The sequence below is a fragment of the Lactuca serriola genome, chromosome 4 (genome assembly GCF_051521515.1).
Source record: "Lactuca serriola cultivar US96UC23 chromosome 4, Lser_US96UC23_V15, whole genome shotgun sequence".
NCBI classification, from domain to species: Eukaryota; Viridiplantae; Streptophyta; class Magnoliopsida; order Asterales; family Asteraceae; genus Lactuca; species Lactuca serriola.
In genome coordinates, this window is record NC_136411.1 from 393,366,727 (window position 1) to 393,438,815 (window position 72,089).

Below are 72,089 nucleotides of genomic sequence, written 5' to 3' on the forward strand. Positions count from 1 at the left end.
TATGGTATGTTTCGACATTTGATGCATGTGCATTTGATTTTATCTTCGTCCATGAACCTATGTTGACTGGTAGCAAAATTTATAAATTTTTTCACTCCTTGTACAAAAACATGCGATACACAACTACAATTATCTTTTCTTTCATACATCCACTTTCTATTTGGATTGTTCATGGTGTTAAATCTGTAAAACATAAATTTAAATAACACAATATTATATGTTCATTAATGTTGCTTTGAATTAATAGATGACATTTGAAGTAAATATATATGTACAATATAAATATTGCAAAGGTACCTTAATAACAACTCGTTTCACAAAGCTAATGACCGAATGTTAAAGCGATCAGGGAACCTTCGACAAACCCTTGATTTCGATGTGTTGGATGGATACTAGGTTAAATTATGGGTCAATATTACTCAATACTAGGTTAAAACCCATGTAGTATATGAGTAATTATAAAATTAAATAACATTCATAATAAATATAGATATAGAGCTAATTAAATTATATATTCTATATAGATTATTTTCCTTAATAACAACTTGATTACAAACTTATTTTTAGTTTCATTAACTATACTTCATCACCAAAAAATATTTAAACTTAATCAAACAACATAGCAAACAAAAATGACTAAAATGCCCTTTCAACAGAATGATATAAACATAAAACCCAAATAAAATTATATACAACTTCATATACAATACAAAATAAACACTAATATTTATTGAAAATCCAATCTATTATCAACCATTTATATTTTTAAGAAACATACAAAACCTACCGTGCTCTACATACCAACGAGAAACCATGCATAATCTTTGCCGATCCTCATCCTCTTCATGGCCTATCACAAATGCCCGTTTAACAGAATGATGTGGGTCTTCACATTGGAATGTGATGTTAGTCGTTGTAAGTCTATGAACAGTATTAATAGCCTGCAACAACTCCTTGGCACTATCAACAACACCCATGTACTCCCCATCATCCGGAACTGCCCAACCAAAATAGGCATCAACTAATTGTAAACCTACACATTAAAATAACCATCAATTAATCCAATGTACCGTTTCAACACAATAGTAAATATTATACAACAGAACACAACTAAATACTAACCCTAAACTACAAACATGCATTAATTAACTATATATAAAATTTAATTCACATATATACCATACCTACCTTCATCACATTAAGGAGGCCCTCTTGAAATGTAGATCATTCCAAGGAAATAAATTGCCTTGAGATGATCTTCATCTGCTGCTTGTCTCAATAAAGTCAATCCTAAATCAAAATTGCCATAATAAAAGCACTCATCTTGTTGATAGAATAACAATATCAATAACATCAATGACGCTAAATATTAATAAATGGTATAAATTACATATAATTACTGAATTACACATACCATTCCTTTTCTGAACATGGCTTCAATGTTATTATGCAACGCACAAGTGCGTATAAATAAATCAGCTTTCAGATCTTTGGGACCCATTCCTTCAATCATGTCAAGGCATGCTGTTCTAAACACCTGAGGATCACCCCCTACTTCATACATCTTCTTTGAACTTTAAAAATTTAAATACACAATAGATAACTAATAAATAAAGTTGTATTTCATCAAATATACATTCATTAGTTGATGTTTATTGAGAATTACCAAAGTCTTACAGAGACGATGTCTTTCACAGATTCTAAACCTAATACTACAATAATCTAACTCAAAATCTCTAATGGGAGATTGTCAGACCCTCAAACCGGAACAACGGAAACGTTCGGGGGCGGATGACGTCATGTATAGTATCACAACAATTTAATAATAGTAATCCAAGCAACAACAACCATTGTATTAATAGTATAATGTTTACATTGTTTTCGAATCATAAACAAACGACTCCAAAAGTAAATATCAAGTAAAGACTCGAAACTACTAAGATCCATCTTCTTGAACCCGGAGCGTGTACTTGTCTACTAGTACCCTGAGAATACAAGTAGGTTTTGAAAGAGTATCAGCATTAAGCTGCTGAGTTATACTGTAAGTGTTGCTAATACCCTCCGGTGATCACTTAGTACATACGAGTTATAGAAATCAAGATCGAACAGACAGTCGATTGGGTGATTCTGCCCTATACCCACAACCAAACAAGGAATAGGGAATGAGGCGGAACTCACACATCCCACTGCATGTCAATGGTTAATTTCGTATCACCCTTATGTATATACTAAGAAATCCCCTAGTTATTAACCCTATGACTGATTGTTAAGTACATTATTACGTGAACGAGTCGTTGTTTCCCCAGTGAGTTCTTATAACCATACTAGGACGATAACATTACGAAGTACTTCGGACGTCGTGAACTGAATGATGTTTGTCACCCTAGGTTTACTGTAGCTAATAGTCAGGGTGCGGGATTTTCACTCCCGTATAGATCTATACACAAAATCACGCTCTCCCTCCAGGAGACTCTGGTTATAAGGGGTAGACTTCTCAGAAGACGTGTCTCACATTGTAGTTCTCTCAACGAATCCACGAATAATACTATGAAAACCCCTTTTTGTTGTTAAAATGAATCCTTATAAAATAGTACCTTTTATTTCATAATTTATAAGTTTGTTTCTTTGTTTGAAAACTATGTTTGCAACGTTTGTATCTTAACATGTTTATAAAACCATCTGCAAATCCAGTAGTAACTATGTTTACCATGTTTAGTAAGTTCTATGTTCAATGTGTGCTAATGATTGGAAAAATATAATAAATCAAATTATATTTTTAAAGACAAGATTAATCCTGCTTTTACTTGTATTCCCCACTAAAAACATTAAAAATCATAAAAGCGTAGGGGTATGAATTGACTTGATTAGGAGTGGCTTGGATGAACGACAACAGCAAGATGCTTGGTATGCTAAGTAGAGTCCCCGACACAATACAGTCCTATTAAGAACATATTAACATGCATAGGCCTACAATTATTGTCCAAAACCACTAATAATCATAGGAAACAACCTTAGGATGTAGGAAACACTCACAATGAAGTGTTAGAATCAACAATGAGGGACAAGGAAGTGTTCACGGCCAAACCTCCATGGGTTCACGGCACAAGAGGTGTTCACGGCCCATGAACACATGAAGGGTTCACAGCCCAAGAACATATGAATATTTGAATGGTTTTCGGCCCATTATGAAGGGTTTCGGCCCATGAAGAAGGGTTCACGGCCCTATGAAGGGTTCATGGCAGCGAACTCTTGAAGACCACGAAGATGGTAATGAAAAAGTGATGAATCAAGGCTAGAATCAAGGGGGTTTATAAGCATGAACAAGTAAGGGATGGAATACTTACGTTTTGAGGCCTTTAAGAGTGTTCACGGTTGAAGATAGTTTTGAGAGAATGGGGATGTTCACGGCTGGATCTTGAAGAAATGAGGAGAAAAATGTGTGAACCACATATATATAGAGGGCGGTTCACGGCCCAAGCAAGGGTTCACGGCCATGAACCTGGTTTGTGGTCGTGAACTCTCTTTGAAGGTGTTCCAGGCTCGATTTCAAATTACAGAGTTCAAGATAACGCTTCCCACCATTTAACCTTTGAGTGTAGTAGGCTTAAAGACACTCAAACCGACCCTGAATAAAATTAAGTGATAACAAAAACGAGTCTGACTTCTATTGGATGAATTTGATTTACTGATAAAGATTTCGGGTTGTCACACCATCCCCCCGATAGGGGCAATTTCGTCCTCAAATTCGGACTCCAAGTGGATGGTTAAGGATAATGAAAAGAGATGGGTACTTTGGTTCTATTCAATCCTTGCATTCTTTCAATGAATTCAGATCCTCGATGGTTGCTTCAGCAGATCATCATTTTTGGATCTGTTGTTCTGATCTGTGGAGAGTATGGGTTTGACTTGCTTGTCTATGTTCATCCAACTTGGTAGGATGTCCATTGATAGTCCTGAGCAGCTTTTGTCCTGAAGTTCATGGTAGGACTCATACCTGGTTTATCTATCATCACCTTTTGTATACAAGTCGTATATAATTAAGATTGATAATATGGTCGGATGGGTGGCTCTGCCCCTAGTCCACAACCAGACAAGGAACAGGAGATAGGGCAGAAACACACATCCTAAGTCCGTAGAATCTTAATTATATACCACCCTCATGTATACGCTAAATATTAATAAGTTAATTGTATCCGTCCGTAGCCTATGTGCTTGAACTTGACTAGCTGTGCATGTCGTATTTCCAAAATGGTCAGTTGGGAATACTTAGGGAAGGTTACGAGAGGATATCATACTCCTCGCATGCGTACTCAAAGTTTTGAAGTGAGGGACAGTTTCGAGGTTTGCATCTAGTTTGTTGTTAAGAGTGACGAGATTTTTGTTATTTGGTTGATTTAAGGCGAAGGGCCTTATCAGTGACACATGGATTTTGTATAGCGTGGACTCAGTTAGTGTCACACCCCAAAACCTGAACAGTGGAAATATTCTAGGGCGGAGGACGTCATGTACAGTATCACAACAATGTATAATAGTAAAGAAGCAACAATATCATCCATTGCATTAATAGTATAATTTTAATAGAAGTGTGTTATGTGTATAGTTTATAGACACCAAAAATGAATAATCAAAATAAAAGTGTTCTGTGTAGAGTATAATTTTAATATCATCCATTGCCTTGAGATGATCTTCATCTGCTGCTTGTCTCAATAAAGTCAATCCTAAATCAAAATTGCCATAATAAAAGCACTCATCTTGTTGATAGAATAACAATATCAATAACATCAATGACGCTAAATATTAATAAATGGTATAAATTACATATAATTACTGAATTACACATACCATTCCTTTTCTGAACATGGCTTCAATGTTATTATGCAACGCACAAGTGCGTATAAATAAATCAGCTTTCAGATCTTTGGGACCCATTCCTTCAATCATGTCAAGGCATGCTGTTCTAAACACCTGAGGATCACCCCCTACTTCATACATCTTCTTTGAACTTTAAAAATTTAAATACACAATAGATAACTAATAAATAAAGTTGTATTTCATCAAATATACATTCATTAGTTGATGTTTATTGAGAATTACCAAAGTCTTACAGAGACGATGTCTTTCACAGATTCTAAACCTAATACTACAATAATCTAACTCAAAATCTCTAATGGGAGATTGTCAGACCCTCAAACCGGAACAACGGAAACGTCCGGGGGCGGATGACGTCATGTATAGTATCACAACAATTTAATAATAGTAATCCAAGCAACAACAACCATTGTATTAATAGTATAATGTTTACATTGTTTTCGAATCATAAACAAACGACTCCAAAAGTAAATATCAAGTAAAGACTCGAAACTACTAAGCTCCATCTTCTTGAACCCGGAGCGTGTACTTGTCTACTAGTACCCTGAGAATACAAGTAGGTTTTGAAAGAGTATCAGCATTAAGCTGCTGAGTTCATAAGAGTTTTGTTTTAGAAGACTGTTATGTGTACTTTCGAAAAGTGCGTTGTTTTTCTCCAGAAAACCTTATATTTTATGATGTAATAAATATTAAGTAAAATCAAATGATTCTTACTAGTTCCTCCTGTGAGTACTTAGTGTATACAAATCATATACAATCCAGATTGGACAAACAATCGATTGTGTGGTTCTTCCTCAAGCCCACAACCAAACAAGGAACAAGAAATGAGGCAGAGTCACACATCCCACTACAAGTCGGATCTTCAAGTATATGACCCTAAAGTATTCACTAGATACTTACAGATTTAACTTTATTGGTCCATTGATATCTGTTGATATTGTTCCTCAAGAAAATCCAATATTTTCTTATGAAAAGCTTGATTAACCCATTCCTTCTATAACTACTTAGTTCATACTAGTTAAGTACAAAACAACATCGAACAGACAGTTAATTGTGTGGATGTGCCCAAAACACACAACCAAACAAGGAACATGGACTGAGGCAAAAACCACACATTCCACGGCCTATCGGATATTCTTCATACATAACACGGTTGTATAGACTAAGGATTTACAAAATTAATGATGAATATTCTTTAGTTGAATAATAAACCAATTGTTTGTAAAGTAATGATGTTTATCCCAGAAAATCCTATATTTTCCCTAAGTGTAAGTTATTGAATTATTGGTTCCAAACCGAAGAGTACAAGTATCTACCATACTTATGTTATTTAAGCATTGCTCTGTTTGAAAATCCTAGCTATCACCAGTAATGTATAGTAGTTTTATTACATAAACAAAACTAGTTGAAAACGTATTGTTTTGTATACTAAAAGTGTTGTTAATACCCTCCGGTGATCACTTAGTACATACGAGTTATAGAAATCAAGATCGAACAGACAGTCGATTGGGTGATTCTGCCCTAAACCCACAACCAAACAAGGAACAGGGAATGAGGCGGAACTCACACATCCCACTGCATGTCAGAGGTTAATTTCGTATCACCGTGATGTATATACTAAGAAATCCCCTAGTTATTAACCCTATGACTGATTGTTAAGTACATTATTACGTGAACGAGTCGTTGTTTCCCTAGTGAGTTCTTATAACCATACTAGGACGATAACATTACGACGTACTTTGGACGTCGTGAACTGAATGATGTTTGTCACCCTAGGTTTACTGTAGCTAATAGTCAGGGTGCGGGATTGTCACTCCCGTATAGATCTATACACAAACTCACGCTCTCCCTCCAGGAGACTCTGGTTATAAAGGGTAGACTTCTCAGAAGACGTGTTTCTTTGTTTGAAAACTGTGTTTGCAACGTTTGTATCTTAACATGTTTATAAAACCGTCTGCAAATCTAGTAGTAACTATGTTTACAATGTTTAGTAAGTTTTATGTTCAATGTGTGCTAATGATAGGAAAAATATAATAAATCAAATTATATTTTTAAAGACAAGATTAATCCTGCTTTTACTTGTATTCCCCCCTAAAACATTAAAAATCATAAAAGTGTAGGGGTATGAACTCACTTGATTAGGAGTGGCTTGGATGAACGACAACAGCAAGATGCTTGGTATGCTAAGTAGAGTCCCCGGCACAATACGGTCCTATTAAGAACATATTAACATGCATAGGCCTACAATTATTGTCCAAAACCACTAATAATCATAGGAAACACCCTTAGGATGTAGGAAGCACTCACAATGAAGTGTTAGAATCAAGAATGAGGGACAAGGAAGTGTTCACGGCCAAACCTCCATGGGTTCACGGCCAAAGAGGTGTTCACAGCCCATGAACACATGAAGGGTTCACGGCCCAAGATGCGTTCACATCCCAAGAACATATGAATATTTGAAGGGTTTCGGCCCATGAAGAAGGGTTCACGACCCTATGACGGGTTCACGGATGTGAACTCTTGAAGAGCACGAAGATGGTGATGAAAAAGTGATGAATCAAGGCTAGAATCAAGGGGGTTTATAAGCATGAACAAGTAAGGAATGGAATAATTACATTTTGAGGCCTTTAAGAGTGTTCACGGTTGAAGATAGTTTAGAGAGAATGGGGATGTTCACGGCTGGATCTTGAAGAAATGAGGAGAAAAATATGTGAACCACATATATATAGAGGGTGGTTCACGACCCAAGCATTGGTTCACGACCGTGAACTTGGTTTGTGGTCATCACGCCTCCCACCATTTAACCCTTGAGTGTAGTAGGCTTAAAGACGCTCAAACCGACCCTGAATAAAATAAAGTGATAACAGAAACGAGTCTAACTTCTATTGGATGAATTTGATTTAATGATAAAGATTTCAGGTTGTCACACCATCCCCCGATAGGGGCAATTTCGTCCTCAAATTCGGACTCCAAGTGGATGGTTAAGGATAAGGAAAAGAGATGGGTACTTTGGTTCTATTCAATCCTTGCGTTCTTTTAATGAATTCAGATCCTCGATGGTTGCTTCAGCAGATCATCATTTTTGGATCTATTTTTCTGATCTGTGGAGAGTGTGGGTTTGACTTGCTTGTCTATGTTCATCCAACTTGGTAGGATGTCCATTCATAGTCCTGAGTAGCTTTTTTCCTGAAGTTCATGGTAGGACTCATACCTGGTTTATCTATCATCGCCTTTTGTATACAAGTCATATATAATTAAGATTGATAAGATGGTCGGATGGGTGGCTCTGCCTCTAGTCCACAACCAGACAAGGAACATGAGATAGGGCGGAAACACACATCCTAAGTCCGTAGAATCTTAATTATATACCACCCTCATGTATATGCTAAATATTGATAAGTTAATTTTATCCGTCCCTAGCCTATGTGCTTGAACTTGACTAGTTGTGCATCTGGTATTTTCAAAATGGTCAGTTGGGAATACTTAGGGAAGGTTAGGAGTGGATATCATACTCCTCGCATGAGTACTCAGAGGTTTGAAGCGAGGGACAGTTTCGAGGTTTGCATCTAGTTTGTTGTTAAGAGTGATGAGAGTTTTGTTATTTGGTTGATTTAAGGCGAATGGCCTCATCAGTGACACATGGATTTTGTATAGCGTGGACTCAGTTAGTGTCACACCCCCAAACCTGAACGGTGGAAACATTTTGTGGCGGAGGATGTCATGTACAGTATCACAACAATGTATAATAGTAAACAAGCAACAATATCGTCCATTGCATTACTAGTATAATTTTAATACACGTGTGTTCTGTGTATAGTTTATAGACACCAAAAATGAATAATCAAAATAAAGACGAGTCTTGATAGCTCCGTCTTCTCAAAACCTGGTCATCGGTACTTGTCTACTGGTGATTTGAGAATACAAGTTATTTTGAAAAAAGTAGATCAACATTTAAGCTAGTGAAATCATAAGTATTTTAGTGTCATTATTTGTATTAAAATGTTTGATGTAAATGTTTGTAAGTGTTTGTAATAAATGTTTGTATCTCTTAGAAAATCCTATATTTTCTACTAAAGGTAGCCTTCTACCAAGGCCCGAATGTTCTGTGTGTTGTTTGTTTGTAAAAGTGTGTATCTTTCCCAAGTATGACTATCATTACCAAAATATAGTTTATGTAACACCTGATTCCCGGTACGCATTTAATTTAAAGCATTTCTGTATTTTTCTCTGGGACTCGACAAGTTGGAGGCCCAACTCGTCGAGTAGGTTCATGATCCGCAGGCATTATAAGTGACCTACTCAACGTGTCGGGAGACTGACTCGGCGAGTAGGTGCTGTTTGAGGGAAAACCTAAATCCAAGGGTTTGCACCCTATTTAAATGACTTATTGCCACCTCCATTGTCCCTTATGCTCCCATAACACCTCTTATTGAAACCCTAGCCACTTTGAGTGATCTAAGTCCATTTTTGGTGATTTTGAGTGGTTGTGAAGCTTGGAAGGAAGGGGGAAGCTTGGGAATTCGAGTTGGGGCTTGTAGATCCGGAGATCTTCCATCTTCAGCTCAATCAAGGTAAATGCCCCATGTTTTGGTCTTTCTTTTGGTTGTTCATCTTTAGGGCTTAGATTTTGGGTGCATTTAGGGCTTTCTAAGCCATTTCCGGATTTTTAAAGTGATTCATGGAGTTCTACGTTCAAATCTGAGTTATTGGAGGGTTCTCATGGCATAAAGGTGCCAACTCTATGGCCATGAGAGCCCCATACACATTGTAGAGCACCTTTTATGGATTTTTGAGCTAAAAACCCCATGCATGTGCACCAAGTTTGGAGCTTTACGTATAAAATGGACATTAGGAGGCCATGTCTATGGTTTTCGTGTATTAAGACCCATTTAAATCGACTACATAGTAATGGTCAAGGATGAACTCGCTGAGTTGTTCTTGGGACTCGGCGAGTCGAGGCGTAATGACCACCAAATCCATTATGTGAATGGACTAGTTGTTAGGGAGGAAAGTCTTGTAGATGTTTAGACGCGAAAAGGACCTGAGAATCCTGGGACTCGACGAGTGTATGAATAGACTCGGCGAGTCCAAGGCAATCTCCCAACCTTTGAAGATGGACTCGATGAGTTATTCTACAACTCAGTGGGTCATAATCTGGACATGTTCTTAAAAGGGAGATGAACTCGCCGAGTTGAAGAAAGAACTCGACGATTCGGATGAAGATAGTCACGATAGTTTGAAGGAAGAAGAGCCCGTCGAGTTCTTGCTAGAATCGACGAGCAGAGTCGAGATTGTATCAGATTAGTGGAGTGTGTACTTGGCGAGTTGGCGGGCCAACTCGGCGAGTCAGGTCAACTGGACGTTGACTTTAACCAAGGTTGACCTTTTATGGTTATGGTATTGACCCTGGTTACGGTCATATGTTTTGTTTGATGACTTGAGGATTGTCGTGTAGGGATTGAGGAGTCGAAGGGAGCCGACCTTCACGCTGGGGGCAGTTCAGACGCTACACGACATCTAGGTGAGTTACCTTCCAGTAGGGGTGGGTCTACGGCCACAATGTCAACCCTCCAATAGGGATATTTAGTAGGTAATTGTCTTTGTTATAATTATCTTGGTTTGGTTATGTGAATTGGACATAAGATATGCTTGGGTAATATGAACACTGTGTTAATGGTAGTGGCAGGGAATAGTCTTTCCCTGGTGTAGGTCGTTAGGACCAATGGGTAGGTCAGTACCCGATATGCCTGACTGTATGTTTATATCTGGCTATTGTATGCTAGTGGTAGGGGTGAAATAGTCCCCAGTTATTGGTTGAAAGTTATCGATGGTAGTTACCGGTTGGAAGATACCGATGATAGTTACCGATTGGAAGATACCGATGGCGGATACCGGTTGAAAGATACCGACGATAGTTACCGGTTGAAAGATATCGATGGTAGTTATCGGTTGAAAGATACCGACGATATTATATGGTATGCGGTATGATGGGGGAACTCAGTAAGCTTTGTGCTTACTTTCGATGATATGGTTTTCAGACACGCTGTTATTTTTGTTTTATAAATTGATATGACATTGGCAATATTTGGTAAATTATGTTATAAATTACTTAATTTAAAATGAAATTTTTGGCCTCGATTTTTGGGATGTTACAAGTTGGTATCAGAGCCCAGGTTTGAGGGATTCGGACACACCCTCGGGGGTGTCTGGACTCAAACCGAGGGACTAAAAGATTATTTTTAATAAACAGTTTCTAAAATTTTAAGTTAAGGAATTTTGAGAGCAGACAAGGTGTGTGATGCGTGCGACCAGACGAGGTCAAGTAAGTTTTCCCTAAGATACCCATACCTGTTATGTTATGTGTATGATTTATGATTCTGAGAAATGAATGCTAGATTAGGGCCAGGGATCTAGAAGGATGCCTTGTATGCCTGATATATGATTCTGAGAACTGCATGCTAGATTAGGGCTAGGTATGTAGAAGGATGCCTTGTATGCCTGATGTATGAGCTGTATGCTAGGACTGTTTAGTCAGCGGTAGGATAGACTGGTTAGGTTATGCCTAATGTGGTTACTCAATGCACGAATGTTGCTTGCTTTGTGCTTAAGGGGTCCTGGCTAACTTTAACTAACTAGCAAACGGATATTTAACAGTATTCGCAAGCTAGTTAGGGAAGGGAAGCATAGATTCCTAGTGCAGCTGATGGCGGAGGGTAGGTCGGAGAGTGCCCTAGGAAAGCCTAGGACGAGATTCGTAGGAAAGGGTATTAGTAAAGGGACTTGGTGAAGTTGAAGCAATTCTTGAGGAAGGTACGGATATATGTGGAAGGTAGTATGGGCCCGTACTACTAGAAGCAGAGGATCCGTACTCGAGTCAGGAAGGACCGAGATAGAACCAAGAAACTTGGAGAGTGCGTGAGACATCTCGGGGGAAAGTATGATCCTGACGTTATGTGTTTATTTTTAGTATGGCGATCACACGACATGGAGCAGGAGGATCAGGTTCAGGATCAGGATCAGGATCACACTCGGGTGCAGGATTCGGGCAGGTTGATGATGGGCTACGCGAGTTCATCACGTCTAGGATCACGAGAGGTATCCTTGATGCGACCCCGGTCATCTTCGGGTCGATTAAGGACGGGATTATTGAGCTGATGGAGGATCTCCTTCGGGCATTCAGGAGTGATTTGGCATCTAGCCAGACGGGTACGCACACACTGTCCTTCAAGGACTTCTGGGGGAGTGGTGCGCCGGATTTCCACGGGGTGAAGGATCCCATTGCTGCCAGGAGATGGATCACAGACATTAAGTCTGTGTAGTTGACGAGCTTCTGCCCGGAAGGGTCGAAGGTCCACTTTGTAGCGGGATGTCTGAGGGATCAAGCCAGAGATTGGTGGGAGTTAGTTGGTGATTCGTTTGGAGCCCCAGCCATCGATGCTATGACTTGTTCAGATTTTGTGACCAGATTCTAGGATGAGTTTGGACCAGCTGTGGAGCTTCAGTAGCTGGCCAGGGAGTTTTTGGATATGAGACAAACTACGGAGACTGTGGCGGAGATCACCGCCAAGTTCTGAGAGAGAGCATTGTTGGTACCCTGGTATATGGGGGACAAGGAGATGCGGAAGACCCGCTACCATGATATGTTGAGGGCTGATATCCAGGAACATGTCAGCTATTCAGCCTGCCCGACCCTGGAGTCCATGATTGTCAGGGTGCGGGAAAGGGAGCTCGATTTGGAGCACATCAGGAAGAGGAAATCAGAGAATGCGCAGGTTGCGGGGGTTTCAGGGAAGAAACCCAAGGGATTCGACGCGAGGTCGAAGGGCCAGCAGGGGCGGGACCGTTATGGGAAGTGCGGTCGGTCACATGAGGGAGTTTGCCGCGCTGGGCCAGGTTTCGACTGCTATAAGTGCGGCCAGATTGGACATTTTGGCAAGGATTGTACTGCCCCTATTCCCACGGTTCAAATATCAAAACAGATTTGCTTTCATTGCAATCAGAAGGGCCATAAAAAGGCCAACTGCCCTAGATTATTAGCAGCGACAGCAGCAGCCCCAGCAGCGGCACCGACCCTAGCCTCGGTACGGGTGACGGATGGCCGGAAGGCTAAGGTAGATGCTCCAGTGGTGCAGAGCCGAGCATTTCAGTTGACAGCCAAGGAGGCAAGCACTGCGCCCGATGTGGTGACGGGTATGATTTCCTTCTTATGCTTTTATGTTATGTCGCTGTGATTTTGATAGGTTATGTATGTGTTTTGTTTAGGATCGTTCCATGTGAACGATATCCCAGTTCAGGTATTTTTTGATTCGGGTGCTACCCGATCGTTTGTCTCTCTTGTGCTTAGCAAGAAGTTTCCTGAGTCTTCCGGCATGCTGGATTGCCCTTTGGAGGTCGAGATTGCGGACGACCGGTCAGTGCGAGCATCAGATGTCTACCGAGATTGTGTTTTGAGGTTGTTCAAGGAGCGTTAGTTGGTAGACCGGGTTCCCATACCTTTGCGGGGGAACAAGGTTATTATTGGTATGGATTGGCTAAGCCCTAATGGGGCAGTGATTGACTGCGCCCAGCGGTTGGTGCGGATCAGGACCCCAAGTGGGGGAGAGCTGGGGATTCAGGGCGAGAGGCGACAGCGAGGACCAGCATTATGTTCAGCAGCGAGAGTTAGGCGCTACCTCCAGCAGGGTTGCGCAAGATTTGTCAACTATGTTATGGATACCCAAGAGGCGGGTCAGGCGATGGTGGGTGATGTGCCCGTGGTGCGAGCTTTTGCGGATGTATTCCCTGAGGAGCTGCCTGGGATACCTCCGGAAAGGCAGGTAGAGTTCAGGATCGACCTAGTCCCTGGTTCGGCTCCGATAGCCAATGCACCGTATCGGTTGGCTCCTCATGAGATGCATGAGTTGTCTACACAGCTGTAGGAGCTGTTAGACAAGGGATTCATTAGACCGAGCAGTTCACCCTGGGGAGCCCTAATTCTGTTTTTCAAGAAAAAGGACGGGTCGCATCGGATGTGTATAGACTATTAGGATATGAATAAGGTAATTGTGAAGAACTGTTACCCGCTCCCGAGGAATGATGACCTCTTTGACCAGCTATAGGGAGCATCTTGGTTCTCCAAGATTGATATGCAATCAGGATATTATCAGATGAGGTTCAGAGAGGAGGATGTGCAAAAGAATACGTTCCCGATGCACTATGACCACTATGAGTTCGTGGTGATGCCTTTCGGGCTCAACAATGCTCCTGCCACGTTCATGGATCTCATGAACCGCGCGTGCAAACCGATGTTGGATCGGTCTGCGATAGTTTTCATCGATGACATCTTGGTTTATTCCAAGACGCGAGAGAAGCATGAGGAGCACTTGCGGGAGGTTTTGGGTACATTGAGGAGGGAGAGCTTATATGCTAAGTTCTCTAAGTGTGAGCTCTGGTTGCGTGGGGTTCAGTTTCTTGGGCACTTTGTCAACCAGAAAGGGATTTCGGTTGACCCGGCCAAGGTTGAAGTCGTGATGAGGTTGGAGGTTTCGAGGTTTCCATCTGAGATTCGGAGCTTTCTGGGACATGCAGGCTACTATCGGCGGTTCATTCAGGACTTCTCCAAAATAGTCGTGCCCCTGACCCGGTTGACGAGGAAATCCGTGGTTTTTCGTTGGGGGCCTGAGCAGCAGGCTACATTTGAGACGTTGAGTCAGAGATTGTGCGAGGCGCCAATCTTAGCACTGCCAAAGGGCATGGAGGACTTTGTGGTATACTACGATGCGTCCATCTCAGGTTTGGGCGCGATATCGATGCAGAGAGGGCATGTTATAGCTTACGCTTCGAGGCAGTTTAAGCTTCACAAGGCGAATTACCCGACACATGATTTGGAGTTAAGGGCTGTTGTTTTCGCCCTCAAGATTTGGCTTCATTACCTCTATGGGGTTTGTTGTACCATTTACATGGACCACAAGAGCCTGAGGTATCTTATGGACCAGCCAAATCTAAATATGAGGCATCGTCGGTGGCTTGACGTGGTAAAGGATTATGATTGCGAGATCCTCTACCACCCGGGGAAGGCCAATGTCGTGGATGATGTGCTTAGCCGCAAGGCGGCGCCGATCAGGGATATCTGCCTGAGGATGGTAGTTGTGACTCTGTTGTTGGAGCAGATCCGGGAGGCCCAGCAGGAGGCCATAAAGGAGGAACATCGGAAGAGCGAGCGAATTGTGGGCCAGGTTTCCTCCTTCGACTATGATAGCCAAGGATTGTTGACTATTCATTGTAGGGTGTGGGTCCTATATCATGGAGGTGTGCTCCAGGTACTGATGGCCGAGGCGCACAAATCTAGGTTCTCCATCCATCCTGGGGCGACGAAGATGTATAGGGATCTTCGACTCGATTATTGGTGGCTCTGCATAAAGAGGGACATAGCTTGGTTTGTGGAGAGGTGCCTGACCTACAGGAAGGTCAAGGCTGAGCACCAGAGACCTCACGACAAGGTCCAGTCATTGGATATCCCGCTATGGAAGTGGGAAGATATTACTATGGACTTCATTATGAAGCTTCCCAGGACCGTGCGAGGGGTGGATTCGAGTTGGGTACTCGACTGCATTTTAGCACCGCCTTCCACCCGCGACGGATGCTCAGAGCGAGCGGACCATCCAGACTCTGGAGGATATGCTGCGGACGTGTGTTTTAGACTTCGGAGGTAGTTGGGATACTTACCTTCCGTTGACAGAGTTCTCCTACAATAATAGCTATCATGCGGGTACCGACTGTCCTCCTTTGAGATGTTGTATAGGAGGAAGTGCAGGACCCTGATATGCTGGGGAGAAGTGGGGAAGAGTGTCATGGGGAGTACCGAAGTGGTACTCAAGACTACGGAGGGGATACAGTAGGTTCAGAGCATGTTTCAGACTGCTCAAAGTCCGCATAAAAGTTATACTGACAAGCGTTGGTCAGACCTGGAATTCCAGGTCGGGGATATGGTGCTCCTGAAGGTGTCGCCATGGAAGGGCGTCATTTGGTTCAGGAAACGGGGTAAGTTGGGCCCCAGGTACATTGGACCCTTCAGGGTTATAGCCCAGGTGGGAAGGGTAGCATATAAGCTGGATCTTCCAGCCGAACTCCGTCATATTCATAGCACCTTTCATGTCTCCCAGTTACGGAACTGTTTGGTGGACGATTTAGTAGTGGTTCCTTTAGAGGAAATTCAGGTTGATGACAGCCTGAACTACATCGAGCGGCCAGTGGAAAATCTTGACCGGAAGTCAAAGGATCTAAGGAACAAGAGGGTGGAACTGGTAAAGGTGCAGTGGCAACACCGCAAGGGCTCGGTATGGACCTGGGAGCCGGAGGACGAGATGAAGGAGAATTACCCCGAGCATTTTCAGGATCAAGCAGCAGACTTCGAGGATGAAGTCTAGAATAAGTGGGGGAGATTTGTAACACCTGATTCCCGGTATGCATTTCTGCATTTTTCCCTGGGACTCGACGAGTTGGAGGCCCAACTCGTCGAGTAGGGTCGTGATCTGCGGGCATTATAAGTGACCTACTCGACGAGTCGGGAGACTGACTCGGCGAGTAGGTGCTATTTGAGGGAAACCCTAAATACAAGGGTTTGCACCCTATTTAAACGACTTATTGCAATCTCCATTGTCCCTTATGCTCGCAGAACACCTCTTATCGAAACCCTATCCGCTTTGAGTGATCTAAGGCCATTTTTGTGCTTTTGGGTGGTTGTGAAGCTTGGAAGGAAGGGGGAAGCTTGGGAATTCGAGTTGGGGCTTGTAGATCCAGAGATCTTATTCCATCTTCATCTCAATCAAGGTAAATGCCCCCTGTTTTGGTCTTTCTTTTGGTTGTTCATCTGTAGGGCTTAGATTTTGGGTGCATTTAGGGCTTTCTAAGCCATTTCTGGATTTGTGAAGTGATTCATGGAGTTCTACATTCATATCTGAGTTATTGGAGGGGTCTCATGGCATAAAGATGCCAACTCTATGGCCATGAGAGCCCCATGCACATTGTAGAGCACCTTCTATGGATTTTTGAACTAAAAACCCCATGCATGTGCACCAAGTTTGGAGCTTTACATATAAAATGGACATTACGAGGCCAGATTTATGGTTTTGGTGTGTTAAGACCCATTTAAATCATCTGCATAGTAATGGTCAAGGATGGACTCGTCGAGTTGTTCTTGGGACTCGGCGAGTCGAGGCGTAATGACCACCAATTCCATTCTGCGAATAAACCAGTTGTTAGGGAGGAAAGTCCGGTAGATGTTTAGATGCGAAAAAGTACCTGAGAATCCTAGGACTCGACAAGTGTATGAACAGACTCGGCGAGTCTAAGGCAATCTCCCAACCTTTGAAGATGGACTTGACGAGTTGTTCTACAACTCGGCGAGTCATACTCTGGACATGTTCTTAAGAGGTAGATGAACTCGCTGAGTTGAAGGAAGAACTCGTCGAGCCGGATGAAGATAGTCACAACAGTTTGCAGGAAGAAGATCCCGTCGAGTTCTTGATAGACTCGGCAAGCAGAGTCGATATTGTATCGGATTAGTGGAGTGTGGACTCGACGAGTTGGCGGGCCAACTCGGCGAGTCAGGTCAACTGGATGTTGACTTTGACCAAGGTTGACCTTGTCTGGTTATGGTATTGACCCTGGTGAGTTACCTTCAACTAGGGGTGGGTCTACGGCCACACTGCCGACCCATCAACAGGGATATTTAGTAGGTAATTATCTTTGTGATAATTATCTTGGTTTTGTTATGTGACTTGGTGATAAGATATGCTTGCGTAATATGAACGCTGTGTTAGTGGTAGTGGCAGGGAATAGTCTTTCCCTGGCATCGGTCGTTAGGACCAATGGGTAGGTCAGTACCCGATATGCCTGACTGTATGTTTATATTTGGCTATTGTATGCTAGTGGTAGGGGTGAAATAGTCCCCAGTTACCGGTTGTAAGATGCCGATGGTAGTTAAGCACATATTAACATGTATAGGCCTACAGTTAGTGTCTAAAATCACTAATAATCATAGGAAACACCCTTAGGATGTAGGGAACACTCACAATGAAGTGTTAGAATCAAGAATGAGGGACAAGGAAGTGTTCACGACCAAACCTCCATCGGTTCACGGCCCAAGAGGTGTTCACGGCCCATGAACACAAGAAGGGTTCACGACCCAAGATGTGTTCACGGACCAAGAACACATGAATATTTGAAGGCTTTTCGGCCCATTATGAAGGGTTTTGGCCCATAAGGAAGGGTTCACGACCCTATGAAGGGTTCACGGCTGTGAACTCTTGAAGTCCATGAAGATGGTGATGAAAAGTGATGAATCAAGGCTAGAATCAAGGGGGTTTCTAAGCATTAACAAGTAAGGGATCGAATACTTACGTTTTGAGGCCTTTAAGATTTTTCACGGTTGAGGATAGTTGAGAGAGAATGGGGATGTTCATGGTTGGAGCTTGAAGAAATGAGGAGAAAAATGTGTGAACCACACACATACACACACACACACACACACACACACACACATATATATATATATATATATATATATATATATATATATATATATACAGAGAGAGAGAGAGAGAGACATGATGGGTCGCTATCCGCATTTGTTTGTTGATGTGTGATTCCGAAGACGGAATCATTCTAAGGTGGAGAGAATTGTAACGCCTGTGTTTCTGGGCTTGTCATTAATGTTGGTATAATATTCTAGGTTAACCTTTGTAACCCGTTTTGAAAATAATAGAAGTGTATTATTTGAGTATTATGTGTTTTGTGCTTAATTGTGTGTCTTAATTTAATTAAGAATAAAAATAAGAGTCAAAATGAAATGTTAGATAAAGCCGATATCTATGGATAATGTTGTAGTAGTTGAAGCGAAGTTTCCGTGCATATAAAGAACGCCAAAATACGAGTTATAACGAAGAAGTTATGACCTGTCGAAGTTTCACGACAGAACCGGCACGACCCAGCGCGACCCAGCGCGACGTAGATAGTGAATTTAAGGTAGATAGATATCTATCATTAGTGATCTAAATGAGAATTGAAGATCTCATCGATAGTAGTGCAACGACGGAAAGACGGACGGAATCGGAGTTCAGATGAAGGAGTTATGAATTTCGAACGGAGTTTTCCTGTCCCGGCCTACTAAAGATAATATATAAGTAATATACTTATAATATATTAAACATAAAGTCAAAATTAGCCAAAGGAGTCTAAACGAGAGTTGTAGAGCATACTCTCACCTTCGCGGTGATATAAAGAACGTCGAAAACGGAGTTCGTATGCGAAAGTTATGAATTTCTGAAGTTCGGGGCGCGAAACCCCAAAACTGTCAGAGACCACGACGTGGCAAGCAGTTCCACGACGTGGCAAGTGTCCTGACACCTCCGGAAGGCCCCCAGATGCAACTTGGGATGACGCATGCAGTGACGACCAAGCCCACGACGTGGAAAAAGGTTGCCACGACGTGGCAAGGGCCAAATTTGCCCTATAAATAGATTTGAAGGGCCAGTCGTTTAGGGTTGCTATTTTCTCTCTTCTCTCTCCCGTTTTGCACCGATTTGCGTGCCAGAAATACCCCGAAGCCCCGGTATTGTTCCCGAGCCCCGAGGCAAGTCCCGAGATCCCGAAGATCCCGAGAAGTGCGGTTCCCAAGCCGAAGCTCTGCCCGCGAGAAGTTCGATTTTTGTGAAGATCTTTCAGATCTGCTGAGGATTACTACTTCTGCAAGTCGTAGTGCTGTCCGATCATCTTCTGATCAAGTGAGTGTATACTACCTTTCATGAACACGATAATAATACAAGTTTGGTTCGAGTGTATTAAGTATATTGTTGTTTATAAGTGTAAGTGTGTAGCTACCTTCTTCTAACACATAAATATTAAGTATTTTCTATAAAATACGTGCTATGTGTATAGTATATTGTTGTTTATATGTGTGAATGTGTATTCACTCTCTTCTACCTCATAGATATGATTTATTCTCTATGAGATATGTGTTATGTGTGTGTGTGCCTCATCTGTTATGTGGATTATGTGTTGATTAAAGCATGCTATACAGGTTTTCAAAACTATGTATAAAAATGTATATTTTATCTACTAATATGTTGGGTAGAACATGGGTAGATAGTTGGTGTGTAATAAACAGATGAGAGGCCTCGTTGTTGTTTGATTTAGTCATCTAGCGGAGTTTAGATGACGACGACTGGCTATTCTAGACAGTCTTGTGGAAACATTAGCAGGTTCGCCACCTGTAGGTATTAATGAACTCTGGTGTTCATTCGCTGTACTCCATCCCCCTCATGGTTGCCTTATTTGACTTATATTGCTGAGGTACCCCCGAAGCATGTGTTGTCGCCCCGATGAAATATTCTTAGACTAGGTCCCTTGTGTTAGTTGTTTTAGGGACATAAAGTGAGAATAACGGGAATGGGTAATTGGGTTATTGTTGGTTGGTGAAAATTAAATATGATTATTTATTGTGGGTTGAAAACCCTATATGCTCACCAGGCTCCCAAGCCTGACCCACTCAGTTTTATTTGTATTACAGGAAGTGGCGCGAGGGCATGAGATGGATGAACCATCAGTTGTTTTGTTTACAAGTTTGTATATGTATATATTTGTTGAATGAATTGTAATGTTATCGTTTATGCTTATTGGTCTGTATCGGAACATGACACCCCGAGTTTTGATTATAATGAAAAATACATTTCTTTTAAAATATGCTTTGGTAAACATTGTTTTATCATGTTTTGTTTTTGGGAACAAATTCCGCAACTCTTTCAAATCAAAAGGATTTACTCTGAAATTATTTTAAAAGCATAAATGAAAATCGGTCTTTTCTGGCCGAGATTTTGGGGATGTCACATAAGAAGACTTGAGAGATATGTATGGCGGTCCGTAGAAGAAGGACCACATGTCCCTGTTCTTACACCTGTTCAAACTGATGGCGCCACAGATAGACTAGGAGGAGGACAACCAGTAAACGTTTCGGAGTGATAAGGATGATTAGAATATCTATCGTGAATGAGGATCCGATTGGAGTTATGGATAGAATCTCCAAAATGGAGTTAGCCTTCATGACTTGTGGCTGCAGAGGCAAGTTGCAGACTATCTATGCAGTGCGTCAGTTCCGAGGAGGAGCCGTTCGTTGGTGGAACACTCTAGGGAAGACGTTAAGCCCTAATGAGCCACTGCAATTGACATGGGCAGAATTCTTGGTGCAGTTCAAGCGCAAGTTCTATTCGGCTCAAAATTTGTTGGAGTTGGAGAACAAGTTCCTGACATTGACAAAAGGCAGCATGTCAGTTGATGACTACACCAATAGCTTCACCGATAAGATGGAGTTTGCCTTGCGTATCGTCCCAGACGAGTTGACAAAGGTGGACCGGTATGCGAAGGGACTCCCATGGGAGTACGAGGTGCCAGTACGTCAGACACTTACTCTAGAGGCAGCTATCTGGGCTGCCAAGTCTGTTGAGAACATGATCAAGGGAAGAACCACCGACAAGGTTGATGTTGGTGAGAAAAGGAAGTTTGAGGGAACATCTCGTTCCGGTAAGAAAAGCAAATTTTCGAAATCTGATTCGAAAAAGTTTGGAGGAAAAGGAGGCGAAGCGAAGTGTTGTGATAAGTGTAAGAAAAAGCACTTTGGGAAATGTAGCGAGGATGTGACCTGTACAAGTGTGGAAAGGTTGGACATTTTGCCAATGAATGTACGAACAACAAAAGGATGTGTTTTGGTTGCAATGAAGAGGGGCATATTTTGAAAGACTGTCCGAAGAAGAAGGAGGCAGCTAGGCCCAACATTCCACCAAAGCCGAAGGTGAGAGCCTTCCAGATGACACTTGAGGCTGCTAAAGATGAAGTTGATGTTGCTTCAGGTACCTTTCTCGTAAACGAATTACCTGCTCAAATTTTGTTGTGATAAGTGTAAGAAAAAGCAAATTTTCGAAATCTGATTCGAAAAAGTTTGGAGGAAAAGGAGGCGAAGCGAAGTGTTGTGATAAGTGTAAGAAAAAGCACTTTGGGAAATGTAGCGAGGATGTGACCTGTACAAGTGTGGAAAGGTTGGACATTTTGCCAATGAATGTACGAACAACAAAAGGATGTGTTTTGGTTGCAATGAAGAGGGGCATATTTTGAAAGACTGTCCGAAGAAGAAGGAGGCAGCTAGGCCCAACATTCCACCAAAGCCGAAGGTGAGAGCCTTCCAGATGACACTTGAGGCTGCTAAAGATGAAGTTGATGTTGCTTCAGGTACCTTTCTCGTAAACGAATTACCTGCTCAAATTTTGTTTGATTCTGGAGCCAAGTACTCCTTTATTTCGCATGAGTTTGGTAGAAAGCTAGCTTTGCCTGTTGATAGACTAGATAATGCTTTATTAGTCGAAGTAGCTAGTGGCAAGTTTGTACCTGTTAGCCATCATATGAAAAAACATCTTAATTGATCTGAATGGGAATAAGTTTCACGAGGAATTATTGCCTATCGAACTAAATGGTTTCGACATCGTTTTGGGAATGGATTGGCTTAGCGCCAATGATGCCGAAATTTTGTGCAAGAAGAAGATAGTTAAAGTAAACCCGCCTGGGAAGGATTCATTTATGGTGTATGGGGACAAACGCAGAGTAAATTCTAGAATCATTTCTCGAATGAAAGCCAGAAAGTGTTTGACCAAGGGATGTACATCATATTTAGCATTCGTGATCGATGCTAAGAAGGAAAAGAAGGTGATGCAGAGTATTCCAGTGGTGTGTGATTATCCGGAAGTATTTCTCGAAGATCTTCCTGGATTACCACCTGATAGGCAAGTGGAGTTCAGAATAGACTTGCTACCAGCAACCACGCCAATAGCAAAAGCACCTTATCGATTAGCACCGACGGAGATGAAGGAGCTGATGATGCAACTTCAGGAGTTATTGGACAAAGGTTTCATTAGACCTAGTTCATCGCCCTGGGGAGCTCCGGTGTTATTTGTGAAGAAGAAAGATGGAAGTATGAGAATGTGCATCGATTACAGAGAGCTGAACAAGGCAACAATAAAGAATAGATATCCGTTGCCGAGGATTGATGACCTATTTGATCAATTGCAAGGTTCGAGCTATTTCTCGAAGATCGATCTAAGGTCAGGATATCATCAGCTAAAAGTAAGAGAGCAAGATATAGAGAAGATTGCATTCAGAACTAGATATGGACACTACGAGTTCTTGGTTATGTCGTTTGGACTAACCAATGCTCCGGCAGCGTTCATGGATTTGATGAATAGGGTTTGTAACCCGTTCCTTGATAAATCTGTGATAGTGTTCATAGACGACATTATGATTTACTCGAAAATCCAGGAGGAGCATGGCAGACACTTGCGAGAAGTTTTAGAAGTTTTGAAGCAGGAGAAGCTGTATACGAAGTTCTCCAAATGTGATTTTTGGATTCGTGAAGTCCAATTCTTGGGTCACGTGGTCAACCAAGAAGGGATAATGGTTGATCCAGCGAAGATCGAAGCTGTGATGAAGTGGGAACAACCGAAAAGTCCCACGGAGGTTCGAAGCTTTTTAGGATTAGCCGGATATTACCGAAGGTTTATCCAAGGCTTTTCTTCGATCGCTACTCCATTAACAGCTTTGACCCACAAAGGAGCTACTTATGCTTGGAGTGATAAGCATAAAGAAGCATTTGAGCAGCTAAAGAAGAAGCTATGCGAGGCACCGATACTTTCTCTACCCGATGGAGTTGAAGACTTCGCTGTTTATAGTGATGCGTCTGGTGTTGGATTGGGTTGTGTATTGACCCAAAGAGAAAAGGTGATAGCATATGCGTCTCGAAAGTTGAAAGAGCATGAAAAGAATTACCCGACTCATGATTTGGAGTTGGCGGCGGTAGTTTTCGCTCTGAAAATATGGAGGCATTACCTCTATGGCACGAAGTGCAAACTTTTCACTGATCATAAGAGTCTCCAATATCTCTTTAATCAGAAGGAATTGAATATGAGGCAACGACGCTGGCTAGAATTACTTAAAGACTACGACTGCGAGATACTTTACCACCCCGGTAAAGCTAATGTTGTTGCTGATATTCTCAGTCGGAAAGTCAATCTTGAAAGGAAAAGGCCAAGAGCGTTGAGAATTGAAGTTGTCTCGACAATTGTGGAGAGTATAAAGAAAGCTCAAGAGGAAGCTTCTGAGAAAAATGACGGAAAGGAGGAACGTTTGGGTAAAACGTTGGTGTTTGGTACAAACGGTCATGGACTGAAGGTATTCCAAGATCGTATTTGGGTACCTAAGTCAGGAGGAATTAGGGATCTTCTGATGGAAGAAGCTCACAAAACCATGTACTCAATTCATCCTGGTAGCACTAAAATGTATAGGGACCTGAAACCCTACTACTGGTGGCCGACGATGAAGCTTGATGTTGCAAAGTATGTGGCTGAGTGTGTGACTTGTGCGAGAGTCAAGACACAACATTAGAAACCTTACGGGAGTTTAGAACCATTGCCTGTGCCTATGGGTAAGTGGGAAGACATTGTTATGGACTTTGTCACTAAACTGCCCAGAACAAAGAATGGTCATGACATGATTTGGGTGGTCGTTGATCGATTCACTAAGAGTGCGCATTTCATAGCAGCCAAGGAGAAATGGTCTATGGAAAAGCTTGCGAATTCTTATGTGAGAGAAATTGTGAGGCTTCACGGTGTTCCGTTAACGATTGTATCGGATCATGATAGCCGTTTCACCTCGAGGTTTTGGAAAAGTCTACAAGAGGAAATGGGTACCAAGTTATGTTTAAGCACAGCTTACCATCCGCAGACTGATGGTCAGAGTGAAAGAACAATACAAACACTTGAAGATATGCTTAGAGCATCTACCTTGGAATTCCTAGGTAATTGGGATGAACATTTACCATTGGTAGAATTTTCCTATAATAATAGTTTTCACTCGAGCATTAAGATGGCACCTTATCAAGCTTTGTATGGACAGAAGTGTCGTACGCCGTCTTGTTGGCTTGAGGCTGGGGAAAAGCAGTTTATGTGACCGGAGATGGTTCATCAAACTGCTGAAAAGTTGAAAATAATTAGGGAAAGAATGTTAGCAGCTCAGGATCGTCAAAAGAGCTATGCTGACAAGAAGCGAAGATCGATGACTTTTGAGATTGGAGATTCGATTTTGCTTAAAGTCTCGCCGTGGAAGGGACTTATAAGATTTGGTAAAAGGGGAAAGTTGAGTCCAAGGTTTATTGGACCGTTTAAAGTTCTTCATAGGATTGGGAACCAAGCTTACAAGCTCGAATTACTCGAAGAACTGAATGGAATTCACAACACTTTTCATGTGTGTTATTTGAGGAAGTTCACTGGAGAAGTTCCCGATATAATTCCAATTTCTGAATTGAGAATTGATGAGAACAAAAGGTTGATTGAAGAACCAGAGGCAATCGTTGACCAAAAGACAAAGAAGTTGTGATGCAAGATGGTCGTGTTAGTGCTTGTCCGATGGAAACACACGAATGGGCCGAATCTCACCTGGGAGACGGAGAGTGACATGAAGGGTCGCTATCCGCATTCGTTTGTTGATGTGTGATTCCGAAGACGGAATCATTCTAAGGTGGAGAGAATTGTAACGCCTGTGTTTCTGGGCTTGTCATTAATGTTGGTATAATAGTCTAGGTTAACCTTTGTAACCCGTTTTGAAAATAATAGAAGTGTATTATTTGAGTATTATGTGTTTTGTGCTTAATTGTGTGTCTTAATTTAATTAAGAATAAAAATAAGAGTCAAAATGAAATGTTAGATAAAGCCGATATCTATGGATAATGTTGTAGTAGTTGAAGCGAAGTTTCCGTGCATATAAAGAACGCCAAAATACGAGTTATAACGAAGAAGTTATGACCTGTCGAAGTTTCACGACAGAACCGACACGACCCAGCGCGACCCAGCGCGACGTAGATAGTGAATTTAAGGTAGATAGATATCTATCCTTAGTGATCTAAATGAGAATTGAAGATCTCATCGATAGTAGTGCAACGACGGAAAGACGGACGGAATCGGAGTTCAGATGAAGGAGTTATGAATTTCGAACGGAGTTTTCCTGTCCCGGCCTACTAAAGATAATATATAATTAATATACTTATAATCTATTAAACATAAAGTCAAAATTAGCCAATGGAGTCTAAACGAGAGTTGTAGAGCATAATCTCACCTTCGTGGCGATATAAAGAACGTCGAAAACGGAGTTCGTATGCGAAAGTTATGAATTTCTGAAGTTCGGGGCGCGAAACCCCAAAACTGTCAGAGACCACGACGTGGCAAGCAGTGCCACGACGTGGCAAGCAGTGCCACGACGTGGCAAGTGTCCTGACACCTCCGGAAGGCCCCCAGATGCAACTTGGGATGACGCATGCAGTGACGACCAAGCCCACGACGTGGAAAAAGGTTGCCACGACGTGGCAAGGGCCAAATTTGCCCTATAAATAGATTTGAAGGGCCAGCCGTTTAGGGTTGCTATTTTCTCTCTTTTCTCTCCCGTTTTGCACCGATTTGCATGCCAGAAATACCCCAAAGCCCCGATATTGTTCCCGAGCCCCGAGGCAAGTCCCGAGATCCTGAAGATCCCGAGAATTGCGGTTCCCAAGCCGAAGCTCTGCCCGCGAGAAGTTCGATTTTTGTGAAGATCTTTCAGATCTGCTGAGGATTACTACTTCTGCAAGTCGTAGTGCTGTCCGATCATCTTCTGATCAAGTGAGTGTATACTACCTTTCATAAACATGATAATAATACAAGTTTGGTTCGAGTGTATTAAGTATATTGTTGTTTATAAGTGTAAGTGTGTAGCTACCTTCTTCTAACACATAAATATTAAGTATTTTCTATAAAATACGTGCTATGTGTATAATATATTGTTGTTTATATGTGTGAATGTGTATTCACTCTCTTCTACCTCATAGATATAATTTATTCTCTATGAGATATGTGTTATGTGTGTGTGTGTGTGCCTCATTTGTTATGTGGATTATGTGTTGATTAAAGCATGCTATACATGTTTTCAAAACTATGTATAAAAATGTATATTTTATCTACTAATATGTTGGGTAGAACATGGGTAGATAGTTGGTGTGTAATAAACAGATGAGAGGCCTCGTTGTTGTTTGATTTAGTCATCTAGCGGAGTTTAGATGACGACCACTGGCTATTCTAGACAGTCTTGTGGAAACATTAGCAGGTTCGCCACATGTAGGTGTTAATGAACTCGGGTGTTCATTCGCTATACTCCATCCCCCTCATGGTTGCCTTATTTGACTTATATTGTTGAGGTACCCCCGAAGCATGTGTTGTTGCCCGGATGAAATATTCTTAGACTAGGTCCCTTGTGTTAGTTGTTTTAGGGACATAAAGTGAGAATAACGGGAATGGGTAATTGGGTTATTGTTGGTTGGTGAAAATTAAATATGATTATTTATTATGGGTTGAAAACCATATATGCTCACCAGGCTCCCAAGCCTGACCCACTCAGTTTTATTTGTATTACAGGAAGTGGCGCGAGGGCATGAGATGGATGAACCATCAGTTGTTTTGTTTACAAGTTTGTATATGTATATATTTGTTGAATGACTTGTAATGTTATCGTTTACGCTTATTGGTCTGTATCGGAACATGACATCCCGAGTTTTGATTATATAATGAAAATGCATCTCTTGATGAAATGCTTTGATAAATATTATTTTATCATGTTTTGTTTTGGGAACAAATTCCGCAACTCTTTCAAATCAAAAGGATTTACTCTGAAGTTATTTAAAAGCATAAATGAAAATCGGTCTTTTCTGGCCGAGATTTTGGGGATGTCACATAAGAAGACTTGAGAGATATGTATGGCGGTCCGTAGAAGAAGGACCACATGTCCCTGTTCTTACACCTGTTCAAACTGATGGCGCCACAGATAGACTTGGAGGAGGACAACCAGTCATGAGCCGTCCCACCAAAGAGGATCTCGATAAAATGGAAAATGATGTTGTTGCTTTTTATGAAATCTCTTGTGGATTTGCTCCTGGCAACTTCGACATTATCATAAACTGTAAATCAGCAAAAGAGATCTGGGATGTTCTCAATAATTTGTATGAAGGCTCAAAATAAGCTCAAGATAAGAAGCTCACAACTGCACTCAATGAATTCAACAACTTCAAAGCTCATACTGGCGAAAGTTTAGAAGACTCCTTTAAAAGGTTCAATCTGATAGTCACCAACTTATCTAATGCTGGCACCATCCGCGGTAACCATGAAACAAACCTTCAATTTCTCAACGGTTTGGGAAGACATTGGACTACTGCTCAGATGATAGTCCAAGGGGATAGAAAGATTCATTCATTGTCTCTCTACAAGCTCTACGGGAAACTGCAAGCACAAGAATCCACCATACTGAAAGACTATGCTAACTTCGGAAGACCACTTGCTCTTGTAACACAAGCTCCACTTAATCAATCTTACTCTCCCTCATATGACACTACACCGCAGTTGTACAAAGCTGACTCAGAATATGATGATGAAGAGGAATTTCAGAAGGCTATTGCTCTTGTTAGTAAACAGTTCAACCGGCTACCACCTCCCTCTTTTCATAAGAATCAACAATTCAACAAACCTCCTTTCAACCGTAACTTCAACCCACAAAATAATCACTCTCATTATCCCAAAAGTTCTCACCCATCACCACAATCTCAAAATACTCAACCAAAAGAGGCACCGCAGTCCATTCAAACCTTTGACTCTGGTACTCCCTCATAAGACAAAAGCGATGTTGTAATATGTCACAAGTGCAACAAAGAGAATCATTTTGCAAAAGATTGCAAAGAAAATGTGGTGAAAGACAGAGAATTCTACCTTAGAATGGCTCAAGAATTGGAGGAAAATGAAAAGGCTAGGGTGTACGTGGCCCATGTCAAAAGAGACCATCAGGTTTGGTTATCCGGAGATGAAGAAGAAACCATCAACAATATCAAATGAAAAGGCAAAATCTGCATGCTAGCAACTACTGATGATGATGGGTCTACAAAGTTGGAAAAGAACTACTGCTACATGGCAAAACATGGAACTCTAAGCATCGTCGAACAAGTAAAACTCACGATTCAAACTCTAAATTACAACATGCATAACTGTCAACCCTTCATAGACAATCTTAATGACACATGTGTTGCCATCCTTACAGGCTACAACAAAGCCTTAGATGAGAAGAACATAGCGACCCAGGAGATGTTTCATGTAAGAGGACAACTGGACAACAAAAGACTCAAAATAGCTATGTTAGAAAAGGATTTAGAGTTAGAAAAAGATGCAAGAATGTTGAGTGAAACACAACTAGAGATAGCTTTGAACTAGAGACATTTAGCTCAGAGTGAGATTGTACGCCTAAATCTATTAATAGAAATATTGTTCAATGAAAGTGAAGCTATTGAAAATTTGGTGAATAATGGAACTGTAGACAATACATTCAATTGGGGTTGGTCCAATGGATATCCTATCGCAAAGGATTCATCACCCCGGTTTAACAAAGATCGACTGTATGTCCCTCCGGACCGAGAATTTCATTTCCCAGTCAATGACAAGACCTTTCCCAGGATATCAAAACCCATTTTAGTAGACTTCATAATCTAAGTAATAATTGTGTCATTGAGGAAATTGTGCCTGAGGTTTCGGGTCACACAAGTGATCAAACTCCTATCTGTGGCACAATCAATTCAAATTCTCAGACCTCAGTTGTTGTTGATGAAGAAATCGTCATAGAAAGTCCCAAAGTCTCAAAGGACTTTCCATCCTTGTCCTCAGACTGCAGTGTCTCTCACTGCAGTCATGAGCCTCAGAAAAGTCCCACTGAAGTCACAACTTAGACTTACGTTGCGGTAGTCAAATCATCCTTACCATAGTCCACAATAAAAGGCTCTGTGACTCTTCAGCCAATTCACCATGAACTACTCATAGAGAACTTTGAAGTAGGTCAATGCTCTCAAAACCCTGAATCTTCAAGTTCGGATGAGTCAAGTCCTCATTTTGAAAAATTTTCAAAGGTCTCCAGGAAACTGCAACTGAACACTAATGACTGCGGTTCTCCAAAAACCTTAGCAAAAAAGGCTTTCAAAGAGGAATTTCGATCTCAAGGCACAAATCAACAAACCTTTTCTAAAAATAAAAGACACATCAGATTTCCAAAATCTAAGAGTCTAGAAAAGTTTGTATTTGCTCACTATTTTTCAAAAAACTCTCCCATCAAGAAAACATGCAAAATGGAATGTACAGTTTCAACATCCATTCCTAACTCATCTGACACAATGCAAAAGAAAGAAAGGTCTTTTCGAAGCAATGGTTTTCAAATCTATTCCTCAGATGATCCAAAATGGAAGGGTATCTTACCCACTCCAACACTTATAAATCACATCAAAATTTCAACAAGTGGAAGGGAGTTTTACCAAAGCCTATAAAAAGGTCCAAAGAATCTACATGTGCTAAATCTTTTTCGAAACGAACCTTTTCAAATTCCAACAACACCAATGTCAGATTTTACCAACCTCGGACTAGTCACAAGCCTACCTCATCCTTCTGACTGCTGACCAAACAAAGTGTCAAAACAAAAGACAAAATTTCAGTTTGTCAATGTCAATGTATTTGTCAAAAAGGTTTATCTCTTGTGAAAAGTGATCCTTTTCAGAAACCTAGTAACTTTTTAAAAAAACGCAACACTCCAAAAACTCACAAACACCCAGGACTAGGATTAAAAGTTGATAAGAAACCAGTCCCTGCAACCTCGATTAATGCGTCAATCAGTAACTCATCCTTTGTCCCAGGCTCCAAACTAGTTTGGATGCATAAACTAACCGTGTAATTCTCAGGCCTTGTGCAAGGAGGATCAAGAATAAGAATGGTTAATCGACAGTGCGTGCTCCTTGCACATGACAGGAAGGTTAGAATACCTTCGAGATTTCAGGCCAATTTGCAACGGTGGAAACGTCACATTTGGGAACAATGCGAATGGGATAATCTGAGGTTATGGTGCTCTTACGACGGGAAACTTCTCTATTCAAAAGGTTTCATATGTAGAAGGACTCGGACACAATCTCATAAGTGTTGGTTAACTATGTAAACCAGGCCATCGTGTTGAATTTGATTACCAATTTTGCTATGTAATAACAAGCGATAGGAGCACTTGTCTGATCAAGTCCAGATCCGAAGGTACTTTGTATCTTCTGGATGTATATCTGATCATAGGCAAACCACATTTATGCTTCCTATCCAAAGCATTATCCGAAGTCAGCTGGCTATGGCACCGCAAGCTAGCTTACCTCAACTTCAGATACATCAACAATTTGGTCACAGGCGAACTAGTCAGAGGTCTTCCAATCCTCAAGTTCAGCAATGATACTCTCTGTCCTACATGTGAATGTGGAAAGCAATTCAAGGCAAGTCACCCCACGGTGATTGACTCCTCAATTTCTGAACCATTGGAACTCTTGCACATTGATCTTTGCGGTCCATCTACCGTTGCCAGTCTTCATCATAAGAAATACATACTGGTTATAGTGGATGAATTCACACATTTCACATGGGTCTTCTTTCTTCGACTCAAGTCGGAAACACCGCATGTGTTGATGAACTTCATCAAGGAAATTAAACCTCGGATCAAGCTACCAATTAGACGTATCCGAAGAGACAATGGAACTGAGTTCACCAATAATCTTCTGAACAGTTTCTTGGTTTCCAAAGGCATTACTCACAACTTCTCAACTCCCTACACACCGCAACAAAATGGGGTAGTAGAGCGAAGGAACCGCACTCTAGTAGAAGCTACCAGATACATGCTCAACTTTACTCACCTTCCTCTCTACTTCTAGGCCGAAGTAGTGGCCACAACCTGTTTTGTACAAAACCGAAGCATTGTGTGCAAACATCTCAAAAAAACACCATATGAGGGCCTTAGCAACCGCAAGTCAAATGTTCGATTCTTTCATATATTTGGGTGAAGATGTTTTGTAATCAACAACAGAGACCACCTCAACAAATTCACACCAAAGTCTGATGAAGGCATCTTCCTTGGCTACTCCACTAACAAGGTTGCTTATCGAGTTTTTATTAGACGTACAAGGCTGATAATTGAAAGCTTTGATGTGAAATTTGATAACTATCACATCCGCACCACCGCTCCATCAACCGAAACCACAATAATTCTAGAAAGTGATATTCCTGCCTCTTCGGGTCCGTTAAATCTAATTGAAGTAAACTATGACGATCTTTTCGAACCTGTAGAAACAGCCAAGTTATCCAAAGTTCTTGTGTCCCTGGAAGGTCAGCAGTAGCATGCTGACGTATCTAGTCCCACAATGACCGATGAAGTATCACTAAATACTTCCACCTCACCGGTTGAGGGGGAAAACTCAACTCCGTATCATACAACAACCATCGAGGTTCCAGTAATAGAAGATGCCGCTCCAATCATTTTTAGCAGAGATTTTCAACCATCAAACATTTCTTCGGAGTCAGATGATGAAAACATAGAAAACATTGACACAAGAACAGATTCAAGGATTTTCACACTCCCATCCGTAATCCAAGGGGAACCTTCGCAGGTTTAAGGGGAAAACCCGTCTGCACTCTAGGGGGAACCTTCACCATCTGCCCAAGAAAACTTTGATCCCTCCTTCCCAGTTCAAGACAATTCAGCAGGATGTTCTCAAGTCCAGGGCGAACTGCCGTCTCCAACCGCACAGTCTTCCGATATTGAAGACATTCCCTCCACCACAACTACTGATCATCTGCAACCACGTCTACATGTATGGACGAATGACCACCCACCAGGTCAAATCATTAGCAACCCATCTGCAAGAATCTAGAATCGATCATCTAAGGACTTATCCGATCACTGTCACTACACAGCGTTTCTGTCCTCGTTCGAGCCCCGAACGATCAAAGAAGCATTATTGGAACCAGACTGGATATCCGCAATGAAAGAAGAGCTAGAAGAATTCAAAAGAAACCAAGTATGGCAGCTCATTCTGAAGCCGCAAGCCCACACCATTGTTGGTACTAGATGGGTTTACAAGAATAAGTTGGATGAATCCGGTGCGGTCGTCAGAAACAAAGTAAGACTAGTTGCCAAGAGATATAGTCAACTTGAAGGTCTTGACTATGATGAAATGTATGCTCCGGTAGCACGAATGGAAGCCATCCAGATCTTCTTAGCATACGCAGTTCACAAGAACATCAAGGTTCATCAAATGGATGTGAAAAGTGATTTTCTCAACGGTGAATTAAAATAGGAGGTTTATCTTTAGCAACCTCCAGGCTTCAAAAGTCTTGAATTCCCAGATCATTGCTACAAGCTTGAAAAAGCAGTCTACGTTCTAAAACAAGCCCCAAGAGCGTGGTACGAGACTCTCTCTGAATTTCTTGTCTTGTCCGGATACAAAAGAGGAATGATAGATCCCACTTTATTTAGAAAAGAAAATGGTGACCATCTTATGGTTGTACAAATATATATGGATGATACCATCTTCGGTTCAACTGATCAAAAGATGGTGAATGAATTTGCTAAGCTCATGACCAACAAGTTCCAAATCAGCATGAATAGAGAGATTAACTTCTTTCTAGGACTTCAAGTGAAACAAGTCCCTCAAGGGATATTCATTCATCAGGAAAAATACACCTCTGAACTGTTAAAGAAATACTCTATGGACAACTGTTCTTCAGCTAAGGTCCCCATGGCCTTCGGATATAAGATATCTGCTGATCCCTCAGGCGAATCAGTTGATCACAAGACTTATAGAGGTATTATTGGCTCATTGATGTACCTCACCGCAAGCCGACCAGATATCATCTTTGCAACAGGTGTATGCGCAAGGTACCAGGCTGACCCAAAAATTTCATACATGACCGCAGCCAAGCAGATTCTACAGTACTTAAAGGGTAGCAAGACTCTTGGCTTATGGTACCCCGCAGAGAACGAATTCAGCCTACAAGCATTCACATATGCGGATCATGCCGGATGTAAACTGGATCGTAAAAGCAGCTCAAGTGGATGTCAATTTTTGGGTGGAAGACTCGTCAGCTGGTCATCAAGAAAACAAAATTGTGTATCATTGTCTACCGCAGAAGCTGAATATGTGGCCGCAGCCAGCTATTGTTCACAAGTCTTATGGATGAAAACACAACTATTGGACTACGGATACAGAATGCAGCAGATACCAATCTATTGTGACTCTGAAAATGCTATAGCAATTTCTCACAATCCTATTCAGCACTCCAAGACCAAGCATATTGAACTACGGTATCACTTCATCAAAGACCACATCTTGAAAGGTAACATTGAATTAATTTTTGTCCATACTCATGAAGAGATTGCTGATGCATTCACAAAGGCACTTGACTTTACAAAACTCAACAGTTTCTTACAAATGTTAGGAATGATGAATCCGGACCCACAATTCCTTTTGAATTGATAGGTACCGCAGACCATCCTTGGTCTTTATTGCGATCGTAATTGAAGTTATCTATGATAGATGGTTTTGATATATCCTGTGTACCACAACCACATATCATATTTATCCATCAATGGTCCTTATTGTTTGTTATTACTAATCCTTGTTCAAGTTTTCTCCTCAGTTCTTCTACCGCAGTCATCCATCCGATGGCAGATGATCAATCTGCAATGAAGTTTCAATCCGCAGTCACTTTGATTGATTTTCAAACTAATGAGAATAAAACTCTAGATCGATTAGATCTTTCACAGGTATGAATATGAAAATAAAACAAGATAAACACAGTAAGAGTATGAACACTGAATAGAATCAAATATGTGCTTATGATTCAACAAAGTCACGCCTCAGCAGAGCTCGACAAAGAACTTCCGCTGTTGAGGCGAGCTAGGGTTTTACAAAACTCAGTAAGGAAAATATTTAAAGCGTTAACACCTAAGACAGCATGCATGCAACTTATATACTAAACCCTAGAACAAAAACATGCACGGTTGGACAGGCCCAAAATCGGCAATGAAAACTAGGCTAAGGACCGAGCCCATGACACAACATAATAATCCCAACAATCTCCCCCTTTGCGTTAATTGAGGTGAGAGATTATTTCTTCTGTGTTGGCTTCACGGTCTTTATTACTTTGAACAGCTGAGGAATTATTGCAAGAAGTGTCTGCCGAAACTGGATATACCACCTCAGCATATCAGTGAACAACTTCTTGTCAGCTGCACTGTTCTGATCACACCTCTGAATGATCTCCAAGATATGCTCCAGGCAAGTAGTTGAGAATAGGTGTTTGTCAATGAGAGCGAACATACATTTCTGACCTTCGCCTCTGATGAACATAATAGTGTGGTACTTCGAATCAATCTTCCCCTTGACCATCGTATTGATATTACCTGCTTTGCCCATAGTCTTGATCATGGTTCGCTTGTGAATGGCAGAAGCAATCTCTTGGTCCATCTTCGCTACCTCGTGAATGTAGCACACAAGAATTCGCTTGACATGGTAAATTATTGGCTGGTACTCCCGTGGATTTGACAGTAGAATATTGTTGAGGAGTATCCAGTCGTGGGGATTAAGGTTCGGTAGATCAGCAATGGTGAAATTGTGAATTGAGCCTTCGGTGCCTCGAGTCACTTTGAATTTAACATTGACAAACACCCCTGCTGAGTAGGGCTTCAAAACCTTGACAGTAGTAATCTTCTTCGAACTCCAGGTCAAGTACTGGGGTTGAGCAAACTCCAAGTAGAACTCCAACAGATCCCTATCTACCTTCGGGTCTGGGGAAGGAATAGCAGCAGTCGAATTAAAGCAGTGAAAGATGAATGCCTTTCGTGTGATCGACATGTCGAACTGTGCATCCTTGGAGTTCTCGAGCCCAAAAGACATTACTGGCTCAAGCCAAAGTATGTTGGGCTCATCAATAGCACACCTTTGAAGCGAATCTATAGTCCAGACAGGAAACATGGACTTCTTCTTTTCAAGGAGCTCCGCCTCCTTTCGCTTTTGCTCGAGCTCAGCCTGTTGTTTCTTGTAGTTTTCTTCCAATTCCTTTTCAGAGGACTTTACCTTCTGAAAAGGGTTTTTAGGATTCTTAGCATAGACATCATCCTCATTGTCTGTGTCATCCTCCCCAATCTTCTTCTTCTTTCTCTCCTTGTTACTGACCGAAGCTTCATTACCCTTCGGGTCAGTAGATGGTTTCGGTCTAGGAGGAAGTTGAGTTGTTACCTTATCTCCCCCTTGTTTCGGCTGGACACCAATCACCGGAACACCCTCAATACGACTAAGGATGTCCAATGTTGGCCTGAGCTTGTCAGCCAAGTGCTGTCGAATTGTAATGTTCATGATTGGATCATGCGCTTCAATGAGATGAAGGAGGATGGAGTGAACATCAGCAACAAAACTCCGAATGACCTCCCTTTCCGACTTCAGGTCGTTGACCTCAGCAGTACCAGTACGCAGCTTGTAATGTTGCATTTTCAGCTGTGAGGTTCTCCTGTGTAGTTCATCCATGATACGATTCTCTACAGCTAACTCGGCCTCCAGTTGCAATCGATCATTGACGTTAGCATGTAAAGTTTCGTTGGCAGCTTTAATTGCCTGGCGTGCAGCTTCAAGGTTGGAACGTTCATATTGAAGAGAACGTTGAAGATTATCCACCGAAGCATTGACTGTTTGAGCATTTTTCTTAGTTGCTGCCTGCAAAGAATCTAGAAAAAGATTAGCTTCAGAAACTAGTTTATCGACTTTTTCTGTCACTTCCTTGCACTCCTTGGTAGAAGCCTCAACAGCAAGAGAGGCTTGCTGGCATTGAGAACTGGATGCTTCAATGGCTTTAGCTGCAGCAGAGAGTGAGGCAATGTGTTCTTGAACAACAGTTGAGAATAAAGCCTTCAATACCACTTCAGAGTAAGCTCCAGAGGATGAGGATGAGAGCTGTTGATCAAGTTTTCCGTTCATTGCCTTGAGATGACGCTTTATAACAGGCTCATCATCATCATCACTCTATACACGATAAGGACTGAAATACGTGGAATCGAATTCCATGTCCTCACCGCCTAGAACAGGGGTGGTTTCAGTGGATGGAGTAGGAGATGAGGGTTTGGTAGTGGCTGGAGGTTCGGTTGTGACAGGTGGTTCGGTTGTAACGGGTGGAGTGGGAGCGGTAGAATGAGTCCCTGTGGTAGTAGTGTCTGTGAATATGGGAGTGAGGATGAGAATTGTAGTGAATGGTTGAGTGGTTGGAATGGGAAATATAGGAGTGATGGATACTGGGATGGTTACAGGTGGAGGTGAAGGTGGATGAGAGGGAACTGGAATTTCTGGGGTAGGGGAGCGAGGCGGAGTATCACCCCGGTCCTAAGCCTCATCATCAGAGCTTTCTCTCTCAGATTCTGATGGAGGAGCATTCTTATGTTTAGGAGGAACATACTTTGAATCTGAGTCACTGGAAGATTGGAGAATGAGCTTCCTTGTAGGCTTCTTTTGTTTCTTCGGTTGAGCCTGTGATGTAGCAGCCTTGTCAAACTTTCTCTTTTTAGGGGTTTTCCCCTTGGTTGATTTGGAAACCGGTGCCTCCTTCCGAGTTTCAATTTTCTTGCCCCTTTTCGCTGGCTTGTCAGCCTCTTTAATGGAGCAAACCATGGTTGGCGTAAGCTCCCTTGGACCTGAAGATGGATGCTTCCTGTATTGTTGTAGAATGTTACTCGATGCAGAGACACGAGCGAGCATAGTTTCAGGAATAGATCCAATAAAGGAGTACTTGGTAGGATCTGTGACAATGATTTTGGTTGTGTGAAAGGTAGCAATGGAAGAGAGAAGTGAATCCGCCATGATTGGAGCATGAAGGCGGTCCATTGCCCAGTTGGTGATTATCGACCAAAATCACCCACAAGAAATCTCAGAATGCCTGGATGAAGAGACCAAGCTTTGTACCAGTTGTTGCCAGATGATTGTTCCGAAATGCAAATCGATCCCATGATACAGTACATATAGCACAGTCATAAAAGACTTGCTCGCACCATCGGATCCGACACTTCGCTCAGAAAGTCCCTTGAACAGCAACGTGAAAAGGCCATTCCATTGAGGCGGAAGGTAGGACTTCTTGAACTTGGTGATTGTGGTGAGGGTTTCAGTATACCCCATCTGATAAAACATAGAAAACAGTTGACCAGTGGTGATGGATTCAGGGTTTACCAGAGATTGTTCTTGAGAGAGACCAATTAGGGCACAAAAGCGGTGCTTGGAGATAGAGGTCTTCTCATTGTGTATTTCGAAGTGAATCCTTTCATGAACCTTGTCGTAGTAGGAAGTGGAGTAGACAAGAGAAAGACATGACATTTGTACGACTTTGACTTTGGTCAGCGCTTCGATGAGAGGTGAGTATTTGAGACACTCAACAACATATAGCATGTAGGGTTCATAGACAAACGGAGTGAGATCGATGATCAGGTTCTGTTGGGGTTTAATTGTGAGAAGTGGTTGACGAACAGAAGTATCATGAACAGACAACGAGTCTGCCATTGTAGAAGCTTGGAGAAGATGATGAATAGTAAGTGGAATCGCCTTTGTTCTTTGAGAGAGTTTGGTAAGTGATAAAGGTTAAAGAGTACCGTTCCAATTCCTGTTATACGTACAAGGAGGAAAGAGAAAAATCCGGCTAAGATCTTGGATTATTTCAAAAATAGCACCTGACTTAATGGATGAACATTTGGCACACCGATGATGACGCAGGAAAGAGAAAGGACGTTTCCTTTTTGCACGCCATTCCATAAAATTCGCTTTTTCAAATCTCTAAACCGATTGCATAACCACTGAGTCAGCTTTCACCTTATCCCAATCGTCACCCCAAAATGCATTTGAATCGCCATTTCCTGTTGCGCTTTATTAAACAGCTTTAAAAGAACCAGAGTTTGGAAAATTAAAAATTTTCGTGCATAGAGTGAAAAAGATAAAGAAATAAAGCAAACTTTTCATGATAATTTGTGATGTCTTAAAAAGACATAAAACAATTGATTCTGGGCACGAATCAGCTCCTTCAAAGTCAAGAGAGACATTAAAGTGCTTGCTTGGTTTCCCATTAAATAACGATCAATAACTTGTTAAGAAGTATTGAAAGGCATCCTTTTGGAGGTTATAAGGGATGGCTTTCGCTTCAATTCATGATGTCGATACTTGATATAAGATCGAAACTGAATGAAGTACTTGTGAGATCAATGGGATCTGTTGAACAAGTAGGTGGGATATAAGTGATGATGACAAAAGAAAGTAAAGAAATCTCAAAAAAAAAAATTGGATTTTTAGGGTAAGAAAAGCCTTGGTTTTAAACAAATTCATTAAAGATCGCTTAAAAATTAAAAAGAGATTTCATTTGGTAACAAGTAAGATCTTGAATATGAGAATTCACCGTCAATTCATTATTGGTGTTGGATTGTGGGTTTCTTTTAGTTCATAGTGGCATGAAACTAAGATCATTAACGCAGATTTTGTATAACCATAAACCTTAGTGGTAAGTACTGAGAGTCTCAAGGGTTATATTGGTGAAACGAATTATAATGGAGAAATTGATGGAGTTGGTAAAAGAAGCGAATGTATCTCTGCTCTAAAGAAAAAGAATGACCAAGCAGAAAACTCTAAACTCAATGTGAGTAGAGTAAGGTAGCTCATGATTAGAGTGAATATTACAGCCTGGATTGGGAAAACATGATTTGTATATATCATGTTATTAAGGCTTCACTCAAAATCTTTCGAGGCTTTAGTCAACATACAGTAGCATGCTTCTAGGGACGCCGAACTATAGAATAAAACAATTAAAATAAAAGAAAAAAAATTTACCTGCCATAGCTTCGCCATCGAGAGTCACACTTAGACAAAAGGAAAAACATTAGATAAAAAGAAAAATAAAATAATAAAATAAAATAAATAAAATAATAATATTTTTGTATTTTGTGAGAGGTATCAATTGAACGAAAGAGAAAAATATTTTTGGATTTTATAAGTAGAAAAGAAGTATTTAAAAAGTGCACAAAAGAATACAGTCTAAATGCCTTGATAAGAAAAAGAAGCGAACGAGTTCAGAAGGACCGAACCCGAAATGGACCAAACGTTCGGTTCATTTCGGTTCATGGTCGAACTTCACCCGAAATAGACCGAACGTTCGATTCATTTCGGTTTGCTCTATTTCGCTTGTTACCTTTATTGAAGCGAAGGCGATTTTGGTACGGATTCGGCTTGCATCATTCCTAGGCCTTGTAGAATCTTATTAAAGCTCGCTTCAGGTAAAGCCTTAGTGAATATGTCTTCCAGTTAATCGGTTGTCCTGCCGAAGTGAACTTCTACGTTACCATCTTCGACGTGATCCTTGATAAAGTGGTATCTCAGTGCTATATGTTTAGTCTTTGAGTGTTGTACTGGGTTGTGACAAATCCTAATTGCGCTTTCTGAGTCGCAATATAGTGGGATTTTCTTCATGTTTAGCCCGTAATCCCTAAGCTGGCTTTGTATCCATACGACTTGAGATGTGCATGATGCTGCAGCGATGTATTCAGCTTCTGCAGTGGAGAGGGAGACACAAGTTTGTTTCTTCGATTGCCAGCTAACCATTTTGTCATGTAGAAATTGGCATCCTCCAGTGGTGCTTTTACGATCTAATCAACAACCACCTAAGTCAGCATCTGAGAATGCTTGAACAAAGAATCCGGAGTTGGCTAGATACCACAGACCGAGAGAGGAGGTTCGCTTCAGATAGCGAAAGATGTTTTTCACGGCTTGCAGATGAGGTTCGCGTGGGTTAGCTTGAAATCTTGCACAATAACAGACTGAAAACATGATGTCAAGTCTGCTAGCTGTGAGATACATCAGAGACCCAATCATTTGTCGATAGAGCGTCATATCAGCGATGGGTTTCTCCAATGAGGGTGTAAGCTTTGTTCCAAAGGCCATAGGCACTTTCATTTTGGAGTCTCCCATCATCCCGAACTTAGTCAATAGTGTCTTGGTGTATGCCTCCTGATTAATAAAAATGCCTTCGGGTCCCTGTCTAATGTTTAATCCAAGGAAAAAGTTAATGGGACCCATTGAGCTCATCTCAAATTTAGTTTCCATCAACTTCCTGAATTCAGTTGTTAAGCTAGGATTCATGGAGCCAAAGATGATGTCATCAACATAAATTTGGACTATCATAAGGTGGTTACCTTCTCTCTTGCAAAAGAAGGTTGGGTCAACCGAAACTTGTTTGAATTTAGACATTTTTAAGAATCGAGTTAGAGTTTCATACCATGCTTTGGGAGCCTGTTTTAGGCCATATACCGCTTTGTCAAGGAAATAACAATGATCTGGATACTTCTCGTTCATGAAGCCTGGCGGTTGCTCAAGATACATAGTTTCTTCAAGCTCATTGTTGAGAAATGCACATTTGACGTCCATCTGATAGACTTCAAAGTTCTTGTGTGCAGCATAGGCAAGAAAGATACGAACATATTCTAATCTTACAATAGGAGCAAAGGTCTCTTCATAATCGATGCCTTCTTCCTGACAGTAGCCTTTGACAACCAATCGAGCTTTGTTGCGAATGACATTTCCCTCCTTATCCATCTTGTTTCTGAATACCCATTTGAGACCAACAACTGAGGCATCCTTTGGATTTGGAATAAGCCGCCAAACTTTGTTTCTTTCGAACTCATTTAACTCATCTTGCGTCGCTTGAACCCAGTCTGAATGATCGAGGTTAGAATTAACAATCTTCGGTTCAACTTTGGAAACAAAGGAGTTGAACATGCAAAACTCTACTTGTGAGAAGAGTGCAACTTGTTTCGCTTTGATTTGACATTGAGTTAACACCTTTTCAGAAAATTCCCCAATAATTTGACTTTGAGGGTGATCTTTGGTCCATTTGATAAGCGGTGGGAAATTTGGATCACAATAGGGATCCAATTCAGCATTAACCTCTTCTTCCAATTCTGACATTATGTCATCATCATTGACTATGGTGTTCTCCCCCTCGAAGGATGACGTCTATTCAGCACTTGGATTGGTATCCCCTCCTTCGATTGGATTTTCAGATAAGCTCTCCCCTGGAACGATGACCCTTGATCATAATGAAGAGATGGACCCTCCCCCTAGACATTAGGACGGTCAGTCGAAGGTTCACTTGCCTCTAGCCTTTCGGTTTCTTTGGGTTGATCATCAGCCATCTTTTGAGCAGTATCATCAATGATTTGTTTTAGATCATCAACTTTGTTTTCATTTGCCGCTGATTCAAAATCAATCGCTTTTTGAGGCTCATCAAACAGAAGCAAATATTGCTCGAAAAGATTTGAAATAGAGGTAGTAACTTGACCATTCTTTGGAAAGATTTCTTGCGTTGCACCTTCTGTTGATTTCATCTTCTTAACAAAAATATCATCAAAGGTGACATAGTATGTTTCTTCGATCTTCTTTGAGCGCTTATTGAGAACTCTATATGCTTTGGAATTCAGGGAGTAACCTAAGAAAATTCCTTCATCAGCTAGCATCAAACTTGTTTCGATTCTCTCTGGAGTTGAAGATGAAGCATCTTGAACCGAACACATGGAAGAATTTCACATTCGGTTTACAATTATTTAAAATCTCGTAAGGAGTAATAGATAATCGCTTGTTCAAATACGATCTGTTCTGAGTATAACAAGCAGCAACAATTGCATCAGCCCAGAAATACAAAGGCAAAGATGCGAAGCATAGCATTGTTCGTGCTGCTTCACACAGAGATCGATTTCGTCCTTCAACGATTACATTTTGCTGCGGAGAGTATGGGGCTGAGAAATTGTGAGTCATTCCCATTTCAGCAAGAAAGTCTTCAAAATCTTTGTTCTTGAATTCCAAGCCATTGTCGTTTCTCATGTTACGAACGACTTTCCTTAGTTGAGTCTCAATCTGTTTTATAAAGAGCTTAAGCTTTGGAGTGGCTTCAGACTTTTGCTTCAAGAAGAACACCCATGTAAATAGAGAGAAATCGTCTACTATAACCAGAATGTACTTGTTTCCACCAATGCTTTCAATTGACGAGGGTCCAAACAGGTCAATATGTAACAGTTCCAATGGTTCTATCACTTTTGTATTGATAATAAAAGGATGGCTTTGCCTGCTTTGCTTTCCCATTTCACAGGCAACACAAATATGTTCTTTGTCAAATTTTAGAATTGGAAGACCTCAAACATGATCACCTAAAACTAGCTTGTTGACATCCTTGAAATTCAGATAAGAAAGTCTTCGATGCCATAACCAACTTTCTTCTGAGTGAGCCTTCGTAAGTAAGCAAACTGTTGGTTTACCTCGAATTGGGTTGAGGTTCAAAGGATACATTTTGCCTTTTCTCTTTGACTTAGCAGAATATTGTTGGATTTCTTCTCGAAAATATCCGATCCTTCATCATCAAACGATACCTTCAATCCAGTGCCAACTACCAGTTGTGAAACACTGATAAGGTTGTGTTGGAGCACTTCAACACACGACACTTTTCTTATAGAGAAATCGCCATTATTGATCATTCCATAGCCTTTGATAGTGCCAAATGAGTTGTTGCCGTAATTCACAATACCACCATCCTTGAGAGACCGCAACTCCCTCAGTTCTTCCTTCCTTCCTGTCATGTGACGCGAGCAGCCACTATCAATGTACTATTCTTCGTCAAACTACTCGTCACGTATAACCTGCAAAATATTAAGCATATTTAGGAACCCAAAGTTTTTTTGGGTCCTTGTGAGCCTTTTACAGGACAGGAAATATTAAGGGAAATATCAACCATGTAAGTACGTTTAATTAAAGTTGTTTCATCTTTTCTTTTTATAGTGAAGACTTTAATTTTGGTTGGTTTAGTAGTATTGGGATTTGTTGTTGGATTAGTGTCTAAGCTCAAAACTATTTTGGTATGTACTTGACCTGATGGTGCATGGTCCTTTTGGGTTGCCTTCACCAAAGCAACTTGATAGGATGAATTATGGAGAGAGAGGAGTAATTATGATTTATTAATATACTATAAGAATAATATATTAAAGGATAAATCATATTGTTTAATTAATATTAGTCAATAATTAATAAGAATTGATTTTGTGGCTAAAAGATATTAATTAAATAAAGGGGGCCATAACTGTCAATTGTGTGATAGTTGAATATTGGGCTAATGGACTCCATAGAGGATGGAGTGGACGAATTCTATGGGGAAACCCATTCGAAATCGTCCAAGGCCTCTAAGGAGGGAGTCCATGGGTTGCTTAGGGCCTAAGCAATCAAATTAGGGTTTCCTTGTTAGATAACCCTAATAGCCTCACTATTTAAGGATCCCCAGAGCACCAAAAATGTGGGAAAAAAGAGTTTCCTTAGGGTTTCTAAACATTTTTAGGTGCCTCCTCTCTTATCCTTCTTCAACCTCTTGCTCTTGGTGTTTGTGAGCCATTAGAGGAGTGACACTTGTGACTCTAAGCTTTCTAAAGCCATTACAAGAAGGATTTGAGATTGTTATTGCTACATAACAATCAAGGTAAGATCTAAAACCTTTTCATATGTTAATATGATTAATTGTATGCTAGATCTAGGGTTTATAGCTTTGGATATTCTATTTCATGTTCATTAGACAAACTAGATCCAATAGCTATTAGGGTTTGAATGTACACCATAGGAATGATGTTTCGCTCATAACCCATCAATGGTATCAGAGCCATGGCTATTTGTTTGATGTATTTGATGTTATTGTGAATTATCCTTGCTTAAAGATCGAAATTTAGGGTTTCTGGGGACTGAACTCACTGAGTCCATACATGAACTCGCCAAGTCCATGGTGAACTCGCCGAGTCCATGCCTGACTCGACGAGTTGGCTGGTCAGAAAGAGGGAAAATCGGGATTTTGTGCTCTTTTGGCTGTGGGATAGTTACCAAAACGTTTTTTATTTATATAAATCAGATTTTTATAATATTGGGTGATTATATTTGCCAAAATTAACGATAAGTTCATATTAATTAGATAATTATTTCCTTATATGATTAGATTTAATTATTTGAATTATTTGGTGAATTATCTTGCAAGAATTTGGACTAGGTCAAATTAGATAACCACCAATTAATTGTTAATTGCCTTATTTAAATTTTGTGATCTAGAATATTTTTGACATAGTTTGGAAAAGTTTCAAATTAATCCATTTAGGTTTTATAGTTTGAATTTGAACTTAAAAGTTTTGTTTTTGAAATTTAAATAAGTTAAACCCTAATGTTTTGAAATGTTTCAAAACTTGCCCTCAAGTTTTGGAATTTAAAAGCTGATTAAAAGTTTAATGTAGAAATGTTAAATTCTAAAACCCTAGTATTGTTTTGAAAAGTTCAAATCACACCCTTATGGTTTTATTAATTAATTAAGGTGTATAATTAAAAGAGATTTAATAAATCCATAAGGTTTTGGTTCACATTTAATTAAATTAAAAGTATAATTCATTAAATTAGACCACCTAGTATTTTAAAAGTGTAAAATACACCCTAGACTATATATAACATTAAAAGTCTAGTATTATATTCATATGAGTAAACAGTCAGTCTTACCGTTAGTATGCCTCATTCACAAAGCTGGTCTATAAGGGGTGTTTAAGGAAATTGCCTATAAAATGGCGATTGAATGGGTATCCACTCTTACCCACCGCACTCCTGACTAGTGGAGGGCCGTTAGCCGAACGGGTAGGATAGGATAGAAACCTTCCATTACAAGTATAATGAAGTACAAAAGTAACTAAATTCTTTTACAAATTCCCAAATTATAGTTACTTTAGGCAAAAGTGAATTGATGCAATTCCATGAAATTACACTTTGTGCCCTTGCGAAGACGTTAGTGGAGCGTGTGTGGTTAACCGGCACACTAAATGGTAGCAAAGGGTGACTCATTGTTTGTCATAGTTCGGTGGAGCGTGTGTGGTTAACCGGCACATCGAATAGGTGACTGTAACATTGGGGGCACCATGTAAGTTTGCATGGTTATTCACACCCTGTTTTGTGATCCTCAGCATCCCAGTCACAAATTGAGGGGTATATCGAGATTTATATATTCCATTGAAATGTTTAATGAATGTCAAAAGATCTAGGAATTTTCAATATATTTAAAACTTAAATTTCTTTTTCGTTTTTCATGGTGGAAATTGGTAAATCGTCATTTACCTACCTTCAAATATTCTACAACTGGATTACGACATCGCTCTTCTAGGTTGTAGAGTATTGTGTTGGATCCTAGCCTCGATGTTTCATTTGGGTGTCACATCGAGGATCCTAATCAAGTTAACTTGAATTTTCTCCCATTTTGTAGATGTCAAACTATGACAACTATGGTCTTCCCAAATCCCATGGAACAAGCTTTCCACATGAAGATGATATTCCACGATTCGATCGAGGAACAAGAGATCATGCTTCACATCCTCCACCTCTTCCAATTATTCTCCCTTACCCACAAGTTCGAAGGCTTGAAAAGTTCAAGCTCACTCAAGCCCTTTTGGCAAGTAAACATGGAAAACCTGTGTGTGTACACGTCTTAGAGATAAAGTCACACATTGATAGGTTAAGGATGTTTGGTGTCGAGATTTCAGGTAAGTTGGCTATTGACTGGGTTCTTCAGTCGCTTCCTGAATCATATAGTGAGTTTGTTAGAGAGTACTATATGATGGATCAAGACGTGACCCTCATTGATTTGACCTATTTGCTTATAGCTGCTGAATCAGCTATGATTTGGCGAGCTGGTCGAGCAAATTTGTCTGGTAAATCAAACTCCCAAACTTCAATGGATATTGAAAATGGTGATATTGGAGATCCAGAAAAGGTAGGTTATGAGATAGTTCCTTGTTCCATTCCAAAAGAGTCCATTTGCTTCTATTGCCAAGAGAAGGGGCATTGGAGACGAAGCTGTCCTATTTACCTAAGAGATCTAAGAGACGAGAGAGTCAAAACGTATGACACTACTTTAGGTAAAATCCATTAACTAACTATTTTAAGTTCCTATTCTAGATTCTTAATACATGATGTGATAAGATTACATTTGATGTTTTGTAGGATCGAAGAAAAGAAAGGAAGCTTAAGGGAAGAAGTGAGCTGAATCTAATCGTGAAGAAATGGATTTCGATCGCATTGCTTGAAGATTAGAATTTTGAGCTACTACTTGGAGTTAGAATAGATTTAACATAGTTTTTCAATTGAATTGCAAGGACAAATTTTTCCGCAATAAAATAAATTTTGATTTTATATTATTTATTTATCCTTGCAATGGCGTGTATGAAAAATTGATGTTTGTAAGTTTCTATTATTAGCAATAATGGATCTAATTCTTAATTATGTTATTTGTGGAAAGGTCAAGAATTTATCAAATAGGGAAAGTTTCTCATCGCCCAAGTTTCAATTGGACAGAAACTTGGAATCATACAACTTGGTTGCATGATGAATGAGAAATTTCATATTTGGAAATTAGACTAATTCGTTGACAAAGTGTCAAGTGAAGGACTAGGAGATCGAGTACACAAGGTTGTGTGTTGATCAACTCCACCACAAGAGTAACAAAGATATTCATCATGATTTACTAAGGTTAAGTAAATATGATTATACTTATGAGATTAAGTGTAATTCTCAGTTGATTGAAAGAGTTTCAATAAATAGCAGAACGAATAAAGAAGAATCAAGTAGGCAGAAAGATAAAAGTTTCTCTATTCTAAGAAGAAGGGAGAGTACCTTTTATTATGTTTTATGATAGGTCTTAATGATTAAGAACCATCTCTCAATTGATCCTCTAAGTGAGTCTTAGTGCAATTGTATGTCTGAGAAGAGGAATCAAGAATTGAAGAAATGGTTAAATCAATAAGCCAATCATACTTCGTTCCAAAACAAGTCTTAGAGTTAAGATTGTGAATTAAGTGACAAGGCTCAAGAAGGTTTATAACATTCATCAAATGTGGAATTTGGAAAAGTTTTCTTATTCTTGCACATTTGAAATTGGAAAGTTTTGATGTCTTGGATAAGACAAAGACCAACTAGGACCAATTTTGTGAAGTGTTTTGTCTTGATAAAAGCTACACTAACTCTTGAATATTTGTTTGTCGAGAAATGGTTATTGACAAAAGAATATTATACGTCAAGGAGTCAGTGGGAGTCTTAATGGTCTTGAAAAATTTCAAGAACTAATCAAGAATAAACCTTATCGAGCATCACTAGCACACGACTTGAGGTTTACAACCTATCGTGTTGACACTATCTTGTTTCTGTGCCATTCCAATTGAGTTAATTATGCATGTGAGTTCTATGAGTTCTCATTCGAACGCATAAAAGGCAAGCACCTTGATCAATGAAAAGTACATTGATATGAAAGGGTGAGCTGCTTAACTACTTGGAAGACATGGTGGGCGCTCGTGTTACCATAAGGCAAGAAATCAAGATTGAGAAAGTTCAGTCCATATGAGTTTGGATTTGTCGTAAACTTTGGTTTTGACGAATTCACATGGATAGGAACACATACACCATAAAATCTAAGTGTCATAAGATTCCCTCCTTCATGAAAATGACTGTGAGGAAATGCTTTCAATAAGAGAGATTTTAAGAAGATAGTGATTGTGTTCTCGAATTCGATTATGGTAACGGTATCCCTTTCCGTAATTCGAATTGTGAGATTTGGCAATTAGTCTGAATTGTTTCAGACACACATATGAGCTATCTAAGGAAGAGGTGTATAAGTTTAAGAAGCTTAGATAAAGGATTATCAAAGCATTAGGTATTAGAAATATGAACTTCAGAAATTCAATAAGTATTGTTTGCTGGAAGTTCAGTTGTTTTCTGAATACATGTCAAAGCTAGTGGGAGCATAAGTGTTATGCTTATATGATAATAATCATCATGATAGTGGGAGCATAAATATTGTGCTTGTATGATTATTAAGGCAAGTATTGCAAGTTAACAATATTAATTATAGAAAACAAGAGTTATACTTTGCGGAGTCGTAAGGGTTGAAAAATTGTTTTGCTATAATTAAGGGAGAGAATACTGTACTTCGTTTCAAAATCTAAAGCTTAGATTGAGAAATTTTAATAAATTTAGTCAAAGGATACATAGTGTGTTCTTAACTTTCGATTATGATTACGGTATCCCTCTTCATAGTTCAAATTTTAAGAACGTAACACATAAAATATTATGGCAAGAGATTGATAAAGTATCGTATCTTTATGTAAGACATTATGCATCGTGTCCCATACGCGTCGGGTATAGGATCGATTGCAAGTGCTATTATATTTGACCATTCTAAAATTTTCCAAATGTCTAGCGCATTTAGAGGGAAAAAGGATAAGAATCGGTTTTGACTAAGATAATTAAACAACTATCAAAGGACGACCCAAAGCTCACTGAGGATTGGTCGCTTGTGAGTAGTTGAAATTATGGTATTGGATGGACCATATCGACATTATTATGAATAGATACGATTCTATTAAGAATGAATTGTCATATGGAAAATATGGAAATGTTTCCATATTGGGAGTTGGATATTGAGAATCTATGTCTAGATTAGAAACTTTTATGCAAGAAGGATGTTCAAAGGAATGTACTTTGAGTGAGAGACATCATATCTATAGAATTGTTTCTGATAGAGATTGGCCAAGTCTTGATGATTTTGAGCTATGACTTTACAAAAGAATCATTGCATAAAATGTTAGAATCTAGCATAAGTAACAAGAATTTGATATTCTTATACTTATGATAAGGATTGGGAGTTGTGAAATGAGTATGATTGGAAATGTGTTCATTTGTTCTATTTCACAAAGTAAGGACCATAGGTAAACATTGTGTGCATGCTAAGAGCATGGGACAAGTTTAGTAATAATTCAAGTAAGAAGTTGATTACCCGAAACAACAAATAATGAGTAATCAATATGGTGATTAAATAAAATGTTTTATTTATACCCAGAGTTTGGGGCCATATAGGATTAGTATTATTCTTGTGTTTCACTTTGCATGTTTTGATTTCTTGAATAATTAAATTGGTTCATAACAATCAAATTATTCAAACGGACCACAGTCGTTCATATGTTGGAAGTAGGTATGAATGAAGACTGTCGTGAATTGGTGTGTGGATTGTCTAAAGTGTATTAGACATAATAAAATGTTTGCTGCAACGTTCATGAGTGCTTATGAATATGTTTGAGCATTGGATTAAACCCACGCTCACTTGGATCACTTCATGGATTTTATCACGAGTGATTGGTGAGATGATAATATCTTATATTCTTGAAACCGAGAGGTGTGAGTTGTATCTTGCGAGTCGGTTACACATTGATAATATGTAAACGCACCAATAACTTGGTGTCATAAAACATACTGTTGTGTGTGATTCGGTGAGTGAGTGCAAGCAAGCATTGAATCAAAGTTTATCCGTTCCTTTTATCCAAAATGGGATGAAAGCGATATATGTGGGCCCCTTGATGATTTAGTGATGGCACCTAAGCGCTTGGCCAAGCCGGGACTAATTTGATGTGTTCAATTGTAGTCTGTTGTCAGTCGTCATAAATCGGAAATCGGGAAACAATATAGAGAGAATGATTGAAATCCATGTCTCATGTCTATACGATATCTAGAATGGAGGAATATATGATCCCTTATCGAAAGGACATGCTTCTGATAGGATCAGAGTTGACAGCGGTTTTTGAAAGCTACGATTACAGATCAGGATCTGAAGTCATACGCAAAATAGTTATTAGACTTATTCAAGTGGGAGACTATTGGATTAGTGTCTAAGCCCATAACTATTTTGGTATGTACTTGACCTGATGGTGTATGGTCCTTTTGGGTTGCCTTCACCAAAGCAACTTGATAGGATGAATTATGGAGAGAGGAGTAATTATGATTTATTAATATATTATAAGAATAATAGATTAAAGGAGAAATCATATTGTTTCATTAATATTAGTCAATAATTAATAAGAATTGATTTTGTGGCTAAAAGATATTAATTAAATAAAGGGGGCCAGAACTGCCAATTGTGTGATAGTTGAATATTGGGCTAATGGACTCCATAGAGGATGGAGTGGATGAATTCTATGGGGAAACCCATTAGAAATCGTCCAAGGCCTCTAAGGAGGAAGTCCATGGGTTTCTTACAGCCTAAGCAATCAAATTAGGGTTTCCTTGTTAGATAACCCTAATAGCCTCACTATTTAAGGATCCCTAGAGCACCAAAAATGTGGGAAAAAAGAGTTTCCTTAGGGTTTCTACACGTTTTTGGGTGCCTCCTCTCTTAGCATTCTTCATCCTCTTGCTCTTGGTGTTTGTGAGCCATTAGAGGAGTTACACTTGCGACTCTAAGCTTTCTAAAGCCATTACAAGGAGGATTTGAGATTGTTATTGCTACATAACAATCAAGGTAAGATCTAAAAGCCTTTCATATGTTAATATGATTAATTGTATGCTATATCTAGGGTTTATAGCTTTGGATATTCAATTGCATGCTCATTAGACAAACTAGATGCAAAAACTATTAGGGTTTGTATGTACACCATAGGAATGATGTTTTGCTCATAACCCATCATTTGTGGTGTTGACGTCAGCATTATTTTGGATGACTTTTGGAAGTCTGTTATCTTCTACAAAGAGTTTTCCTTTTCCCTTTAAGTCAATAGAAGGACAAGAATTGGAAATTGAAGTGTTGGGTCCAGAAGCGGCATAGGATCTTTGTGTGTCTGATTGGACTTGTAAGGATGGGGACCGAAACTGCTCTTTCGGTTGTTGTAGAGTGGAGAGCCGAGACCGCTCTCTCGGTTGGTATTGCTTTGAGGACCAAAACTCTTTTTTCGGCTCCTTTCGGTCGAGGGACCGAAACTCACCTTTCGGTTCCTTTCAGTCGAGGGACCAAAACCATCCTTTCGGTTCCTTTCTGTTGATGGACCGAAACTACACTTTCGGTTGATGTTGTTCTGAGGACCGAAACTACCCTTTCGGTTCCTTGATTCTTCTTGAGATTTGTGCTTCCTTTCGATCCTTATAAAGTGAGGATTTTATGATCTCCAAAATTTTTTTCTTTCTGTGAGATTTTTCTTGTATCTTAGATTTCTTTGGTGTTTTCGATCAGCTACCTGTTTCGGATTTTTGTGGATGTTGGCCTTTCTCTTTGAAGCATGAGCACAACATTCACTTTTTGTTGAAGATGTTTCACCAGTGGTTTGCGCAGGTTCGCCCAATGAAGTTTTGGTTCCACTTGTGCTTGGCACATCATATCTTGCAGGCTCATTTAGTGGTTCGGGTATATATCTACCTTTCACTCTCCATGAGGTCTTCTGAGATAGGCCCTTCGTTTCATCAGCGTTGTCTGTTGGTGCTGACCAGAAGAACTCGTCACATCCACCAACATTATCTTCTTCCACCATAGGTTTCAATTTTGCAGTTTGTTTGGAGTGACACCCGACACTGTGTAGACTTGATTTGGAGTGGTTTGTACCTTTTAGTACACAACAGCTTTTGCTTTGAGAACTTTGGTTTTGTCAGTAGACGAGCGAGCAAACTCAACAGAGTTTTCAGAAATCAGGTTTTTGCGTGACTTAGGTTCGCTTTTGACAAATTCTGAACAGTCCACCACATCCTCTACAGAGATTTCACTCAAATCATCATCCTCATTAAGTTCAGATGCATTTTCAACATCAATTTTATTTTATGAACTTAATTTGGCATTCAAAGAGTCAAATTTTTGTACGGTTTCGGATCTTAATTTCAATCTATCATTCTCATCTAACAGATTTTTAAGCATGTCCTTGTGGTCTTTGGACTTAATGTAGGATTCTATTTTGTCCAGAACTATTTTATATGTGGGAGAGACCTCGTCAGAAGATACAACGCTTTCACAGTTGTAGGCTTCAGCATCGATTTCATCCTCCTTTAACTCAAGGAAGCATAAAATCATGCGATGTATCTTCTTTCCTATTTCATAATCAAGATGCAACTGAGTGACGTTAAAAAAAAGTCTTTTAGCAATTAAACAAAACACATTTCGCTGTTTAAGAAGTTTAAGATTGTCTCTTTGCAAATAAATCGAATCATCCTTAGACCTAATCAACTCTTTCTCCTTCTGCTCTATCCACATCCTCCTTTCCACACTCTTCGACAATATCGTGCTGATTTGATCAGTTAGGTTAGAATTTGTGACGCGAGTTTGGGCGAGACTGCTACTTGTGCTTGAAAATTTAGATTTTAAGTTATTTAACTCCTTTTCATAGTTAGTAACAGGTATATTTAGGGAAGCAAGAATATTTTGTACCTTCTTGATCAACTCATCACATTCGTTGATCTGTGTGCTGACAGGTTTAGCAGCAAAACACATGTCTTCTCGCTCCTTATCGTCTTCTATCCCCCCGTCGGTTGTATATCTTCTCATTTGAGACACACCTTCGGTCACCACAAAGCACCTTCCTTTTACCAGATCTTCTTTCGCCAGCATAGCCTTCCTATGAGTGGGCTTCCTTACTTCTTCATCCTCTGAATCTGTGGAGCATACTTCCACACCACCAAATTCATCACGACTATCTGTATCGTGCACAATTAAAGCATTCATAGTAGTATTGTTAGCAGCAGACTTTCTTTTCTTGATTTCCTCCTGTCTTCTTAGGAGGCTCGCTTCCTCATCTTCATCATTTATTTTTTCTTCTTTCTTTTTCAACATACAATCTTTTGCAAAATGGTTCTTGCCTCCACAGTAATGGCAATCCAATCCTGAGTCTCCACCAACTTTCGCTTCTTTCTTTGACTCTTCAGACTTTGACCCCATCTTCGGTTCCTCTTTGATCTTTTCGGTGCTGTAACTTCCCTGCCAATTTCGGTTCTTGTTGGCTGGGAATTTCTTCTTAATGAATTTTCTGGGATTGGATACCATCGTGGCATATTCTTCACCAGTTAGATCATAATTGGCAAGATCCAATTCCTCTTCTTCTTCAACTGAGCTTTTTCCTTTAGAGACAAGGGCTAAAGAACCCAAACTGGAAACCAAATTCGTATCCTTAGAAAATGCACTTTCATGGGATTTCAAAATACCCACCATTTTCGCTAGAGAATATGACTTGAATTGTTCATGAGCTTTAACTGTAGATACAACAGCCATCCATTCGGATCTAAGACTGTTCATGAAAGTAACTTTTTGTTCAATCACTTTCCTTTCAATCCCATGCTTTATCATATTTCTTAAAAGATGATTGAAGCGATCAAAGGCTTGAACAAGTTTCTCTTCAGGCTTCTGCTTAAAGTCTCCAAATTCATAGAGCAAGAGAGTTTGAATTGAATGTTCCAAGTCTTCGTCAGTGGAATACAATTCTTTTAATCTATCCTAGATCTCTTTAGCCGTGGCACAATAACTTACCAAACGAAACGTATCTGACTGCAGCACAAACCTTATCATCCTCAAGGCCTTGATGTTGCATTGAAATTTTTCCTTCTCGTCTTGAGGAATATCTTTGACATCGTTAACAAGTTGATTGTACTCTTTCTGAGTTTTGACAATCTTAGAGGTGCTTGAATGAGCGAATGCCCCAACAGTGATCGCTTCCCAGATCAAGTATCCATTGTCCTCCGATCCAATCACATAATCTTCAAAGTGATGCGTCCAAACTTCATAGTCTTGAGTATACAAGATTGGAATCCTTGTAGTAGAACCAATGCTGTTGGAGATGTTGATTGGATTGGTTTGTGAATCATCCATGGACATTGTAATGACTTTTTATCGATTACCTGTAAAAGATCAGACTTGTAATATATCGTTAGGGTTAGATCAATGATTAATGAGATACGTCAATATGGAATGACGGCTCAATTAATATCAATCAATGCGGAATTAAAAACACTAATAACTTCTTCGACAGAAGAGATGTGTATGAATTACACAGTCTCCTGGTCTGATACCAATTGATGAGAATAAAACTCTAGATCGATTAGATATTTCATAGGTATGAATATGAAAATCAAATAAGATAAACACAGTAAGAGTATGAACACTGAATAGAATCAAATATGTGCTTATGATTCAACAAAGTCACGCCTTAGTAGAGCTCGACAAAGAACTTCCGCTATAGAGGCGACCTAGGGTTTTACAAAACTCAGTAAGGAAAATAATTAAAACGCTAAAACATAAGATTGCATGCATGCAGGTTATATACTAAACCCTAGAACAAAAACATGCATGATTGGACAGGCCCAAAACCGGCAATCAAAACTGGGCTAAGGACCGAGCCCATGATGCAACATAATAATCCCAACGCAAACTATTTCATTAATTTTTTGGATCATGGTGTGCTATTTATTGATCCTTCATTAAATAGAAAAAACTTTAAAAAAAACATTTTTTGTGTAACTGTCCCATTCTTTTTTATTAAACCTTGTGTCAGACCTATTTTTGGTATGATGACAAAAAGAACGATTTCCCAAAATCAAATCTTTTAAAACTTTTCCTATTACCCCAAAACGTCCAATGCGTAATAGCTTCCCCTTTACACAATCGATTAATCCCACTCTCACCACACGTTCTTCAGACGTGGTGTTGAAGTCTGACATTTCATTAAATGCTAACCCCTTTTGGTAAATTTCAAAAAAAATAGATCAAACCTTTTTCTTAATCTGTGGCTGAGATTTTCTCTCCTAATCCAAGAAAAACACCCAAACGTTTTACCTAATTTCACTTTGGGTAAAATCATTTACCGCTCCAATTTAGCCACTATAAAACCCCCCTTCTTCTTCCCTAAGAAAAGTTTACGCTTTCTGAACATCAAACCTTTTCTTGCACTCTATTTTCTCTTGCAAAGCTTCTTCAAACTCCAAAAATGGTGAAATAAGGCATCTCCAAGAAACACTCCAAGGCATCTGGATCAGCAAACCCTACTGGTTCAGACTCTACATCAAGACACCCAATGCCAACGATTGCTTCAAGCAATTTTAGGGCTGTGTTCGAAGAGGATTCCTTCTACAATTCTCCAACCAAGTTAATGATCAAGTTTCTGTCCAATCACCCATTGTTTGGTCCCTTCGATTCATTCACAGATGTCGTTCCACTTTCAACTCTTTTCAAATGTGCCTTCTCAGCGTATCGACCCCTCGAAAATCCTCAAGAAGTGCATCTGAACTTGGTAAATGACTCTTTGGTCATCCTGACTATAGAAAAGTTCCTCACTACCATCAACCTGCTAGTTCATCCTTCAATCAAGGTTTTCACTCCAAGTATGGTGGACATGCTTTCTGCACTCTACCAAATGGGTTACCAAAAGAAGATCAAAGGCATAGGCTAATTCAAGAAAAATCAGTTGCCTGTGGTATGGAAATTTGTTTGCCACTTTGTGATCCGCAGTCTGTCCAGCAAAACCGGAGGCACTGATAATATGGGTCTCAAGCTCCTGGAGTTGGTGTGGAGCATCTTCACTGGCCATGATGTTAACTATGGTCAGATCTTCTAGGATGACTTCTTGCAATACGTTCCCAAGGAAAGTCCAAGAGAGAACCCTACCGAACTCACGTTTGCCAGGTTCTAGTCTCTATGCATCTCAAACCTTCATATGGATTCAGGACTTAGCATGGGCAACGACACCAATCTCTTCATCACTAAAGATCTCAAAAGGTATAATCCCTCTACTGATCAATCTACTTTTGGACCTATCGGACGGTTACCAGTCCATATTCTCTCTACTCTTGGTCTTGAAACTGCTGATGTCTCAGACCATATTGAGGCTACGGAAGGTATTGTCCCATACCTTTCTACCCCGCCTCTACAAACCACATCCGCACTCACTGTCCCTGGTAGTACCGCAGTCCCATCCTCCACCACTCTATGAAACTTGTCTTTATCATAAAGATGCAAGAAGTTAGCCTCAGCTCATCAAGGCCCCCGTCACACCAAGAAACATGGAACTCCTAAGAAAAAAGATGCTCCCAAGCAAGCTGAACCTTCTAAGAAAAGAAAAATCATCCAAACTGTTCCCACAAATGTTGATCCAAACGAACATCGATCTCACTCTCCCTCTATGAGTGATTCTGATGAGGACGATCAACCCATCTCGATCTTCAAGAAAAGAAAAACCAATCCCACAGACCAAATGCGAGACCGGACTGATACCACAGCTTCTGAAAAGGCTCCGGTAGTCCTTGGGGTGGCCGCACACCCATTCAATACCACTATCGAATACTACTCAGACATAAAAAGTGTGTCTGTTTCACCACAACGTGGAGACTCACCCCTAGTTCACTCCCAAGAGGATGGAACTGGTTCCTTCCCTAAGGTCTCCAGGGCTTCCCTTCTACACTTCTTTTCCCCTGAGGAGTTGAAATCCATCCTTTTGTCTATAAACCAAACACTTCAGACACCTTCCCAAATGTAGAGCACTTCTTTTGCTCATGCCAGAACTGAGTGAAGGGTCTAATTAGTGGTTTGGTCTAGGCTTTCAATGCAATAGGTTTTTTTAGTCAATACATAGCTTTTGGTAGATTGTTTGTAGTTTACGACCCAACAATGAGTTTATGGCCGTAAGCCTATTTACGGCTGTAAACCCAAGGCCGGCCCAGGTCCAGTATAAATAGAGGTGTGCTAGGTCTTTTTTCAGTTGTTGATGCCTCAGAGTTCACGGCTTCTTTCACCACAAGTTGTACCAGACGTTACTCTAATAGAAAAGCGTGTGCAAGCTTGTGTTCATTCTTAATTCTACTTGTTCTTTATTATTTACTGATTGTGTTTGCTATTTGATCACTGGTAAGATCCGTTTCAGGACCTTACAATTGGTATCAGAGCAAAACCAGTGTCAAAGGCATCCTATAATCGAATTTTTGACCGTGTTCTTATTTGTTTGCGACTGAAGTTGGTGTTTGCTGCGAAAGGGTTTCAAGCCTCATTCAAAAACTGCGTTTTTCTTGAGTTTCTGGGAGATTACGGCCCTAGCTTACGGACGTAAACTTAAATTACGGTCGCAAATTCCAATCAGTTCTTGAACTGTAAACTTGGTTCTTGGGCCGTGAATAAGAAGTGTTCATCAACCAGAAACTTGGACTCTTGGAGCGTGAACTTGGACCGTAAACACCTTACGACCGTAAACTCCGAACCGTGAACAGAGTTGACGGCCGCAAACTCTTCTTTGACCGTGAACATAGTTTACGGTCGCAAACTCTTATTTGACTGTGAAACTGACTGCAAACTTAATTTATTCTTAAATAATTTAATTTATATTTAATATTAATTTAATATTAATGGATTCACAAAGTCAAACACACCACCACGAGCTGGATTCTGTAATGGGCACAACAACTCGAATTCCAAGACTGTTATCTGTTGAGGGCTTCCCTTAATGGAAGTACAGGATTGAGAAGTACATCAAGATGAAGGACTTCAAAATCTGGAGAAGCATCATAAAAGACCCTGTCAGAATAACCACCATTGTTGCAGGGCAAGTGGTTGACAAGAAGATTGAGAATTAAACAGATGAAGACTTCGAAAAGGTTGAAGAGCAAGAAAGGGCTTTGGCAACTCTGACTATGGCCCTGTCTCCTGATATAGCTCAAGGTTTTAGGGAGTACACTTCTGCTAAGGCTTTATGGGAAGCCCTAATCGAGGTTTATGAAGGGAATGAAGATATGAAGGAGAGTCACCAAGATATGCTACGAAAATAGTTCAATATGTTCAATTACGTTCGAAGAGAAACTCTTGAAGCACAGCTGCAACGATTCACATCTCTTACCACTGAAATGACTGTAGCCGGGATCTTTTACACCAAGTCTGAGATAAATAAGAAGCTATTAAATGTTCTCCCAAAGTCTTGGGACATGAATTTAGCTATTATAAAGAAGACTAAGGATCTGAGCCGGCTCTCTCTTGGTGAATTGATGGCAGTCATCAAGGCATGTGATATTGATGACAAGCAGCGGGAGAAAAACCATGTGAATTCATACTTAACTGCAAACCTCGGTTCTAACAATGCTCTTTCATCTCTCACTTTTTCTTCTGCAGGTCAACCCTTTGCTGCTCAACTAGCTCAGGTTCAGTCTTTTTCAACTCCATCAGCTTTGTCTTTTCCTGCTGCATCAACCATGCCTCTCTCTTAGAACCAATCGTTCGTGGTTGCTCAAGCTGCTTCTTCCTCCAATGTGACCTCCTCTTCAAATGGAAAGGAGGGTGATGAAAATCGCACTCTTGCTACAGGGCTTGTCAACTGCTACAATGCACTTGTAGCTGGAGATCTTCCGCCCAATTGTTATTTGCTGATCTTGATCAGATTCACCCTGAAGATGTAGAAGAGATGGATATCACATGGCAAATTGCCATGGCAGTTTTCAGGGCGAAAGAGTTTGCCAAGAAGACCGGAAAGAACAACTGGGGGATGAGTGCTGACAAGAAGGTTGGGTTTAGCAAGGGAAAGTTGTGTTCTTTCAACTACCATGAACCAGGGCATTTTGCTCGTGAGTGTCCACAGTCGGATAGAAGATTGAATAATGACCGGACAATGGTTGCAGTTGGGAACAGTCGAAGCGGTGCTTAGGTCAACAGCAAGAAGCCCATGGTTGCGCAATTGTTTGACTGGAAGGATCAGATGCAGGCCCTGAACATATCTGGACCTGAAAATGCCCATTTGGCACATGTTGGTGATGATGCTCCGGAAGAGATTGTTACAACTGAAGATCAAATGATGGAGCTGCAATCCGCGTTGATGGTATCTTATTCTCATGAACCAAATAAAAACGAGGTAAGTCTAGCCTCATGCTCTCAAGCTTGTATTGATTATGTTCAAAATTCTTCATGAGGAAATTGAGACACTAAGTAGAGAAGTAGAGAACCTTACAATTCTTCGTGAACATAATGACTTACTAAAAAGGGAAGTACAGGACCTTAGGTATGAAGGTTACCAACTTAGAAAAGGACAAAAACCTCTTAAGGCCCAGTTAGAATCTAAAATAAAGGACTTTAGGAGACTTCAGGAAGACTATAGTAATAAATGTGAACATTATGACTACATAAAGAAACAGAACGCTGAACTAGTGGCTTAAATTGAATCATTAAAGGGCAAATTTGAAACTGCTGATTTTGATTTTCGAATATATGATGTATCGAGTGAGGTAGTCGCCAATATGATAAAACACTGCATGCAATTTAAACGAAATCAGTCAAAGGGTCTAGGGTATAAGCAAGTGTCTCCTCCTTTCAATCATTCATATCAGCTTCAACCTTTGTCCAAAGAAGAGATTTCCAATGAACCATTCATGGTTTATGGCATGTCATCTGGTTTTGTTTCGGGATGATTTATTAATCTTGAAAGTACTAACATTTTTACTTCTCCTGCAGATCAATCCTTGAATCAGTCAAAGGACGAAGTTGAAGGATCTATTTCTGAAAATAAAACTGAGTCTGAACCTGAAGTTTTAGTTTTAAATAAAGACAATAATTTTTCTGATGTTGCAAGTGACAATGTTTTTTTGATGTTTCTACATCTTCTGATACTGCTTTGAATGGTTTTAAAGTTTTTGATACTGTTTCGAATGACGTGGTTGGCAATTCTAATGTTTGTGATGATAATAATGAAAAACCACCAGTCTCACAAGTTTCTCCATCTAATGCACCCTCACTTGTCTCACAACCTAATTCTTGTTCTTGTTCATGTGAGAGAAGCAAGGGTGTTGGTATGGAAAACAAATCTGAACAATGTAGTACAAGTTTTAACAATAACAAACAGATTTGTTTCAATTGTGGTATTGGTGGTCATATAGCTAGGAATTGTCCAAATCGATTGTTTGTACATTTTGATTCACCAAGAGGAGAGAATGAATGCAGAGGAAGGTATTTAACTAGAAGGTCCTCTAGAAATGGTTATCGGAATGATGATTGGAAGGATGATCGAAGTAGAAAACGGGTTGTTTGTCAAAACCATAAAAAGGTCCTTCATAACAAAGTCCCAAGCAGTTTGCCAAAATCGAGCATGGCCAAGCCAAGATCGGTTTTGTCAAGAAGTAGCAATGGGTCTTTAACCATTTCTGGTAAAAAACCCAAGTGCTCCAAGCAAACTGATAAAAATCCTATTTCAAAATCACTCGGGGTTGTTAGAAAACCTAATTAGCAATGGTTGCCCAAATTAGCTTCTAATCCATCATCACTGTCTTCTGGAAAGTTATTAAATGATGATAGTCTGAAAAGGCATCGGTACAACCCAGGAAAATAATGACTTGAGTTCCCAAATCTAAATAAACCCTTACATTTTGCAGGGACAGTTGTGGGGGAATGTCGTCAGACCTTGGTTCGTCGACAGCGGCTGCTCCCGGCATATGACAGGAGATATCGCCCAACTGCACAACATTCAAGCTTTTAATGGTGGATATATCTCCTTTGCGGGTGGAGAAGGTGGCAAAATCACTTAGAGGGGAACCGTCACAAATGGGGTGTTAAGTTTCAAGAATGTCAACTTTGCTCCCGAATTGAAGCAAAGTTTGTTGAGTGTGTCTCAGATATGCGACAAAGGCTATTCTACACATTTCACTAAAAAGGAAAGTATGATTCTCAAGCCAGGCTTTGTCATCCCAGAAGAGTGGATTCTTGTGAAATCTAAAAGGGATGGGAATGCTTACATCATAGATATGAATAGCAATCTTCTAGAGCGAGTTACGTGCTTCTTTTCAAAAATCTCCGAACAAAATGCAATGCTATGGCACCGAAGACTCGGTCATGCTAATGTCAAGAACTTGAATCGTCCTACAAAGAATGAGATGGTCCATGGTTTGCCTGTCAAGGACTTTATCACGTTTGAGAAGTGTGTGTCATGTGCCCAAGGTAAGCATCATAGAACACTACACCTGCCAAAACAGGTCAACTCAATCAGTCGGGTGCTTCAATTGCTACATATGGATCTGTTTGGACTAGTAAACGTTCTCAGCATTAACAGAAATTCCTATTGTCTGGTTGTGATTGATGATTTCTCTCGTTTTATGTGGGTTTTCTTTTTATCCAACAAAGCTGGAGTTGCTGATCTAATTAAGAAATTCATTATGTTGATTGAGAACCAAACTAACAACCGGGTGAAGGCGCTTCATACCGACAACGGAACAGAGTTCAAGAATTCTTTACTCGATCACTTTTGCACAGAAAAGGGTATTATGCGTCAATACAGCTCCGCTCACACACCCCAACAAAATGGTGTTGTTGAGAGGAGAAACAGAACTTTAAAAGACGTTGCAAGGACGATGTTGTGTGACTCCAAACTACCAGTTTTCTTTTGGGCTGAGGCGATAAAAACTGCTTGCTACGTTCAGAATCGCGTGTTGATCAACAAAGCTTAAATGAAGACCCCGTATGAGATTCTATATGGTCATAAGCCTGTAGTCAGTCATTTCCGTGTATTTGGATGCCCTTGCACCCTTCTTCACTTAGAAACCAACCCGAAGTTTAATGCCAAAGCCGATGATTGTTACTTCGTAGGGTATGCTTCTTGAACCGCTTATAAGGTCTATAATAAGAAGACAAAGCAGGTTGTAGAATCTTATGACGTGCGCTGGTTGGAAGAAAATGAGACGGGTGCTCGAGTAGGTCCGAATTGGTTGTTTGATTACACATCTCTGTTCAAATCCATAAATGTATCTTCAGGTCGCTCATCTGGATCTGTCTCTTGTTCGAAGAATGTTTCTGAAGACGAAGATGAAGAAGTTGTCTATAGACCTCCAACGTTATCCTCTTCACAACCTGAGGGGGAGACTCCTGCTTCGCCTGAGGGGGAGTCATCTATACATCCTGATAGTCCGAAATCTCTAGTTTAGAATGATACTCCTGATGCTGAAAATACACTACTCACTCCTATAGAAAGAGAGTTTATGTCTAAAGATGCTTCTGCTGCTACTTCAACTTTTATGGAGCTACTCTTTTCTGAAGACTTTTCAAATGAGTTTGTGGCAGATTCGTCTGGCACGGCTCAATCAGTAAATGAAGAAGGTGTCAATATTCACAATCTTCCTGTCTCGCTTAATGATATTAGCCAGGAAATACCCTCAAGGATTCTATGTGATCATCCGTTCGACAACATCAATGGTCAGCTGGCCGACGGCGTTAAAACTAGAAGTCAGAGTGGAGATGTCAATACATGTCTTTACTCTTGCTTTATCTCTCAAATAGAGCCCAAGAATGTTGAAATGGCTTTGAATGAGCCCAACTGGGTAGATGCAATGCATGAAGAATGACATCAATTTGAAAAACTCGGGGTTTGGAAGTTGGTTGAGTTGCCAAAGGGCAAAAAGTCTCTTGACACACGATAGGTCTATCGAAACAAGCAGGATGATTCAGGGGTTATAGTGCGAAATAAAGCTAGATTGGTGGTTCGCGGGTTTCAACAAGTCGAGGGTCTTGAATACACTGAATTTTATGCTCCAGTAGCTCGCTTGGAGGCTATTCGTATCTTCCTAGCATATGCATCTTACATGAAATTCACCATTTATCAAATGGACGTCAAGACTGCCTTCTTGTATGGCAAAGTGAAGGAAGAAATCTACGTTGATCAACCTCCTGGGTTCGTTGACTCGAAGTTTCCTAATCATGTCTACAAGTTGGACAAGACATTGTATGGGTTACGTCAAGCTCCTCGAGCGTGGTATGCAACTCTAACAAAGCATTTTCTCGAGCATGGATACTCTCATGGCACTATCGATCAAACTTTGTTTATCAAGCATGATGGTAATGATCAGATTTTGGTTCAAATCTATGTTGATGACGTTATCTTTGGGTCGACCAGTCCGCAACTTTGCAAGGAATTCGAAGGTGTAATGAAAAAGAGGTTCGAAATGAGTTCATTGGGGGGAATGACCATGTTTTTGGAGCTTCAGGTCAAACAAAATTCAACTGGAATCCTGCTACATCAAGCCAAGTATGTGGAGGATATTCTTGAGAATTTCGGGTTTCACGACGCTAAATCTGCATCGACGCCAATGGCTGAAAGACCTCTTCTGACTCCAGATCCTGATGGCGAATCCGTAGATCAGACACACTACAAATCGATGATCGGATCGTTGATGTATCTTACTGCAAGCTGCCCTGACATCATGTTTGTAGTTTGTCAATGCGCACGTTATCAGGCTAATCCTAAACTTTCGCATCTTATTGTTGTCAAAAGAATTTTCCGGTATATCAAAGGTAGCCCAAAATTGGGTCTTTGGTATCCGAAGAATTCTGAATTTGATTTATATGCTTTTGCTGATAGTAATTATGGAGGCTGTGAGCTTGACAGGAAATCTACTTCAGGAGGGTGTCAATATCTTGGTGACAGACTAGTGTCGTGGAAGTGCAAGAAGCAACACACTATCTCAACCTCAACAGCGGAGGCGGAATACGTTGCTGCATCTGCCTGTTGTTCTCAAGTTATCTGGATCCAACATCAGCTGTTGGATTACGGTTTGAATTACTTAGAAACCCCCCATTTACTGTGATAAAGAGGCCGCACTTCAAATTGCCAAAAAATCCAGTCCAACATTCTAAAACCAAGCACATCGATATTAAAATTCATTTCATCAGAGACTGTTATGAACGTTCACTTATCCGGCTGGACCAGGTTCCCACTGCTAATAATGTGGCGGATTTGTTCACTAAGCCTTTTAACAAAGCTCATTTCGATGTGCTTGTGGGATTTCTGAAAATGATTCGTTTTGAGGATTAAGTTTTTCTATTTTTATTTTATTTTATTTTGTTAATTCTTCAACATTTTTAAATTTATTTTTTGTTTCTGTAGGTAGGTTAGTTTAAATTTGCGCATTTTATTTCTATTTTTTTTATTCTCACCCATGCACAAATTTAGGGGGAGAAATAATCAAAAATTCAAAAACAATATAAATTTCAAAAAATCCAAAAACAATATAAATTTCAAAAAATCCAAAAACAATATAAATTTCAAAAAAATCCAAAAACAACAAAAATCCAGATAATTAAAAAAATATTGTTGTTAGTTTTGTTTGCAGGTGTTGCGACGGGAAATGAAATTAGCAAGTGATAACGGGCAATCTGAATCTGCGTAACGTACCTAAGTTGAATTGTCTACTCTTTGTGCTCGATGTGCTGGTAGGCACAAAAGATTTTAAATGGACTTGACTAGGAAGAGTTAAAAACTTAAGTAATTCAAGGACTTGACAAACAATGACCTAGTTAGATCCGTTTAGTCTGACAATACGACGCTCAGATAGGTTGAGCAGGGAGATATACACGGGAATCTACTGGTCACACTAAAGAACCCGTATCTAGAACTGTGGATTCACTTTGATGTGCAGATTCTGTCCTTAATTCCGATTTTGATGGGGTGATTGGGGAATTCTGATAAATTAGGTCTGTAGAAGGTTATTTTCCTTCTTTCTGTTTGTTAGTCATATGTTGCCTCCTTTGCGTGATCAAGAGATCCGACCAGGACTATAACATATGCAATTCTATCTCTCTGCATCTTCTCTCTATGCAATTCTTTCTATCTGTTAGCCATATACTGTCTCCTTTGCGCGACTCAAAATCCGACCTGGTACACAGTATATGCACCATTCTCTTCTCAATCCCTCTAAAAACTTCAATTAGTTATATGTTTCATCCTTTGCATGATTGGAAGAGATCTGACCTGGATGTACAACATATGCATTATAAATCTATCTTCTCTCTTAATAATTTTCTGCTCACCCGGTGTCAGGAGTATTCTGGAAGTCCTTGATGGCTGGAGCATATCAGGAAGTGGGAAACACGTTCTAGTACATTTAAAATTTGAACACATACAGATTGTCTGTAGATCTCGCTGCTCAATTTAGGTGGACAACAATATCCCGAATGATCTTCTGGTAGACAAGAGCCTCCATCCAAAAGAAGACAACGAGACTCTAGGTTCGGGAATCTGGAGTCTAGTTTGTCTCAAGGCTTGGCAATCACTCCAACTACCACTCCTACTATTGTAACTACAAAACCTTTTCATGAAAGCCCTAGCACATTCCTTGAAGCCGGTGGTTCCTCTATTCCACTAGGATTCTCTCCTCCAAGAACTGATCTTGATGCAGCCTCTGTGCGCTTGGCCCAACATCTTGCTCAAGAACAAGCTGCTGCACTTTCTTTTAAGGGCAAATGGATTGCTTTTAGTGAAGGTCAGCCAAGAGAAGATGACTCTGTGATCGATGAACTCCAGAAAAGAGTGAATGTTCTGGATCAGAAAAACATTGAGCTTAGCATCTGAGTTGAAGATCTCTTGAATGAGAATACGAATTTAAAGATTCAAGTTTCTGATCTCCAAGAAGATAAAGCAATCAAGTCCAGGCAAATCTCTGAGCTTCAAGATCATTTCTATCTTTTGACCTCCAGCTACTTTAATCTCAAGAAGAAGCTTGAAAAAGACTTTGGTGATAAGTATAAGACATCCGCTGATGAGCATAGAATCGATCTTCACTCTCAGCCTCATCCTATTGTTGTGCCAACTGCTCAGACTTCTTGTGTGGTGAATCGTTTTGAAGAAGAACCTGTTCATGCTCCACATATTGCAGAGATTATTCAAGATAAACAAGACAAAGCCGCCGAGAAGGGATAACTCTTGTCCAAGAGGAGTTCTGATAAGAATGCACCAGCAAATCAATCCACAATCACTGTTACGGATCTCGAAGCCGTAAGGTTTAGAGACACGTATGGTGATCGGTCAGGAATCATATCTTGGGGTTTTCATGATCCCCAGAAAATGTGGATTGTTCGCAGAAAGAGTGGCAAGACGGAGCTCTACAAGGATTGTCATGATTTAAGCTCTTGGACCAGGGTAGATCTTTCAGAGCTGTCTCAATCTCCATTTTCAAACCTGACAGATAATCAGCAAGCAACTAACTTCAAACACTTTATGGAAGATCAAGTAAAGAAGGGTTTTCCATCTATGAAGACTGCTGAATCTGTGATAAAGTAGTATCCTGATGTTATTGATCCCAAAACTAGTCATCCACTCCAGGTGGTGATGTGGACTTCTATAAATCAGGTCAAACAAATTCCCGTGCTTCAATATTAATCGGATGGATCTCTAAGCTCTATGCTTTACTGGGTGTTTGATGAAACCACAACATCTGCTATCATCAAAGTTAAGGAGGGGTGCATTCGTTTGTATGATATAAGGGATTTGTTTCAGTTTAGAAAATGGGACATTCATCATTTGAGCCATTTTCAGATCTAGGTTGTTGAGGAGATACTTGTGTCTACCGCGAAAGAATACACCACTATGGTTGCTGAGATTATAAACAAGGGGATATGGAATGGGGCTATGGGGCTGGACGATGTGATGATCGAGGACAAAGATTGACTTCAAGCTAGCACCAAACCAAGGGGGAGATTGAAGGGTCTAATTAGTGGTTTGGTCTAGGCTTTCAATGTAATAGGTTCTTTTGAGTCAATACATAGCTTTTGGTAGATTGTGTGTAGTTTACAGCCTAACAATGAGTTTACGGCCGTAAGCCTATTTACGGCCGTAAACCCAAGGCCGGCCTAGGTCCAGTATAAATAGAGGTGTGCTAGGTCTTTTGTCAGTTGTTGATGGCTCAGAGTTCACAGCTACTTTCACCACAAGTTGTACCAGACGTTATTCTAATAGAAAAGCGTGTGCAAGCTTGTGTTCATTCTTAATTCTACTTGTTCTTTATTGTTTACTGATTGTGTTTGCTATTTGATCATTGGTAAGATCCGTTTCAGGACCTTACTCTGAGCCGAGGCCAGACTTGACCACGGGTCAAGGAGACCGATGAAGCTCAGGAAATCCTACTCTGCTTACATCTGTTACAGGTGGTTTAGGCACGGTAAGCACCAATGTGCAAGGATCCGTGAACCCGAGGGACACCTCGGTGCGTTTTGAAGGAATTGACAAAATTGATCTCAATGACTCATGGAGTAAGTATCAACCAACCAATGAAGCTGAAGCCAAGAAATATGCCGCTTTCCGTAGGGCATTTCAAGCAAGAAAGGCTCGTCAAACAAAGAAGCTTCAACAGAAACAACAGGAGATTCAATCTGTAGCGAAGTATTGGGCAGACGCAATCACTAATGCCAATACCATATCTACAATCTGCAAAGTTCAAGCTTTGATGGACGAAATGGCCGACACAATCCGCAAGGCTCAAGCTACGACTGTTGATCAAACTCCCTCAAAGCCCCCTCCAACTCCAACTGCTAGATATTCTCAAGACGAAGGAACTGCAATAGAAGTTAGCTCAACTCCTACCTTCGTATTTGATGATACTGATCTGAATGAGGTAAATCAGACTAACCCTTCTGATGATGATCTGATGATGTTTGATGAGGAAGAGGAATCGAGTGGTTCTCAACACTCAACCTCCAAGTCCAAGGTGAAAAAGAAGAAGAAGAAGATGGTTGTGTCTAGAAAAGAATTTTTGAGTCTACAAGCTAAAGTAGATCAAATTCTTGTTGCATTCAAGACCACTCAACCACAATCTGAAGACCTCCAGAACCGCAGTCCTTAGTCGAAAGGATTGAAAGATTGGAAACTAGGGAATGTTTAGCTGCTGATAGGATTTCTATCAAAGTGGAAATGGGGATTCAGTCTCTCGACAACACTCAACACGCTGATCACAAGCAATCAAGGAAAATTTGAAACCAACCATTGTGGACCAGTCCATTCTTTCACAGAAGCTGATAGCTGAGAATCAAACTGATCTAGCAGATCACATAGCATAACATCAACCTAACCAGGATACCGACCTAACTGGTCACTAGCATAAACCATCCTAAGTACCAGGATGCAACATAACAAAGCAAATAACATAACAACGATTCCCGGATCACGATCCGATAAAAGGTCGGCCTTGGTGCCGTAGACCCTGTCGATATAGTGAGGATAACTCACCTCGCAACTGCCGACTGAAAAGATAAGACCAAGATGCTCCGACCACTGACACGATCTCCAGCACTAGTCGACACCAACACTGAACTAAAATCAAAATCCAAAAATTACCAAAATGCCCTTGGAAGTCAACTGGTCAACCCTTGGTCAAAGTCAATCTCCTGACTGACTCTACTCGCCGAGTCAACCCGATGACTCGTCGAGTCCACATGCTCAGAACATCCCCACTCTACAACTCAACTCGCCGAGTCACCCCGAGACTCGGCGAGTCCCACAACTCTGAGTCCCCTCGCACTCAACTCACCGAGTCCTCCCTTGACTCGACGATTCACGGCTCAACTAGAAGAAGGTTAGGACCTTACGACCAGACTCGCCGAGTCCAAGAACAGACTCGCCGAGTCCAAGGCTATCTTCAACCAACTCGCCGAGTTGTTCTTCCAACTCGCCGAGTTCCTGCCCATCTTCAAGCAACTCGCCTAATACACCTTTGTGACTCGCCGAGTACCTCTAGATCTTAATCCATACAGAAGCTTTCCAGGCCATGCAAAAGATCCAAACCACAGATCTACCCTTCTACAACCCTTCCATCACGTAAAATGGCAAACTTTACGTGAATCCAAAGAGATCTAAGCATAATACACTCTAGGGTTAGGGTTTGGGACAAGATGGCTTCACCAATCACTCAAGAACAGGGACTTTAATGCACTCTAGACCTTCTCCATTCCAGATCTGAGGTAGCAACCTCAGATCTAACCTCCAAACTCAAAACACCACATACTATCTTTTCCAAAAACTCCAAAATGATAATTAATGGCCCAAGCAACGAAATAATACCTCAAAGGAAAGCTCCAACAGAAAAGAAATCCAAATCCTTGCAAAGCCCCTTGCTCCAAGCCTCTTAGCTTTCCAAAATCTCTTCCAAAATCTCTTCTCTAAGGTTCAAAAGCTCTTAAACCACTCACAAACGCGCCTTAGGGTCTTCTGGACTTCAAGGGAGGGTATTGAGGCTGGCAAGAGGTTATAATGTCCTTTAAATAGGGCTCACCCTCCGAAATTAGGGTTTTCTCCACTCAGCACCAACTCGCCGTGTCCAGCCGCCGACTCGCCGAGTTGGCCACTTAACACGCGACCAGAGTCGCGACCCTACTCGCCGAGTCCACCCATGGTCTCGCCGAGTTGCCCTTTCATATTTACACTTTGAACCCTGAACTTGCACTCCTGAACTCAGGATGTTACAATTCTCCCCCACTTAAATTAGGCTTCGTCCTCGAAGCCTACGACAACACAACTCCAGAATTACTCTTGCAATGCACCTCCTGGAATTAACCAAACCAGGTTCCTCAAAACACAACCACCGAAACCCAACTCTTCCCCTGCGGCGTTCTGACCACCACCTCAAGCCGGCCACCGGCCTCATCCTCAGATAACCACACTTAAAAGCCAAGTACCACTCCATGATACTTTACTCGTTCCAGATCACAACATTCACTTGACTCATACGAGCTAGAAATAACCCTGAACCACCGAAATCCCGATCTGAGCCCAACTTTATCCACTCCATGTTGACAGGATGACACATCCTTCAGCTTCAGAGCAACTCCCATGAGTTCTCCTCCACAATCACATACTCATGCTGAACTGGCTCTAGCATCCTCGGGTTGGGAAGACCCGACACATTGACGATACCTTCAAACATCCCCCAGGATGAATTACTACTACATACACAATTCCTTGATCAAAATCAAACTGGGAATCCAAGACTCCATCCCTGCATCCCTTCCGAGCCTCTTGGCTCTACACCTTCGGAATTCCTTCTGTGACCTCAGCAGACATCCAATCCGGATGTGATTCCATACCGCTGCCGCAAACACGCTGCTCAATGACCATAATTGGAACACCCCAATCATAACTCCGCACTACTGCTTTCACTTCCGTGAACTTACACTCCCTCTCGGAGCTACATTCTTTTCCCTTTCCTTACCAAGGAAAACCACTTGGCTACCTTGACACTACCACAAGTGCCACGGTGCTCACCCAATACTACACCATTTCCTTATAGCATAACCGCTATCCCGTGCACCACACATACTCTGCATCCGCTCGCAGGGACTCTCGAGTCCATGCACTACCTCCACTAATCATGATCAATATCCGGGGCCAGACCTTCTGATGCTATCACATCGTGACATACTCATTCCATATCCTCATATAGATCTATCAACACATACAGAGTCTTCAACATGACTGGACTGCCTTACCAGGCCTTCAGCCCATCTGAACCACTCTCAGAACCTTCAACAGGTCTGGACCGCCCTCCAGGGCCTTCAGCCTGTCTGGACCGTTCCCCGAGCCTTCGGCCTGACTGGTACGCCCTCCGACCTTCCGTCTATCTGGACCACTCAACTAGCATTCATCATCCTGCGTCATCCCTCCATAAAACTCTCCCATGCATACTGTTTTAGCCCTCTAGGGGTTCCGAACTCTATCTCCACCCTACATACTCAAACCCGGCCTGATCTCAGGCCTTCCACAATCGATCACCCTTGGTCTGCATCCCGCCCCGCCTGTCTGACACTTGCTCATACCTGCTTACGCTCGGCTGACAGAACCACTGTTGAATCACAACAGCTAAACAACCTTTCATGCTTATCGGTCTTCCGGAGAATTCTCCAATTCTCCCCCGCTTAGAGCACTGACTATCAACCACCGGTCGCCATCACCGACCTCCCTCGACAACCCTACACAACACAAACCCTTACACGCGAACTGATTCCCACCAGACGAGCAATCTTCACAAATTTACATAACAACATCGATCATCCTGGGCTCGAAAGAAACCCGATCTTCAGCTAACCACTCCTCAGACTGCAGATGCTGCTCGACATTCAGACCAAAAGCCAGATTCCAACTAATAATCCTCATGAATGATAACCAATGAAATTTCCAACACCAAACCCATAACCATACCACAACCCTCAAGGAACAACGAATACAATACCAAAATCACATAGGGAGACTAGCAAATAAACAATACTCCACAATAACCACCAAATAACAAGACATCAAGAGAGAAACATACCTGTAGCTGCATCTAGCACTGCCCTGACCTCCTCCGCTATAAGCTGAAAAGCACGACCCTAAGCCCTTGGGGGCTCTGCTCCACCCTGACCTCCACCCGTAATCCTCAAAGTGGCCGGTGCTGGAGCCTGCACCGGTCCTGCAGCAAGCTGTGGACAGTTGACCCTCAAGTGTCCAACCTGATGGCAATGATAACAAATCCTCAAATCCCAAATCGGGGCTATCTACGGACAATCCCTCGCATATTGCCCCTCCTTTCCGCACTTGCGGCATGCACCACCGAACCTACAAACTCCGGTGTGACCCTTCCCACACTTCCCACAAGT